Source organism: Anas acuta, chromosome 3 (assembly GCF_963932015.1).
Source record: "Anas acuta chromosome 3, bAnaAcu1.1, whole genome shotgun sequence".
In the NCBI taxonomy this organism is placed as follows: Eukaryota; Metazoa; Chordata; class Aves; order Anseriformes; family Anatidae; genus Anas; species Anas acuta.
The window spans coordinates 18,227,608-18,288,555 of NC_088981.1; the positions used below are offsets into that span (position 1 = coordinate 18,227,608).

Sequence of the window (60,948 nt, forward strand, 5' to 3'; positions counted from 1 at the left end):
TCTGGTAGCTGGATTGCTGCATCGTAGTGCTGTGACTTAAAGGAACTAAATAACAATTTCAGGTAAATAGCAGACAGTATGAGAAAGAGGCCTCTGCTCCTGCGTACCCAAGCACTGCTAGAACACAGCCCCAGAAGGGGGACATGGGTTCTTATTTTCAACTCAGTAACATATAATAAGAAACTGGGGGAAACTTGGGAATTGTGCAACTCTGACAATGCAGAGCACCAATGATTATTTGCATGCAAACAAACAAAAAGGTTAAAATTTTAGTGCCTCCGAGTGAAGAACTATCCTAATATATTGCAGTTGGAGCTTATACATTCAGGAAAGCTCAGTCTTAAACAAACGTAACAGTTGTATCACTACAAAATTTTCTTCAGTCATATAGAGCTAATGTTAAAGTCTCAACACAAGACGTCCCATTAACCTCTTTAACCATTACAATAAAAGGCCTAGCAAAGAATAAAACATCTCTCCATTAATAGAGGGTTTAAAAATGCACACTGCAGGAACATTCTTACTCATGCAGCTTGAAAATGATTCTGGCTTAATTACTGTGTTTTGAGCAGGGATATAGAAAAGTGGCATGAACAGCGTGCATCCAGTTGCCCTACTACAAGGGCAAGGTGGTGGATGCTTCCATTCCCATAGCTGTTACACCCTACAGAAATGCAATCCATGGACACATCCGTGGCAAACCCAATAGAGTTGCCTGTGATCAACGTGACTGTCACAGGACAGACACCCTACATAGAGTATCAAAATTAAAACTGACTTCCTTTCACACATGAAGAAGTTCCACAGAAAGACAAGTCCAGGACAGGTAGATTTAGCTAATGCTATGAAGTGTAGGTTCATCTCATTATGGGCAGTACAAAATGCCAATATAACATTTACAACACAAACTCCAGTGGTTCACAGTTTGGAATTTGCTCTCAAAATAATAGTTCAAGGTTTAGGAAGCTGAACTCCCTCCTTTTTTATTGCACTGTTGGCTTGGGTGCTTAATTAAGTACTAATCTCTTCTCATGTTTAACAGAAAACTTCGTTCTCTCAAGTCTCTCCACAAATGCACACATATTTGAAGAAACAAAATGATACTACTCTAGCATCATTTAGATGATCCTTAAGAAGCAGTATATATGTAAAAGACAAATTGTTTGTTTAGAAGGACCATGAAAGGCATAACTACATTTTGCAACTTAATGAGCCTCAGAATTCCTTGCTTAAATTGCTCAAGATTAATAATAAACTGTAGGTGTCAGCATGATCATGGGCACACGAGCCATAATGAAGCCAGAGGCAATTCACATTTTTCAACAATGCTGTTCATTTAATCCAAGAAGTCAGAAATTGATTATTTCCAATAGTAAACAATAATATCACATATGAAACATGACTGTAGTAACTGACTCTTCTGTAAATCATTCCACATAATGCCATTTGTATCAGGAAAAAACAAAAAAAAACAAAAAAAAAAACACACAAAACCAGAAAGAGTGGAATAGCAGAATGCCAATTCACGAGTTATACAATTCTTGAGCCAAACTTTTAGCAGATGTATGCATTTCTCCCCACCCAAACAATGCTTTTCTAATGGCAGTAGCGCGTCCCACAGTTCAGTGGCAAAATTAAGCCCTGTATATGAAGCAATATATAAATTGGTAAATTCCAAGTGTCTTAGTACAAGATGTTACAAGACTTTGTGAGTGGAATATTTTTATCAGTTTGAGACACGTGAAACAGTGAATGTTGATCTTCAGATCTGGAAACTCCCTGCACAAGGCAGCCTTGAAAATAAAGAAATAATAACTTCATTTTAGTAAATGACATAACGGTCTAACTCCTTGCTTCCCTCAGGCTCTTGCTTGCTTGGCTGGAAAACAAAGACAAAATGGAGCAGCTCATATGCCTCTCAATAAGATGACAAAAATTCTGTTCATTCTAAGAAAATATTTTGTATCTGAAAAATACAATAAATAAATAAAAAAATAAATAATCTGACAACAAAAACATCCTACCAGAGTCACCATTTCACCAATCCTAATTCCATCCATTTCATCAATTATAACTTCCATCAGTTTTTCATCCTTCCATCTCCACAACTCCCTATTCTTCTGTCCTAAGTGTGGAATCCTGACTTTATTTGCTTGGCCACTTAGAAATGCTCCAGAGGGCTATGACTGGAAAACGCAAAACAGTATCAAGGTCATTCCTTGAAATTTTGGAATAAACAGTATGGCTTCATTAATAATTAAGGCACTGTAGTCAGAGAAATGTTAATGTCTTGAGTGTTAGGCTTTACTTTGCTCAGTCAATATCACTAATATCATTCTGTTGAGTTAATACACATGGCTGAAGATACTTCCTTGATTTTGTTAGAGGCAACAAGCTCATTGCCACATGGAAATCTTTTGGAAAGTCCATGTAATAATAAATTTTCCAACATATAAATTTTCTCAAGGCAGAATGCAGGGTAAACAAAAAGTGTGATAAAAAATGCTGGATATGGACTTACAGAAAGATCTGAATCTATGCTTATATGAGGATGACAGATCCTTGCATGAAGGGTACTGTAATTTGTTTATTATTTAAGAGATTGAATAATTTCACAGCTGTAATACAAAATTGTAATAAATGTAATAAAATTATTGTATTTTATGCTGTGCAGAACTCTTATTTAGACATTGATCCGGCCATCTTTATGTACTTCAGAGAATAATCCTAGTTTTCAGCTCCTTTCCTAAAAATCCAAACTCTCAAAGGCTCAAAGAAGGGAGCAAAATGAACTTGTCTGAGAGGACTACCATTAACTCACATTTCTCACCAGGTTAACACAGAATTTAAGTCCCCAGCATTAGCCAGCCTGTTGTTGTTGTTTTTTTTAACCTTATATATGTGATGCAATATCTAAGTGTTGTAAAGGATTAAATCCTTAAACCAATATAGCAGGGTATTTAAGCATGTAAGCCCAATGAAGAAAGCAGCTAAAAATGAGCTGTGACTTCACTGAAGAAAGTCATGCTACAATAAGTTTAGCAAAGGTTTCTACAGTTAACTTTCAAATATATAGGGTTATAAGAAGAGAATGAACAATCCAGATAAGGAAAAAAACATAGGAAATACAAAAAGAAATGTTAAATTTGGTAACATAATTTTCAAGAACCTATTTAGTATATTCATTCATGAAAAACCTAAAACACTTCTGTAAAAAGCAGTAGCAACTTTAAATACTATAAACAAAGCAAGGCCTGACTTCAAATAATACCCACATCGAATCTTTTGTGGTGAAGTATTGTGCTGAGGCCAGCATCACTGAGGATAATGAGTCTTGATTAATTCATAGCTGGATATTTTTTTCCATAGAAAATGAAGAGTTGAACAGAAGAAATAATTCACCAGAAATAAAGGATGGTAAAACAGATGTTTGTACTGTGGACATCAACACTCATCTGCAATATGGATTGTTTAGTTTGGAACACATAGCATAAGAATGATTGGTAGTAAGGGTAAATATCCTTAAAAAGTTCACAAAATCTAATATGTATCTAATTCCAAAAACCAGGCTTTCTGCTTCACAGAACAAGTAAAATTAAGTTCACCAAGCTTTATGCCAAAGAGCAACCAAAGCCATTCACAATTCTAACTGTGAATAATCCCATTTTTCCTGGTCTTGCTGCAAAATTATGCCATGTCACTAATTCTGCACTACTTCAAGATTGACGATATCTTCTCTACATGTTTGTGTAGTATTTAGCACAAGTTTGCTGACTATCTGTACTTGTAATAAGTCACATCTTTTTGGAAGATTTGTGTGTATATCATCCATGTTTGCAGAGTACATAACAAAACCTGAAACTAGATTTATTTTGTGTGGGTTTTGGATTTTACTAAGTGCTTCTGGCACAGCATTAACTCCCTCCTGTGCTGTCATTCCAGATCACAGATTTGAGAAAAACAAAACATTCTCATTTACTTTTAAGTCTGTGGTGTGTTGTATCTAGTATGAAATTTCAGCAAGGCCAAGTGCTGAGTCCTGCACCTGGGGCACAATAACCCCAAGCAGAGCTACAGGCTGGGAGATGAGTGGTTGGAAAGCTGCCAGGAGGAGAAGGACCTGGGAGCATTAGTGGATAGTCAGCTGAATATGAGCCAGCAGTGTGCTCAGGTGGCCAAGAAGGCCAACGGCATCCTGGCTTGCAGAAGAAGCAGTGTGGCCAGCAGGGCTAGGGAAGTGATTTTCCCCCTGTACTCGGCTCTGGTGAGGCTGCACCTCGAGTACTGTGTTCAGTTTTGGGCCCCTCGCTACAAGAAGGACATCGAGGTCCTCAAGAGTCCAGAGAAGGGCGATGAAGCTGCTGATGGGTCTGGAGAAGAAGTCCTATGAGGAGCGGCTGAGGGAGCTGGGTTTCTTCAGCCTGGAGAAAAGGAAGTTTTTCCCTGTCTTCAACAGTGACAGTAGTGACTACTTTCCCCAGCCCTTCTCTGTCACCTTTAGCTCCCCTCTGTTCCCCATCGAACCTAGTTTAAAGCCCTGGTAATCAACCCAGAGAGCTTGCTCCCCAACACACTTGTGCCCCACTTGCCCAGTCCCAGTCCCCAGATTTGGGCCACAATCTCATTGTGATCACTGAGACGTGGTGGGACAGCTCCCATGACTGGAACGCAGAGATGGAGGGCTACGTCCTCTTTAGGAAAGACAGGCTGGGGAAGTGAGGGGGTGGGGTTACCCTTTATGTGAAGGAGCAATTAGAGTGTACCCAGCTCCAGCTGGGGGAGGGTGAAGGACAAGTGGAGAGCTTGAGGGTAAAAATTAAGAGGTGGGCTGGAATGGGAAACAGGGTGGTAGGGGTCTACTGTGGGTCTCCAGATCAAGAGGAAGAAGTCGATAAGACCTTCTACAAGAAGCTGCTAGTAGCCTCACGATCATCTCTATTATCTTTGAAAGGACCTGGAGAACAGGTGAGATGACTAAAGACTGGAGGATAGCCAGTATCACCCCTGTCTTCAAGAAGGGAAGGAAGAAAGATCCAGGAAACCACAGGTGAGTGAGTCTCACCTCTGTCCCTGGAAAGGTATTGGAACAGCTTGTTGGGGATGCCATCTCCAAGCAGAAGGAGACCAGGACCAGGGACGGGACAGTCCTCCAGCTCTCCGACACAAAACAACTGTAGATCCCAGCAACACTCACCTGCTAGCTAATGCACTTGTGTCACTGCCACAGTACTTCACGGAGAAATAGCACCACCAGAGTTTTTCTGTTCTGGGAACACACCATCAATGTAAGTAGGTCATAGATCCTCCAAAACTATTTCTCAGAGATGGTAGAGAACATGAAGAAAAAGCAGCCCACTAGGGAACACTGAGTCCATTTCACCAGGACAGTAGAAAAGCACCCTAAGCAACCTGAACCTCAAACTCCCCTGCAGTGGCAATTCTTCCCTTAACGCTGCATGCTTCTTAAATAGCAAAGGTCATGTGAGCCCCACCTGGCAGATTTCACTTCACAAGGGTGGAGCCAAGAGACCTTGTGGAATAGGCTCATCAACCTGGCTTCAATGTTTTAGGTTCAATTGCTCCTTATCGCTAATCGAAACAACCTGACAAGGGTCTTAGTGGTTAGAGTTGACCTAATGAATTAATTACAAAAGGCATGTAAGGGTCATATTTCTGCTAGTCATTCTGTGAGGAAAATTAGTACAGAGCCTGTTAAAATAAGATAAATAAGCATAAATAAAAGAAAAAAGAAAGTTACCTAAAAGGCAAAATTGCCATCATGGATTTTCATCTCTCTAGTCATGACAGATACAGAATATAGCAATCAGATAGACTTTTCTTGACATTAATGTTGTTTAAATTTGCTTTTCAGAGATCTCTTCTTTATGCAGGACTTTTTGAAATCTAGCGCCATGACCTCTGACTGCAGTATTTACTTTGGCTGCGTATAAACTATCGCTTATAAATGCCAGGATCCGGATCCTCACTCCCTATTCAGGTCAAGGACCGGGCTGAAAGTTTTGGCTTTAATTTGGTTACATGACTACATTGCTGTTGTCGTGGTTTCCCCCGGCCAGCAGCTAAGCACCACACAGCCGTTTGCTCACCCTCCCCCCTCCTTCTCTGGGATGGGGGAGAGAAATAGGAAAATGAAGCCTGTGGGTCGAGACAGAGACGGTTTAGTAAGTGATGCACAATGCAATTGCTCACCACCCACTGACCGATGCCCAGCCTATCGCCGAGCAGACGGACCCCCATCCCAGCTAGGCACCCCTATCTATGGTTTAGCATGACCCCATATGGTATGGAATACCCTTTGGCCACTTTGGGTCAGCTGTCCTGGGTCTGTCCCCTCCCAGCTCCTGCTGCACCCCCAGCCTGCCTGCTGGCAGGACAGAGCGAGAAGCTGAAACGTCCTTGGCTTGGTGTAAGCACTGCTCTGCAATGATTAAAACATCAGCGTGTTCATCCTAATCCACAACATACCCCCCTACCAGGCCCTAGGAGGAAAATTAACTCTATCCTAGCTGAAACCAGGACAGCTGTTTTCTGGCAGGTCGGGGGGAGAAGATTGGCTGGCTTGGGGGAGCTTCCGTACACGTGGCTTTTAGGCTGCAGCCAACGTGTTCCTCTAGATCTGGAAGTTTGAAGATAGCTGAGTGGTTAGAAAGCTGCCTGGCAGAGAAGAACCTGGGAGTGATGGTGGATAGTCAGCTGAATATGAGCCAGCAGTGTGCTCAGGTGGCCAAGAAGGCCAACGGCATCCTGGCTTGTATCAGAAACAGTGTGACCAGCAGGGCTAGGGAGGTGATCGTCCCCCTGTACTTGGCTCTGGTGAGGCCGCACCTCGAGTACTGTGTTCAGTTTTGGGCCCCTCGCTACAAGAAGGACATTGAGGTGCTCGAGCAAGTCCAGAGAAGGGCAATGAAACTGGTGATGGGTCTGAAGAACAAGTCCTACGAGGAGCAGCTGAGGGAGCTGGGATTGTTCAGCCTGGAGAAGAGGAGGCTCAGGGTCGACCTTATCTCACTCTACGGGTACCATAAAGGAAGCTGTAGTGAGGTGGAGTTGGTCTATTTTGCCACGTGCCTGGTGACAGGATGAGGAGAAATGGGCTGAAGTTGTGCCAGGGTAGGTTTAGGTTGGACATTAGGAAGAACTTCTTTACTGATAGGGCTGTTAGGCATTGGAATGGGCTGCCCAGGGAAGTGGTTGAGCCTCCATCCCTGGGTGTCTTTAAAAGATGTTTAGATGTAGAGCTTAGTGATATGGTTTAGTGGAGGACTTGTTAGTATTGGTCAGAGGTTGGACTCGGTGCTGTCATTGCCTCTAACTCTATCCAAGAAAGAGAGAGAAGCACACCTTTCTACATTGTCAGCTACTGGCAGACCTAGAGAGAGGGAAAAAAAAAAGAAGTTGTTAATTAAAAAGTTATGTTGTTTTAAGGCATTTCACCAAATGTGTAATATTTGGTAGGAACCAGACAACAAATGAAAGGGAAGAAGAAACAGTAGAAGGTACCCGCATGGCCTTAATTTACATGGCAATGGACAACAACGACAATCTGCAATGATTTACAAGTGCTTTACACCATTCACTCTTGAGACAGAAAAATGGGATTCCCATATGATGTAAGGGGAGTGCAATCCCTCTCAAAATACAAGAGCCTGGGGCTACTGAGTACTACTAAGTACTGAAAATGTAAAGGCTAGGCAGCACCGAACTCAACTGAGAAGGGAGGCTGAGTCTCTCTGGCTGTTCATATATTAGGAAGAACTTCTTTACTGAGAGGGTTGTGAGGCATTGAAATGGGCTGCCCAGGACAGTGGTGGAGTCACAATCCCTGGAGGTCTTTAAAAGACGTTTAGATGTTGAACTTAGCAATATGGTTTAGTGGAGGACTTGTTAGCGTTAGGTCAGAGGTTGGACTTGATGATCTTGAGGTCTCTTCCAACCTAGATAATTCTGTGATTCTGTGATTCTCTGTAAGCAAAACTTATGTAAAACTATTTAGTAATCAAGTGTTTGGTAATAAATTAAGCAATTCAAATACCTCCTATACAATCAACAATGTACTTTCCAAGGACCATAGAATGTATATTCAGAGATTAAGAATTACCTACCACAGTGAGTCACACAAAATCCCAGTACTTGGTTTCTTTCCAAAGAGTGCTACTGGAACACAAGATTGAAAACTAAAGATTTATTGTAAATGACTGTTCTTCTTCTTTTTTTTTTTTTTTTTTTTTTAAACACGCTCTGCAATTCTAACAATCCATTGTAAAAATAATCAGTTGCAAAAAAGCTTAATTTGCATGTGACAATATGGGGCAACATCCACTGCAAGGAAATCTAAATAGAAAATCTAAATAGATTATATCTGTGCCAGACAGGTTTTAGTACGCTTCCCTGGTTCCTTTTCCTGCATGAAATAATTCTTGATTAGAAAGAAATAAATATTAAACAGAAAATATTAAAGTAGAGAAATTAGTCTATTTTACAACCAATTAAAAAATGTAAACAAACACCCACTGGAATAGCAATAAGTTTTAAATGGATATAAATGGTATTTTTTTTTAATTATTTTTCTTTTTTTATCGGAACATAAGAATAAAAAAATTGCCTGTTATCAAACTGTAGGATTGGTACTCATCTAGAACACCAGTTCAGCAAAGACAGTATGCGAATGAATACAGTGATTTGTATACCAAGGTAAACTAATACACATGTACAGGACGTGTTCTTGGAGAGTCATCCTGAGTAGTTCTGTATGTACTTTGAAATGTACTTGACTAATTAAGTATGTTTTACAATTGGGAATAACATATACAAAATTGCATTAAAAAGGGATTTAAATTCTAAACCGATGAAGTCATATGGAACACAATTGTCTGATTTCATGTGAAAAACTCCCGTTCTCAGGTAAAAGAGACGTCCATTTCAACAGTAACTGTACCTTTGTACAGGAAATGCCCGTACCAAGCCCTTCCACGAACAGCCTGCTGACCTTGGAGGAAGAGCTGTCTATGCAGGATTAACATTTGAGTGTATCTGCTCAGAATTCAGGGCAGCGAAAGGGCAGGCACTGCACATTCAGTACAGGGAACAAAAAGAACACAGAAATCTTATTTTTCCAGCGCATAGGTATATTTCATTTATGCCAGTGAGACCTCCCATTGCATGCTGTCAGAAGGTAAAATAAGAGTCATGTAGAAAGCAGTGGACATATATGTTGAGCTAAGAAAGGATGAGAAAGTTTACTTTCATGTGGGAAACTAATGAAAATTCGGCATACCATTAGCTCCCAGGCGGCCAAGAAAACTTTAGATCATGTAGTATTCTAGCAACCTTTTTTTTTTTTTTTCTCTACTAACTCTTACCTGTTGAGAATGAGTGAATCTAAGGAGTTAACTAAGTCTTTTATGATTTTAAGTCAAACACTGAAGATTAATTCAATATGGACCATTCAATTTTTATATGCTATACTGCTTGCTGTATCACTTTACCACAGGACATCTGCATAGTTATCTATAGTCCATCTCAACATGACTAAATAGCTCATCTAAACATGACTGGAACTACATATGGATAAAATAATTCTACAACATAATATTTACGTTTAGAAAGTCCAGAATTACTCAAGATGAATGCATCATAATGTCCTGTTTAAAGTTGCTTTACAACCTTTTAAGTAACTCATTTCCATTTGAGTACATCATTTTAAAGTGTGAAGTGCAAATGATACTTTTTTTTTTTTTAATTTAAGATGTGTTCACACTGGTACATATTATTTTTTCATAAAAAAGAAGCTCTATACTCTTTTAGTTTGAATGGCTTTTATCTTCGACCAACAGAAACAATATAATCAAAGAAAAAGAGTAGTGTCTCCAGGAGCTGTCCTCATAAAGGAAAAAATTATGTTAACTCACAGTAATTAAAAATGCAGTCATAACAGTGGCTGCAGTATCATCCAGACATGTCTGTTCTAGCTTTAGAATAATTGCTGGGATACTTGTAGCAATCTAGGTGGGGCAAGCACAGAACTCAGCAATGGCTAGCAATATGGTCTGCTTTGGGCAGTCAGAAGCTCAATGGAGCTGAAAACTTTATGACAGCAATAGAGTTTTCAATTTGTACACAACATTAGCGAATCAAATTCGTAACAGGCTCCCTTGTAGTCTTTAATTCAATCTACATGCTTGGGTGAAAAGTGCCCTCACTTCCCCAGGTTTTGCCTCTGTGTTTATAGGAATTAAGAATACTTTCATTCTTCAAAAGGCCCATACCTGAGACTGGCATGTCAGATCAGTTATTACTTTTAGATCCAAGAGGCACTCCTGCAGGCCTCTTTGAAATTTGATGCTAGATTTGGTTTTGCTGTAATCTTAGTGCAAGTTGTAAGTTAAATATTGACATTAATTTAAGGCCTATCCAACATAAAAACCCTAGCTTGATATGGCACTGGCAAATTAAAGGACCGGTAAAGGACAATTTACACAACTCAGCAGTTGCTCACACCATCACTTTGTAGTGTAGATACTTGTTTACAATGCTCACATGCTAGTAGTGCTTCACAGATTTTCACGATCACATCCATGTCTTCAGAACAAATGATCCACTAGTAATTCAGAGTAGCAAGTCCACTCTGACAAAAGAATCTAGGAAATACGGAGTCATCATAGAATCAGAATCATTCAGGTTGGAAAAGATTTCTATGATCATCTAGTCCAACCCTTAACCCAGTACTGACAAGGCTACCACTAAACCATGCTAAGTTCTACATCTACATATGCACCTGAATTCATGCTAGCACACAAAAATGAGTGGATTGCATGTACAGCCACATTATCTCACATATCATTTTGCATTGTGCTCCTTGTGTAACCTTACTTGAGGACATGATCTGCATATGAGCAAGGAAAAAAAAAAAAAGCCCATCATCATTGCCTGGAAACAGCAAATTCACAATGGTTGTCCTTACTGCGTGGTTGCTCACAATACCCATGGATTGTCCACATCAACTCAGATTCATCCAGGTTCTTATGCCAGCACTGGTACAAGGATGCAAGGGAGGTTGTTTGCCCCTTCCACTACAGGAACAGTCTAGGTCATGTACAATCTGCAGCACAGTTTAGGGCAGTTCTCCAGATTCACCAGTTTGTGCTCACGATGCAGTCCTTATAAATTATGACCAGAGAGCTGGATATCTGTACACAAAGACATTCTGACTGCTCCCTCCCCTCAAATGACTGCTGTGCTCAGACTGCGTCCAGGGGCCAGGAATGTGGAGGCAGGCTGCTACACTGGCTATGAGAAGAGACGGAGAACACAGGGAGGAAGATAAGACCTTTTTGCTCTCGTCTCCTGATATCTGCATGTAGGGATATGACAGACAAAACAAAAGTCTCCTAAATATAGGATCAGTACGTGATCAGGTTGACATGTTAGTAAAAATACAACTTTTTCCTCTTTTACAGTTCTTACCAATTTCTTTTTTTCCCAGGTAGGAAATGACAGAGACTTTAATCAAGAAAAACACTATGACCTAAGAAGATTAAAGAAGTTCCACTAGGAGATTTTCCTTCTAAAAGTTTAATATGTGAGTAGAGATGTCACTACAATATTCCAAGACAGACTGTTCTCTAATTGCCTCTTACAAAGAAATAAAACAACATTACTGCACAGAACAAAAATGTACTCTACAGTCTACTTCAAGACTTTTTTTTTTTTTCCTAGACTTGAAGACAACAGCAAAATTAATCAGAGACGGTAAGTATTGCTGCTATTGAAAAAGTATCCCATATCCTCAAATACATGCACAGTTATAATAAAAATAAATAAATAAATAAATAAACAAAAGCTATCTAATGTTTCCCTGTACTGACTTTTATTCCCAAAGACAGCAATAGGAATTTCCACTGGAGGAACATTACATGGCAAGGGATATGTGCTATGTAGAAGAGAAAAACTGTTATTAACCTTTTCATATTTCGTTTGTGAAGTAGGTACAGCTCTTCCACTCTTGGCTGATGCATCTCCTGAGCACTGGACCTAGAGTTCTCTCAGCACTGAGTGGCATGAACAGTCATTTTTATGTTTTTGACCAGAGTGCTCAGAGCAGATACCAGTTTGATCTGTTTTCCGTTCTATCATGTGTGATTACTAATGGATAAACTAAACAAAACAAACAAAAAACCTGCTACTTTTTTATGTTTATGATTCTTCTTAATACGACTTTCTGCATCAGCCCTCAAAGTGACAAAGTGCTTCATAATGATGCAAGTGAATTACCATGTAATTCATTTGCACGATTACAAGAAAGGGTGACTTCCCTACTGTATAGCACATGCTACTTAGTAATAGCGAGGTAATCAAGGTAATGTAATAGTAAGGTAATCTAAAAACTTACAACAAACTGGCACTCTAGCTTCTCAAAAGGAGAATACTGTCCAGCATATGATTAGAAAGCACCAGTTGAGAGGCAGGTAGCCATTTCATTCTTTTTATGTGTGAAATAAACAGAATAATGCCAATACTTCAGCTTCAAGTAGCACAGAGGGTTAGGCGTGCAGTTGATGACACAAACTGTTCCTCTCCCCAGTGCCCACGAAGCTCAGGAATGAGCATGAAAGATAAACAACAGAATCAATAAAATGAAAGTCAAGACTTTTTTTTTTTTTTTTGGTCAAATATATGGGTAAAACGTCAAAGGTCTTTGCCCTGGTAGAAATAGAGAGAGGCACTGGTACTAGTAGTAAGCACATCTGTTTGTTCATATTAAGACTTAGAGAGGTTTTCCATAGTTAATCAGAGCACTGCCAAATAGACTTGCCTTTACCTATCACCAAGAACTGAAGACTAACTACCAAGCTATCTTGAAGCATTGAACATCCCTTCAATTATTTTGACCTGCACCCCTTTAGCAACTATCAATGTCACCTGATGTAGGAAAAGACTATTTCAAGATTTGGACTTTATCCTGTGATGATGAGAAAATACTCTGAGCAAACTACAGGATGGTAAATTTTCTAAACTCTACTTTGTAAGACACCTGCTCACATATGGAAAGCAACCTTACACAAATTAGAGGAAGAACTGACAATAGACTGTATAGAAAGGAACATGTAAAACGCAGATCATGCTATGGCAGACAAGACTACTGGTACAATTTCCAGGGACCTGTCTCTATAGCCTATTTATTCTCTGCCATGGGAAAAATAAATAAATAAATAAACCAAATAAAATCTTGGGCATATTCTTGACTAGCTGTTCATATCAGCAGTTCACGAAATGTGGAAATAGGAAATAAAAGGGTGGCAAGCACCAGTCTCCAACAGAAGCTTCTCAAAGCAGCAGCTCTCCTGCTTTTTAAGGTGCTTTGGGCTCAGCTCAGCAAGTTGATTGCAGCACTGAGCTTGTGTGAAGCAGTTATAGATACTGGGGAGGGCTGCTGAAAGCGTGTTCGTGAGGTGAGGAGAAGACCATGAGAAGCTTCCCTGTGAAGCAGCAGTGAAGGATGGGACTGACACAGAGCAAGGAGTAATGCCCAAAGGCACCATTTTGACATCTTTCTTTCCCTGGAAATGGGGTCTGAATACAGAGTGCACTGTGGGGCTGGAGAGGCAGGACTGCAGCCCCTGGCAGCCACCCTTGTCCTGTAGGAGGGTGAGGCACTCGTAGAGGCAGTTTCTCCAGAGGGCACTCAAGAGTCATCTCCAACCTGTTATCTGATCAGTTCTCTTCTCCCTCCCTCAAGAAAACATTTATCCAGCAGAAAAGGGGAGGATATGGCAGAGAAAACATGTGAGAACTGCTCCTGGATCTACCTCATGCAGTGTTTCTACCAGATCTGGAATTTTGCTGTGGGCGTAAGCAGTTTACTGGCACAGGTGAGGTCCTATCAAGAGGAATAAAAATAAGATGGTGTTGCCTGTCTGCTGTTGCTTCCAACATCAGTAGAGATTGCAATGCCAGTGCAAGCACCTGCCTCAAAGAAAAATGACACCGGAGGTTCCTAGTCTACGCTTCAGTCTGTAGTGGTGCTGGAATCAAAGGAGGGAAAGGAACACCCAGGTAAAAACTACTAAACATGCTAAATCTCTCAGTAGTGGGAAGAATATTTTGACACATAACACAGGAGACAACAAAAAGGAGATTTTTTTTTTCCTCCACAGAACAAATGCTGCCACATAACTCTCTAGCAGGAGCGGTACCAAGGAGGTCCTAGAGATTAACAGAAGGGGAGGTGGATGGTTGCACGTGCAGAGTTTGAAGCAATTTTGTTACGTCGCTGCATCTGTCTGTAATGGTAGACAACAGGACTGGTCTTGTTTGTGGACAGACAACACTGGAAAGCATCAAGCCTTGGCTGTCTTTCTCTACTGTATTGTAAAGGTCATATCTCTTGTCTGTCTTTTCTACCATATTGTAAAGGTCAGACACTTTAATGTGAGATATACTAATATCATTTTCTGTTTTGGGGCTTTTTCCTGATTCTTCAGCTACTGTTCTGGGAGTCTTACAAAAAGGCCTTGGAGATGGAACAACCCTTCTCTTCCCCAAAGACAACACGTACCTTCAATCCTACACTGGAAAGTTAAACAGCACTAAGGCAGCACTCAGAGTAACAGGCATGCATGGTTTTAAGAAGAAACAATTATAGGGAGTCCCATTGCTGTCTTCCATGACCTAGAGGAAGGATACAGAGAAGAAAATCAAACTCTCCTCAGGAACACGCAGTGACAGGACTGCATTAGATGAGGACGTACGTTGCAAGAAGGGGAATTTTGATTGAAAAGTTATTCACTGTGACAATATTTGGACCTTGCAACAATTTACTGACAGAAACTGCAGGCCTTCTGTCCTTGGAATGCTCAGAACTTGACTGACAACATTTTGAGCAACCTGATCTAAGCAGACTGTGCTTTCGGTGCCGGTTTGAATTAGATAATCTCCAGAGGTCCCTTCCAACCCATATAATTCTGTGATTTTTGGCTAGGGATTCTACTTGCCAGGAACTGGGTGGGGGGGACAAGGATTCTTCAAGAAAATAATCCTGTTAGCGCATCTGTGGTAACTTCTGAAACTTCAACAACCGCATGCTGTGTTTACCTCTACTACATCGTCCTGTGCCAAGCCTGGGGGAGCGGTGTAGGGGTAGCTGGAAGCTTTGGAGTTTATGTGGTATGACAGACAGAGTAGGAACTGTGGTCCACAATAACAAACTGAAGACAAACAATCAAGAACGCTCCTACAAACTTGCCTGTTTAGCACTACGCTATTTACATCACAGAGCTGTTCGTGGAATGTAAGAGCACCAGTTCTCATCCACATCAAAGAAAGGTCAGAAAGCTCTGCATGAGGAGTGCCCATTCTGTTCTGACGCTACTAATTTTCCACCTCTGATGTCCAAGATGACACATACCACGTATGAAAAACACGTGCTATTACTGAATGAACTTCTCTTAGGTCTTCCCAAAACACTCGTGCGGCTATCATGGTCCAATGTCTTATAGCAAAGCTGAATTATATTACAGGACATCTTAAGTGGAAAGTCTTCACCTCTGCCCAATGTTCACGTGTACAAGAAATAGGACACTGTGTTCCTAAAATGAGAACTAGCACTGTACCATGAGTACTTCCTACAGATTTCACAGCCGAGGAAGCAACACCGCTAGTCGCTGCTTTGCTTTTCTACAGTTCACTATTCTTAGTCAGTTTTGAAAGTATTATTTAAATGGGCAGAATGTTCCTTTATTCCAGTGCTGTAGGACATTTCTTGATAACCAGGAGGAAGTAAGAGAAATGAACTGAGTGTTGCTTTCAGGCAAAAGCTGAGTCACAATTCCACTTCACTACGCAACACAGTGCCCTTTGTGCCCTTCCGCCTACAGGCTGCGGCAACCTTCAGCTGTCTACAGGCTGAAAGTCATGCTCAAAAACCAAACAATGATATCAGCAACTTTTGTAACGTGTCACATGGATCTGTGAGCATGATTTTGGGAAAGTTCCAAGTTTAGAAAATGTTGCTGCTACTACTCCAATTATGTGGCAAGAACTTTTTATTTACATGGCTTATTTGTAACCCTGTGTAGGACTGGGGGTTTCATCCTGAAAATCAGAAATGAGATATTACTGGAAACTGAGAAACAGTGACAATAGCCACTTATGGTGCTCCATTATGTGTGGGTGCATATTAGGAACTGCAGAGAATTAATCAGCACATGCTTATTATAGTGTCATGGGGTGATCAACTAATCAAAGTCAATAGAGAGACTTGCACTGCTTTTGGATCAAACAAGCCATGGTGCAACACAAAAAAGACCATATCCACCACCAACAACAAATAATAATAATAGTAAAAAAATCAACCTCAGAACAGCTGATGTTGAACCCTTGTGTACATGCTAAGTAAAGATGACTGAGCTGGATTCCCAAACTGATTAATAGTCTAAATAATCAGATTCCAAGACTTCTGAACACAGAAAGTTTCAGCTTTGTGTCATTTAGAATTAATATACCCAGGCTTCACCGTGCTAAAACCCCCTGCCATTGTTGGAGACCTGTATATGATAATGCATCTACTAATACTTAGGGTATCCACCCAAAAAAGTGATGTTATTTAAGCTGCCTCTTGCTCTTCGGCAAATGGTTGACATCAATAGCAGTTCGAGTAAAGAAGTCTTAAAGAAAAAGTGGCCTTAACTATTTGCTAAATTAGCATATCCTTTGTGCGGCTGACCTATAGACACAGCTATAGCACAAGTGCATTTTTATACTATATTTTACATATTTCTAGCTCAGTGTACAGAGTCAAGTTATTACGTGTTTATGGGCAGGTTATGTTCATATCAAATTCATCTTAATGGAAAAGTGCAAGCATGTTGTATGAAGTGTTGACTCTATTCTCTTCTAAACCAGAACTCTGCCATTTCAGACAAGTTATAATATGCAAAATGAGCTTGTAGATATCTCAGTGTAGTCCTAAAACAATCTCAGCTAACCACAACAGCACTGCACCACGTCAAAGACCCAGACTAGACACTGTACTGTGACACGTGGATACCATGAGGTTACTCCGAGCTAACTGTGCACTATTAGGTGGTACAGACATGCACAGCGTATTTCAGAAAATGTCCTCTGTAAAGCTGGTTCCAATCCGTATCCATCTGCACACTGTGAAAGACTATGCACAATTTACGTCCTGTATTATCAGCATGCCGATCACGAGAAAGTGAGCTACTCCAACATCCTAAAACAGAAAGCAGAGGCAAGCAGGAAGGACATATCTTCTTATTGAAGCGTTATGCAATACTTTAACACACAATTGTCAACGTAATTTGCAAAACCTCAAGGTCATCCTCAGAGCCAGATAGTATAAGACTTCCTCATAAACCATCAGGCTTTGGAGAAGAGGCATCTGAAGACACCCAAAAAAGGATACATGGCTTTCAGCATGTTCTGTGCCGATTATTTCACGTAATACAACCAAAATGAGAGCATGCAGAAAGGCTGGAAATTATTTCTTCCTCTATGTGTGACTGCTGCCTTTTAATTCACGACATTGTTATACATTTATAATCCAATTCTGTGAGAAATATCTCTTCCTTTATGGATCTAAGAGCCAACCAATGACTAGGAGAAAGCCATCTTCCCAGACATGTTAACAGCAAAGCTGCTGTGATTGAATGATTCAAGAGGTACTATTACCACATATTAGAGGGGCAGTTTATAGTAATTAATTGTCCAAATTTTAGGGCTTTTTATTTTTAAAAAGGGTATCATTGGTATGTCATAAATGCTAAAATATTTTAATAAAACAAACGTCAAGCGCAACACCGAGAAACATTCAGTGGGAGAAAAAAAGGTAAAGACGTGGATTAACTTCCTTTATTCCTTTTACTAAAAATAAGGCATGTCAGCACCTATAGCACTAATGCATTCTGATAGAAATTATGATGATCTGTCTCCCAGATCTGCATCTCTAAAACCACCTGGGTGCTGCTATCTCACTCTCGGGTGGAAGGGATTAGCATTGGAACAGCACTGCCCCACATCTTCCTTCACCTCCTGAAGCACCTCTCAGCGGGGAGAAGAGACTGGAAGATTAGGGGACAAACCTCTTCTCCACTTTCAGTCTTGTATGGTTTATTCTCTCTCTGCAAACCCTCCAGGGGAAATTTAAAAAAGATGAGGTCCCCCAGAATCAATGCAACTGCGTATGACAAATGCAGCTGAACAATGCTGACATGTTCTTCGCTAGCAGACTCTTCATTAGACATCATCAGCTGCTTGCTGCTAGCCTATTGTGCTCGGTGGATGGATATGGAAACTGAGATTTAACCTAGTCTTTAAAGTCTTCTGAAAATTATCTTGAAATAATACTGCGTGTTTTCAGGCAACATGGTTTATATTCTTTTGTACAATGATTATTCTATTTTGTAACTAGAATTTTATTGCAGCATTTAGTCTTGTACGGGACTGCTATGTTTTGCAACTGAACAAGATTCTGCAAAATAACATTGAGTACTGTATCTACGCATTTCCTCGATGTAGAAATCAGAAATGCTGATTAAAACGTGTGTCACCTTGTTTTATGGTTCAAATGTATTATAAAAAAAGTTCCCATGAAACATCTGTTTGGCTTAAATACACATGTCAACAGATAATCCTCAAATGGCAAGTCTGAATGAAAACAGACCTTTTTGGCAAATTCAGCTTCTCCCTAATTCCTTCTGAAATAAGTGGCAAATTCTACTTTATTGGGTGCAGAATATTATCCACTAATGCGAAAACACTCTCAATGAACTTAAAAATCTTGCCTTTAATCATCAATTTTTACCCCACTGCGTTATGATTGATCTCAGTGACACAGGAACATATTCTAATAGCTCATTAAATAAACAAGGATGTCTTTTTAGATTTGAAATGATATGTTTCAAAAGAACTGACAAAAAGCATAAAAGTGAATCATAATAACCTTTATTATAGATCCACTCTTATTTCCAGCCACTGAAGACTGTTTCTTTTCAGTGCTAAATAACTTGGCATTCAAATAGAACTGCAATCATGAAACAACTGAACTCTACAGCAATTATGAAATAGCAAAAGAATAAAATCTGGATTTCTTTATTGGAGTTTTCAAGCCCTTAGGAAGACTGCAAAACTGCCTAGAAGGCAGGCAAGATACTACACTGTAATCACAGTTACTAAACCCAAATCGAATCACAGAAGTTAAAGCAAAACCAGACCTATTTTTAAGTGCTGTGGTTAAAGTGGCATAATGATTAAAAAATATTATTTTATCTGAATTTCAAAGGACATATGCTACCATGCAGAATTACTAAAATTCAGTTTTCTAAAATACAAATAAAAACAATGGTAGATTAAGTAACAATGGAATAAAAAACAGTTGGTAGTAGAACTCTGAAAAACATCCAGGCAGTATACAACTTGATCCTTAAAACCATGTTATTATATATGAAATAAATCAAATAAAAAAGCTATATGAAATAAATCAAATAAAAAAGCTAAAAAACCTTGTAATTTGGCATGTATCATTGAAATGCATTTTCAAAAGCAAATTAGTGATTTTAATGGGAGAAGGATGGAAACAAGCATTTGTGGAAAATCTCTCAGTCCCAGAAAGCATGTAAAATTAGACAAAGGTAGTCAGAAATCCCTAAAAGACCATGTTTACAATGACATAGATTTAAGAAGGCATTCAAGTTCAAACAAATCAATGGCCAGAAATACAATTTGCCTACTTTTTCTTCTACTACTGAGTAGTAGAAGAAAAAACAGTAGACTACAAACAAAATCAGTACATTGAAATTATCTTTAATATAGTTACTGAAAGGGGATCAAACAAATTTTAAAATGATCTTCACTTTCAACATTGTGTAAGTTGTGTGCTTGAGAAGCCAAACCTGTGGCTTTTGCTCACACATCAATCCATATGAAGAAAGGAAACCAAGAATAAACAGACTCTCCCAGCACAGAAACCTACACACCTGGTACAACACCACTCCAGTTAGTGAGAAGCCTGCCATTGACCCTGTCACCCCCCCAGGAGGGGCAGGATCATACCCAATGTTTAAAACAACTTTGTATTACTTGCATTGTTTCAACTATAGGGCAGAAGGAAGATACCATCTCAATCATTCAATTTAAAAATATTGTTTGAGACATAAGCATGCAGTAAAGTCTAAGAAATCAAAGACAAATTTTCCACAGAGCAATAGTTGTCTCCAACAGTGTAAACTGTAGGCTGCATTTCTACTGGTAATGTTTAAATATATTGCCTTTATACATCTGTTCTTGCATGGCTTTACTTCTGCTGTGCATTCAACGGAATGGGTAGTAGAGGAAGGATTTCTTCTAAGCACAATGCTCACTGAAGATAACTGTTCCACAGTACACAGTGCCCCATTGATTATGGAAGTTTCAAAATGGTATTCATGATCTGTTCAGTCCATTTTCAATTTCTCATATTTAGTAACGCATACTGAAGCAAAAGATTGACACAAGTTCTAAAGAATGTATGAATCTAAAGTTATAAAAGCAAGAGCCCTTGGGGGAAAAAAAAAAAAAAGTTTTACTTTTTTTAAACTTCTTTACACAACTGTTCCTGCTTTGCAAAATATATTTCCCATTGAGATTTACAGTACACTAAATTTATTTCTATGTGTATGTAATAAAGTTATCCACATTTTTGAGTAACAGTTGAAAACCGGAGTTGAACTGGCAACCCTAGATTAAGCTAACTATCATGCCAGAGCAAACAGAAAAAGAACAAGCGGATAGGGAAGGCATGACATGGGAAGTTTTGGAAGAAACAAATAGAGAAGTACAAAGTTTTCAAAAAGACTGAGCTGCACCAAGATTTATGTGAAATATTTTGACTCTACACTATTGGAAACCTTGACTTGGGGGTGGGGAGAGATGTGAGGGCAGAGGGGGGTTAGAATGGAGAACGCAGCAATAGAGCTTAACCTATCTCTGAACATTTAGGGCCGTATCTGATGTAAAGTCTCAAGTCATTATATAGTTTTGAACGTTAAATGAGAAGTTATGATAACCTTATGAATTAAAGTTTATGATTAATCCACAGGTAGCTATGACAACATGTGACAGACCCGAACACTCTGAAACCTTACAAAGATTTGAGGGCAGAAATCAAGAAGAGACTTCTTTTGATTAGTTATTCAAATCTTCAATAATGCAAAAAGTCTGACAAGTTTCATAAATAGACTCGAGAGACTATTATACTATAGCAGATTCTATGAATAGTTGAATTGTTTCTGTTCATACAGATGCAGCAGTATCTGTTCTGTCGAAAGTAGTAAAAGGTCAAAAGAAACAGATAAGACCTTTCATGTGCAATCTTTATTTATCTTTGGTGTTTACATGATAAACATTCAAAATGTTATGTTCATCACATTGCTATGAGGTACAAAACATATTATCTCCATTTGTCAGAAGGTATTAAATGACTTACCTAAAACAACCTGTGGCACACTATTTCCTGGGTCTCTTGCTCACAGCTTAACTACTCTTTCCTACCTGTAAAGAAAAATGCTCAGGATCACTGATAATTCTGCTCACACTTACTTGGTGATAGGAACTTATCACCTAAGGAATAAAATAAATCATTTCTTCATTTCTCAAAAAGCTACAAACTCTTGAATTTGGTGCTGCTGGAAAAAACAGGAAACTCCCATGAAAAAGAAAACTACAGGGTACTGACTTAGTGCCTATGCCTGATCAAGGGCTGTTCGTCCCTAATAGCAGAACTGTACATACTGAGGGATTTTGTAAACTTTTTTTTTTTTTTTTTAACATTAATTTTCTCATATACCTCCATCAACCTGACGATACCCACTTCTACAAAAACTTTTATCATGTCCTTTCTTGAATCCCATCTTCCCTCATTAGATTCACAACCACAGTTTAATAAATAGCTTTAAGGGTAACTGCCATCCTCCACCTTGCATAACCTAACGATCTAATGAGAAAATGGTATTTCAAATACGTTTCAAATGTATCATGTTTTCTCTAGAACGAAAAAGCCAAACTGCAAGAACCAACTTGACATTCAACTCTGGTTCACACAAAAAGGAAATCCTTATGATTTTGAAGGAGAGAAAGGCACGGAAGAACATTTAAGTCACAGATACAACTCCCATTTGCCTTCTCGAGAGCTCCCACAGAAGAGGGAAGACAACCTCAAATCAGAAATGTAACTCCCAGCCAAATCCTTATAGCCACAGGAAAGTTGCAATTATAATGTAGCAACAAAACAGCAACTCCTCCAGGCAGAACTAAATCACAAACATCATATTGAGAAACAAAAATCACCCCTCCTTTCCTTCTACCCTCAGGCTTATAATTAAAGGAAACTCAGAAGAGATCCTCTTTATTTCTATTGCTTGAAAACAAAGAGTCCTGTTGAGTCAGGGAATACATATCTCTTAACTTCCCCCAGAAACTCCTTCTAATCTCTCCTGAAAATGGATTCCTGACACGGAAAGCAAGGAAACGTAGAAGGCAAGGACAGAGAATGAAATTGAAGATGCTTATTTTTAAGCAGATCAAGAGAACTAAGTTGTTATAAGTAGTTGAACCCTCATGATTCTCTTAAGAAATAAAATACTCCAATTATGTTTAAAAAAAAAAAAAAAAGTAGATATTTTTAGAGAGAAGAGTAATTAGCAATGAAAAGTGAGGAGCAGCCTTAATCATCATGGAACTTCAAAACAGCTGATAATTATTGCCTGCGGGAAAGCAAAATGCTAACAGGAAGAATAATAACAAAAATAAGTACCAAATTTATGCTTCTGTTGAATCCACGCTTTCTGGTGTCCAGAGTTAAAATTTAAGCTCATGGCTTTTTGGAGGCACTCAGTTGGTCTACTTGGATGGCTCTGTGGAAGTGTTTTCCAGCTGCTGACTGGGCACCTCTGCTCTAATACCTGGTGGCTGCCTGGGTTCATCCCAGTAACTGCCACAAGACTCAGTGTACTGAGAAAATGTGTCACATTTGGGGATGTGAATGAGTAGAATCCACAAATCATGGCAGTTCTACTGCCGAGGACATTTGTTATGCAAGATGTGCATGTAGGCTGATTCTGCTCAGTATTCACAGACTTCCAGGAAGGTGACTTCTGATGGTAAGACTGCAGCAGGCTGCCTGAAAGCTGCACAGGGCAAATGGACAAGTCCAGGAAAAGTTCATTTCAAAGCACAGGACTTTTTCTAGGACAAGGTAATTATTTAACTCTTTTTCCAGAGATGTTCTAGAAATAGGATAGTACGTCCCTGATTGCAATGGGCTATCATCACAGATCGTCTTTCGGAGTTACAGGAAGCTTTGCTGTGATATTCTGGTAGCTCATTTGAAAGACCATTTCCTTGTTGGCATATAGTCATCCAAATAATGGTGAGGCAAGCGTTGTAAATGTCCCCTTCAGAGTAGCTGCAGTTAACTGCAGAACTAACAATGCATCCTGGGGCTGTTTTCTTGCACTTAGAGTGACTAATTGTGCAAGTGTATGGATATTGGTCTAAACACTATTCTGTTTAATAGGTATGTTTGTAGTAGCATGTAACCAGAAACAGATTAATTGAAAACTAGCAGCTCTTAAGTTTCTCCCGTAAAAAGTGATGAAGCAATCCAGGTTCTTGACAGAGAACAGCTTTATCACCTAAATTTTAAGAATAGCACAATTTGTTGTCTCCACTTTTGTCATCTCCACAAAAAAAAGAAGGAGAAAGGCTTGGATGCCTGAAGGCTTTATTCACTTCTTTCCTCTCTCACACTGAGTAGATCTAAGAACAGATCATCAGCCTCTTTAAAAGCATAACTTTCCTTAGCATTGTCTGTGACAGCAGGATTTGGCTCAAGTCTACACTGCACTATCATTACACCACAAAAGACTCTCCAAAATGGATGTGAAGCTTCTATAAAAGTGTGCTGCTGTAACAAACAAAGGCTGAAAAGGATCATCAGCAACTGTTCTACAACCTTTTCTAACGTGCAGACACATGAAGAGCTAAATATCTACTTTCTTCAGTTTTTCAATCAAGACTTTGGCTAAGCCTATCCAAAAATACTTGAAAATCATCTCAATCGAAGGACTTGGTTAAACTGATGAATGATGCCATGGCCCATGTTCTGGTCTAGATCTATTTCAACCCCCTTATTTTTCAAATACCAAAAAAAAAAAAAAAAAGTTTAAGAGCTTGTGTGTGCTGATACAGTCACATTAGTCATACACAGACAGAAGTTGGAACGCTCATTTTGCCTTCGGGCAATTTTAACCTACTTCCCAGCACTTTAAGATACATCTGTTGGTGCTTATTGCATAAACTCTTGGAGAATTCCCCTAGGTCTGTTACCTGGTCCCTTTGCCTCGGCCACTAACAGACCAGAAGCTACTTGCTGATGGTGTGATTCGGGCTCCTGGTTTCACGTGGCCCTCACATTGAGCTCAAGCGACTAAGGATGGTTCCTGCCTGGTTTACCTGCAGAAGGCAACAGCCCTGAGACACACATATGATTACTGCCTTCTGTGGACAAACTCTCCAAAGACCCCACAGGAACACCCTATTTTGAAACACAAAGAGTTGCACTGAAAAGCGAGTAAGCACTGTCCAACGGAGCCTACTGTTAAAACCCTGCACGTGCTGCCCAGAACCCTTTCAGAGACACACTCGTTATTTATAATTTTATTTACAACTTTATTTATAACACAGCAAGATGCGATCCTTCAGACAAAAGGCAAGGCCAGCCCCCGCGGCCAAGCAGGCAGCACACCGCGGGGCTGCCGTTTAGAGGGGCTTCTCCGCCGGATTAGCAGCGAGGCAGAGCTGGGCAGGACCCGCACCAGTGTATGTGGGACAGAGGCGGGCAGAAGCGGCGCCGGGCCCGGTGTTTGTGCGGTCACCGCTGCCGGGGGCGGCCGGGCCGCAGTAGGCCCCAGGGGCCCTGTCCCGGTTGCTAGGCAACGGCGGGGCGGCCATGTCAACACCGCCGCGCACGTGACGTGACGCAGAGCGCGCACGCCGCGCCGACCTCCCCCCCTCCCCGCCCGCATTACGTCACCCCTCCCGCTCCCGCCAGCGCCTATAAATAACCCGCCGGGGCCGCGCGCATGCGCAGAGCACAAATAGTAGGGCGGGAGGGGTGGGGGGGGCGCCGCTCGGGCGCGCGCCCAAGGCGTGACGTCACGGGCGAGGCCCCGCCCCCCCGGCCTCACCTTCTATTTTTATTCCTTTGTTTCAAGCGCCCGGCCCCGCCCCGCCCCGCGCGCCGCGGGAGGACGGCATGACGTCACCCGCTTCCCGGAACGGTGACGCGGCCGCGCCGGAGGGGGGTGGGGGGGGCGGCCTTAAAGGGGCAGCGCCCCTGAAGGACGGGGGCAGCTGGGGGTGGGGGCCCGGGGGGGGGGTCCCCGGGGTGGGGTCCCGGGGATGAGGGGGGGTCCCCGGGAAGGGGGAAGGGGGGCGGGTAGTGGTGGTGTCGTCACCCTGAGTAACGCTTCTGAAAAAAAAATAGCAATAATAATGAAAATATGAATAAATATTAATAAATATGAATAAATATGAATAAATCATAATTATTAATAATAAATCATAATTAATAAAGCCTTAATTCGCCTTCTCGTGCTGTGTCCCGCTCGTTCTCCGCCGCTGAGTGCTGCTGGGTGGGCAGCAGGCACCAGCTGAGGTGCCCCAGGTGCCGGGTGACAAGCCACGTCTGGTTTAATTTTAATTATTATTTTTTAATAAAGTTGTGCCCCCAGCCTCCCCTCCGCCGCTGGAGGCCGGGCAGAGAGGCTGCAGGGCCGGCAGCTGGTCAGGGGGCTTCCAGCCCCGCGAGCTGTGGCTGCGCCTGGCCCAGTGAAGGTGTGAAAGCCACCAAACGCCGGAGCTGGTCGGCTCCCGAAAGCCACCTAATGAAGATGTAAATTCACATAAAGCACCTGCCGCGGCTGGGACTCGGGAGCAAATGTCAGAAGCTGTTCATGTGCGAAAAGATAGCCGCGAGGTTGTCCTGGGGACGTAGTCCTGTAAAAAGTCGGCATTTTTCATTCTCGCATAAATAGGCGAATGAATTTCAGATTTATTAAAAATCGTAGTCATTCTCGAGTAAATAACCAGGCAGTCTGTTCTCTCTACCGGTTCCGTGTTTGGCGAATCCGAATTTGATTGTCACGGAAGCTTCCTCGTGAGTCATCACCGCAATTTCACATCCCTCGTTAAGGGAAGGTTGTTTTTCCCCCTGCACCCCCTAACCTACTTCCCCTGTGCCAACGGGAGCATTCAGAAACCGGCACCAAGGTGCAGCTCTGATGCAGGTTTTCTGTTTCTCTGTGACTCATTTGACATTAACATAATTACGTTACAGGAGTCAAAGTGATTTTCAAACTATGAGTAATGCACAATACTAGAGAGAATGTTTACAAGACACCGAGGCATATCAGCTAGCTGAAGTAACCAGCTGCTGATAACAGCTGAAGTAAGTTGGGGAATTAAAAAGTCTTATAGCACAGTTATCCTCATTTGGAGCTCAGTGTTATGTACCACCAGGAGCGAGGTTGTGTGCTGTGAAGAAGGATCCAGAACCAGCACTGTGCTGTAGCGGGGATAAGGCTGAGCCCGTGGGTAGTTCACGTAAGTCTTCATAGTTTTCTTCCCACTTGCATATTTATGTAAAAGTCGTGCTCAAGTGAGAGCAGTGGTCTGTTAAAGAAGTGGCTGTATTTACCAGGGTTCATTTCAAAACGCAAGTGACACACATCCTCTCAGCCAGGAAAGCAGGATCAAAATGAAACAAAAACTATGAGGTCATCTTGCAAATATTTTGAACCTTGTGTCTGTGAAAAACTTGAAAAAAGAAAAGCTGTAAGAGTAAGGCAAAGTTGAGCACTGTTACCATGATGAAATCGCTTTCCTTTCTAATAAATATGGATGAAGGATAGTGATAATGGTACAGAGAAGAATTACAATGAATGTGTTCCATATAAATACCAGAACAAGTAGCTATAAAATGTAAAAGCCAGAAGAAAAATAAAATATAAAAATGAATTAAAATCTTAGTGGTGATTATTTGTTTCAATTGTTACATGGAGCCACTGTTCCCAGGAGTATTTGAGGAAAGGCTGGACGTGGTGCTTTGGGAAATTGTTTAGTGGGTGATGGTTGGGCTGGATGATTTTGACTTTTCTAACCTTTACGATTCTATGCAATTTTCAGGATTGACTAAATTCTGAAGTGTTGTGTTTGTTTGTTTGTTTTAAGTAATTTGAGAAACATTTTTTTTTATTTTTTTTTTTTCTGACTTCATCTTTTTGAATGAAACCAGGGCGTTTGCTATTTAGATGTTTGTCTACTCTGGCTGGGTGTCCTTCAGGTGAGGCCTTATTCAGTAATGTACTGAGTATCCACAGCTTCACTGGTTTCATAAGAGCTGAGGACATTTGGTTTCTCTAAGGACTGGCCTGGGAAGGTAGAAGTCCAGTTTTGAAAGATCAATGTACATTAACTACAAGTTCATAAAGTACTAGAAGTGAAAATAATCAGTCAACAACTTTCCTGTAAAATACCACTGTAGGAAAGAGAGTGAAATACAAACAATATGTGCTGGTAGCAGAACTGTTGGTAAAAAGCATGTTTTCCAAGAGGCATATTCCTGGGATTCAGAAAAAACTCCAATCACACCCTCTGTTTTAGTTCACTTGAAGAACTGCTGAGACCAGGCGCTTGCCATGCTTGAATAACCTTCAGTGACTCTGAGAGCTGGATGAGTACCAGAGCTGGTTAAAAGAAAACAGTTGTACCTGGCTGGGGAAGGCTGGAGGAGAGGGAGGGTTTGTCACAGTAACTTGCATTGACAGTGCTACCTTGCTGTTTGCCAGGAGAGTAAGACTTGGAGACCTCATCAATGTGTACAAATAGCTGAGAGGAGGGTGTTGAGAGGATGGAGCTGGTCTCTTTTCAGTTGTGCCCACTGAGAGGATGAGGCAAGGGGCACAAACCAAAGCACAGGAGGTCCTGGCTCAATATGAGGGGGCACTTTACTGTGAGGATGACAGAGCACAGGAACAGGTTGCCCAGAGAGGTGTTAGAGTCTCCTTCTCTGGAGATACCCAAAACCCACCGGGATACATCCTGCACAGTGTTCTCTAGGTGATCCTGCTTGGCTGGACTGGGTGATCTTCAGAGGTCCCTGCCGATTCTGTGATTTCAGTTTTCTCTGTGATGGTTTTCATTCTGCATGACCATGGGCAAGCCCCAGTTCTGTTCCTTCAGCTTCCCTGCTTCCAACTTGCTAGGAGATTTATTATATACTCTGCTTAGGTGACCGTGAATGGCAACTGCTACTACAATGAGCAGTATGAATGCATTTCACTTGTTGGTAAAATTACTAGGCAGAAACCAAAGCAAACACACGGACAGGATGATCCAAGTGCCATCAAAAGAAATAATTTCCTGTAGCACAATTTTGTAGTCATAAAATTACTCTTATTTGCTCTAAGCTCACCCAAGCTTGTAGTTTTATAACTACAGATACCAGCCACTGTAGCTTGATATGCTGCTGTGTGGATCTGTCAGATGGGTTCACATTTTATTCCACTGCTTTTAATTACCAATACTCCTAACTACCAAAACTCACCTCACAGCTCAGATTACGAAAACATACTCTGTTATTCCCAGAGCAGGTTCACATATTACAGGTTTGTGTCATGTTTTTCCTTATAATAATAGGAGGTGTTTGCAGAAAAGTTGTGCCCTGCTCAGTACCTACCTGGAGTCCCCTAATTGTGCATTCCTGAAAGCAGTACCTCCGCAGTGCTCTGTGCTTCCAGCTCCTTCTTTGCTACCTGGCTCTTGAAAAGTTTTATTCTTACCATGATTTTTAGGGCAGCTGCACACCATGCCCCCCGCCGCTGTCTGCCTTTTTCCTTCATGGAGAAACTAGCATTTATTTGTAAGGTTTATTTAACATTCTGCAGCATCATACAACCTGTTCAAATTCCAAGTTTTTAACCTTTGTTCCTTATCGAAGCTTTGCAAATTAAAATAGCAGAGTGAAATGGGCAATGAGGGGAGTTTGCTGGAAGTAACTGATAAAATCTTGTGAGCACAGCTTGCCCTTACTGGTTGGTTGGGTTTTGTTGTTGTTAGCTTGTTTTTTAAGCCATGCTCACAAACAAGATACTCACAGACAGTAGTTCAGTATAGAAAATCATTATCAATGTAGAAAGCAAACAGAAGTAAACAGATCTGTCAAGATTGGCCTTGTTTTCTGAATGAGAGAAAAATTAACTCAACTGAATTTTTGGCCTTTACAGAGCACAAATCTTGTAAGAAGGCCCGACACTTTCTAAACTAGAATAGCTATCTATTTTATACCTAATTAGGACTGCATATACACGCCATCAGCAATAAAAAGAAAAAAATCTCATCCCATTCCTTGTGCCCTTGGCCTGGAGGGAGGCTGGGCAGGGGGCTGCTGCGTCCCACCACGGGACGGCTCGGCCACTGCGAGTGGATGTGTGAGCGTGGCTGCTAGCGCTGGAGCAACACCGTGGCAAAAGAGAACAACCATGCATGAACCCTGTTAGGAAATACCCGGGAAACCCTCAAATGAACTCCAAATATTTTTGTTTGCAGTATCGATCACTCCACGGTGCATGTGTACGGGTTGGCAGATGCTGAGTTAGCAAGGACGACAGGCGATGGGCAGCCGTTTCGGTGTGGAGCCATCTGGCCTTTTGGGGCCTGCGGGTTGGAAAGATGCGAGCTGGCCGGGGAGGGCTCCAGGCCTTTGGTGTGGGGCAGGGCAGGGGGGTGAAGTGCCTCCATAGAGAGATCGAGGCTGCAGGAAACTCCCTGAAGTCAAAAAATATTGAAACTCTCCTGCTGAGGGAGGGGAAACCCCTGCACTGGGGGAAATGCCACCGTAGAACAGAGTTTTCACATTTATTTGTTTTTCTTCCTTTAGCCCTCCCTCTAAGGGCTTCTTCCGCAGGGCTGGGTATCAGGTCCCCCATATGAGTTTTAGTACTTATAATCCAGAAAGACTCTGGGGAGCTTTACTATTACCATGCTATAACCTCTTATGTGGGAAAGGCATTGGAGCGTGAACGGTCTCCTTAGGGCGTAGAGGTACAGTGCATAGGCTCAGCAACAGAAAATAGATGTGAATTTTGTGAAGAGATCCCTGATTTCCTTCTTCCTGCATGATTTCTGGGAAAGCCAAGCTTCCAGCAGGATGTTTGGAATTACAATGACAAAAATGTTTGTAACATATATAAATATAACAGTTAAAATATTTGCTAGACAGGGTTTTCTTTTTATATTTTTTTTCATCTAATGACTTCTCTTAGAAAACCCATATCAATCTTAATGCTGAAAAAAGAGACATTGAATTTTCTTCTATATTAAAGCCTTGACCTGTTAACACCTATGCCTGTGCTTAAATTTAAACATATGAGTAGTACTGGACCTACTGGGATTACTTGCATGATTAAAACCAAGCATGCATGAAAGTGTTTCAAGGTCAGGATTTTCAAATTCTTTCACTCATTTAGGGTTTAAAAAAACACAACCAGTAAGCACGCATTCGTGTAATAAAAATGCAGTGGTGTTTATTTTAAGGGACTCACTTGATCATAGTTTATAGGCAGAGTATCTTATAGAACAACTGAGTATCAGGCTTAACAAAATGAAACACTCAGCCACCACGATCACCTGCTTGAGTGGCTGTATTTTCTCGTAGGAAGGAGAAATCCTTACTTCAGTGTCTTGAGCTGGGATGAATCACCAGGACGATCCTGTTGTTATTTTAGAGTAAGGTGGCTTGTTTCAGAAAAGAGGACTTTTTAAATATGTTCATTTAATTTTTATATAAACATGACTTTGCTTCCAGAAGTATTCAAAACTAAAAAGTATTTTACTTTGGGATGGAAATATGCTTTGTGTATATAAGATGTACTAAACCTTGCTAAATCACTCATAAAAAATGTTCGCAAGATGGTCCTGTCAAATTACAAGTCCAAATTAGATGGTTACGGGGGTGTTGAGACTTTCTCCTGTCTAAACATTTTCCCACTGCTTTCTAAAAGAGACTTGTCCCTGGTGGTGGTGCACTTGTATCATGACAGGATAAAACAAAGTGTTTTTTCATGCCTTGTTAATAATTGCTGCCCTTACTGTAAATGTAGATGTATTGTAGAGCTTCAGGAGCCAACCGAGTTTCTGTAAAACCGAAGCCACACAAAATTTAGTCACAGCAATCAGCTAACTTCTAGGTCCTGTTTTATGCACAGATATAGAGGAAGCTTTACCCTTGCCTGAAAGACTTCAGCCCCTCGAAGTTTCAGTCATATTTCTTTTGATCTAAGAGACTGCCCAACCTAGCAGGCTGGAGATAGGGAGCAGAGCACTGCCCGTGCTCTCTGCTCCCTGTGCAGCCATTCACTCCCACAGCATAGGATAGGTGTGACCAGGAAGCAGACATCCTGAAGGACTGAGGGGAGCGTTTCGTCTCGGGAACCCACAGCACACAGTCCTGAGGCAGGTCTCCAGCTAGGCAGCAGGGGTATTTGAGTACCCATGCAGAAATGAAATGTCGAGGAGCATAGAAATGTGAAGGCTGCTGACTACAGCACATGTGGTATCTGGAGCTTGGGATTTGTTGTCTAGGTTACTACAGCTTGTCCACTTTAAAGTTGCCATCCTAAGCCATCACAGGAGAGTTTGAAAAGGGAGAGGATCTCTATTCTCCTGTAGCTGATATTCTCTGGGGTCTCATTTGTCCCAAAAGCCTCTCAGGAGAAACCCTTGGAAAGGCTATTTCCAATTTAAACCAAACTATAAATGTTCTAGTAAAAGGAAAGGTTGTATACAGGGTGAACTTTGAGGTGTGCTCCAAAAATATGTTGCTGACCTCTCACTTGACAGTCTGTTTCCCTACTAGACTGTAATATAATTAGTGCCTGCTCTAACCCTGCTGCCAGTTTAATGCTTACATCAATGGAAATGCGGCCACGCAGACTGCAGTTAGAAAAAAGATGTATGTGCAACGTCCTAAAATAATCACTGTTGTAGTAGACAAAGGGATAGCCCAGAGAGAATACTTAGGATTCTCATACTTTGCAATATATCTGCTTGTCTTATTATATAGATGTAAATGGCTCTTAGAACGTTAGGTCTTTGAGAAGTTGGTCTCAATTCTCTTCTCCTTGGTGCAGATGAAGTGCAGCCAAACTGAAGTCAGTGAAGTCAGGCTGGGCAGCGAAAGGAGACTTAGGACCAAAATGAACTGAGAAAAAGAGCTGAGGATAAAGACTCTTGTCAAGCAAAGGGGGAAATAGGTGGTGACTGCACTGGAAGGTGATCATAGTGCTGACAGTCACCATGATGGTAATAGTTGATGACCATTAGTTCATTTGGTCAGATCTCGTGTGTGTTGCAGGCCACTAAATTTCACCCAACAGCCTTTCTGTTGAGCTCTGGGAGACGTGTAACAGGAGCTGTGAGAGACATGGACAGGTCTTGGACTGGGATGACAGAAAAAGGGTGATTATAGCATCCACCCCCGGTTTGGTAAGCAGTCCATTTGGGACAGGCACATTTAAAAGTAAGTACGATTTAAGGAATAGGTTATGTAGGGGAGTCAAAGGATATTAAAGTTCTCCTGATATGCAGTTCACGAGAATGGGTTTTGAGAGGAGGGCCATGGCTCTGTCCTGCTGACACCTGTGGTAGGAACATGACAGGGAAGAAACTGGGGGAGCACGCAGCCTCTTCACTCCCTTTGTGGCTGTGTGTAAAACATCGGTGCAACGAATGTAATAGAAAACCTGGGAAGTAAAGGAAGAATCCTAAAATGGTCCTGGATAAAATACTACTCTCAAGGGCACAATCTTTCAACAGAAAGGAATGAGGAATGAACCAAAACTGTACTGAAAAATACTGAAGCAGCTCTGGTCTGGCTGCCCACTCTTTCCACTTGCCAGTCACCTCCCTAGGAGCCGGGCTGCAGCCAGGAATGTTGCTTTTACAACACGGACAATGGGCATTTTAGAAAGGAAAAAGGGCGGTGTGTAAAAATATATTCTAGTTGGTGATGAAACCTACAAATGCTCAGATGTCTACATGGATATTTTAAAGGTACATGGCATCCATGGAAAAACAATTAAAATACATATTACTGTGACTTTTAAGAACTGTAAAGCAAAATCCAAGTTTGAGTACATTTAACCCCTCCACATTCCCTGCAAATAAAACAGTGTGCACATCACACTTGCTTTGAAAGCCTTTTTTCATTTCCAGCACTCCCAGCCTAAGACATGGCTGATTTACAGCCTGAGTTCAAGAGATCACACAGGATAGTAAGGAAGTTGTTGAGAAAACTTCGAAGCCCAAACACTCGCTTTCACACAAATTGCAAATCAGCTGTTTAAAAAAAAAAAAAAAAAAACTGACATTTAAATTTTGCCTGCTATTTTGGATACTCTCTTTACTTCATGCATATACTTTAAAAAATAAACATCATAAAAAAAAAAAAAGATGAAACTAAACCATCCTAAGCTAACTCCTTGGGTGATGAAATGAAAGCATCTATGCCAGTTTCTGTCTGGGGGTAGTTCATGGTTTTCGGTAATCTCATACCTCCAGTTTCTGCTGCAGCCAAGAAGCTGATGATTTATCTAACTGGTTAAAGTGAAGTAATGTATAAATAGCTGTAAAAGATGCAGCCTTGCCAAAGCCAGGAAGCATTTGAGCCTAATTTACGATTTCCAAACAAGTCGTAGGACTGATCCTGCAATCTCAACTTGAGCAAAACTGAAGCAAAGCTATAAATCCAGGTTGGAAGGCCAGGCTGAGCCATGGGCTGCCCGATATCTGCCCGTGCCACAACACGGCTGTCGTTTGGAAGCGTGCTAATGAAACATTTCACAACATTTGTGATATGGGGGGACACCTTGCATTATGCAAGGGCAAGAAATAACTCTGCAGTGGCAAGGAAACTGCTTTCCCCTCCAGAACATAACAGACATCTGCATCATTAAGATGGGATGGTAAACTACATTTTACTTTGATCAGCTTTCATTTATGGGAAGAATTGATAAATTTAAATATACTAGAGCTACACTTTCCCTTTATGGGAAACTGAGCCCTTAAAAATGGTAGATCCTTCCCTTAATGTGGAGCAATAGAGTATTGAATTCCTGTACAGAACACAGTGCAAGTCGCAGTGAAATCTGCTGAATACTCCTAACAGCTCTTTCCACGAGTATTCTGTTTTTATATCTTTACTCTCTCTCTCATGGTGATTGATGGCTGATTGCATCTCACAGTCTGTTTTCTACATGGAAGGGAAGCATAATGGTTTTGGTTAAATGGGTCCTTATTTGAGACTAGCATGTATGCTCATGTGTAAAGAATCTATAAAAATCCTTCAGTAGTTATCTGCAAAAGAAAGCAGACTCCTGACCTGATAATCAGCAATTCTCGAAAAGCAGCCCTCTCCCAGTGCAGTTCTAGTCTTGCAAAATTAATTGGGGCTGACCTTGCACTGAACTTCACAGGAGTTGTATCAGAAAAGAAAACTCCTACACTGGTTCTTAAAGGTCATGATAAGTCCTAAAATAAAAATTAAAAAAATAAATAAATTAAAAATAAAGTCTATTCTAGCTAGCTACATGTGTACCTGTTTGAGATTACTTTCACAGGACAGCTTTCTTTCTCCAGGGAACACTAACAAAATGCTCTTGCATGCACTAAGCAATATTCAGCAATTCTCAGCTTCAGCTCTGTTAGGTAGGATTTTCTATGATTTTCCTGGTCCATGAAACTACAGCACGAGATAGGTCTTTTTACACATGCTTGTACAAATTATGATTTGAGTAGTCCCATGAAGCACTGGCATACAGAAAATACAGTAAAGTTATAAGGCACAGACTATCTAGTTTAAAAGAATACATAACTTAGAAATTCAGCCACTTCATCTAATTCCTTTAAAATAGTTTAATAAATCCATCGGATTTCTAAGTCTGCCTCATTCTTACATTTGCTCATAAGCCGTAAAAAGCCTGAGATGGTTCCACAAAAGACTGTGGAACAAAATAACCTATTAACAATAAATAGTAACTCATACACTACTGATCAGAACCAACCAAAGAAAATGATCTTTTTGTCCTGCAGTTGTCCTGATGATTTTTTTGTTTGTTTTGTTTTCTCCTCTTTTCCTTTAGTTTGCAAAACCTGTTTATATGCAACAGCTCTCCTACCTCCCAGTTCTGGCCTCTATAGTCCTGCTACCAGTGCCTGGGGTCCAGTCCTATTTCTACTTTTACTGCTCTTTCTTATTTGCTGCAGTGGGAGTTTAATTTGTACAAATAAAGCAGAGATGATCCTTTTATTTTTCTTCTTTATATTTTACATTTTCACAATGTGTAGCAGTAAAAATGCCTGATGGGAAAGGCATTTCCTGTCAGTAAATGACAAGCTGAGCACAGATACAGGGATGAAAACTCTTCCAAGTCATCACTAAAGTACCAGAAAAAGCTTTTCTTACCAGTCATCATTGCTTATACGCGACACGCATTAGCTATTCCTGCTTCTGCAGTAAGACGCACTTCAGGGTGGAAAGCTTCCAAGAAGGCTTCAGTCAGCAAACTGTGGCTTTAGATACACGGGAGTTCATCTGAGCATGTGGGACTGTGCATGAAAATGGACAGATGCTGATCCTCTGCATTTGTATTTAAGTGCAGGGAGTGTTTAATTCTAAATAACTTTTTGAAAAAGTAATTTTAAATGATTTGCTATATCCCAGGTGTATTAGAGTAAAAATGGGTAATGAAAAGAAATGGTTATACAATATAGAACAACTTATTTTTGAGTAACAAGGCTCTAACATCCACTAGTCATCCAGAGTTTAGTGTTAACAGGTGGACAAAAAGTTCTGCTTTTGTCCTCTATGGCTCTTTAAAGTTATTTGGTTTCTGTTTATTTTAATAATTCAGCATCTCCTCAGGTTTTATACCTTTTCGGTTTTAGAAGAATAATAGAAATTCCTATACTTATACAAAGATCTGTAAATGAATCCATCTGCCCATACATATAAGAAAATGGCCAAAATAATGACCTTGATAAAAGACCACAACATTATACCTGGTCAGATATTGTCATCCCACGTGCGTTGGAAAAAATGTATTACTGTAGGAAAAGTCATATTACTTATAAAGGCAATTTTAGTTCTTCACTAAACAGCAACTCCTAGGTAAAGCAGAGCTTTTGGACAGGGCCTGTTCAGCCATATATTTAATTACTGTGCTGGATCTGGGCTTCAATTTGATGGTTGAAAGATTGTTGTCCTTTTTAGAGCTCTATATAAAACTCTCGCTTGCGACAAGAACACACCCAGAATCTTTATTGCTGCTAAATGCTACTGCTACGCACAGTAAGAATAGAAAATAATGCCTCTAGAGAACATCCGGCAACAAAAGACTGAGGTCTGATGGCACACTGAAGTGCTAATTAAAATTAGACATAAAAATAAAGTACATCAGCCTCATCTATGATGTCCATTCGTGACTCCCAGCTACTTCACCCTGGAATGTAAATGCCATTATCCATTTCAGCAGTCTGGGAAGCAGAACCAAAGGAAGGCAAGGAAGTTATCCAAAATCCCAAGGACAGGGAATAGGCAGGGCCCCCTCACTTCCTGACTCCCATGTCCGTAAGCAGCACCAATCTTCCATGTTAATAATTACTTCCAATGTAGAAGGGCGAAAGACCAGTGCCACCGAAGGAAGCTGGGCATGATGAAAATGAATGCCACCGTTCTTGGCTGGAAGAGATGGGGCACGACACCCCGTCTGTGCACTTGAGTTCCCTGTGCAGTAAATGTGACTATGGTCCAACAGCCTGGGATTCAGGGCCACCGGTGCCCCCGTGAGCCCACCAGAAATCCCTCAGCCCGGCGGTGTCTGAAATCCCAGCTCTCTCATGTACTGCCTAGCTCACAGCTCGAAGTTAACTATCGCTGCGATCGGGGCACTTGTGGCCCCGGAATCCCCTTTTGAGCTCTGACTCATTCAGGGACTGAGTTAGTCTTTTATTAAAACCTCATCAGTGAGAGCCTTGGTCTGGAGGGTGAGATCTGAGTGTGGTTCTCACCTCTTGCTCAGAGGGATTAAATTCATTCCCCCTCTCTCAGAGAAGAAATGATCTAACCACAAAACGACAAGCTGCGCTGCTTGGGGAATCTTACTCCCAGCTCCTGAAGCTGTCCTGTCATGAGGCTATGAACCAGTTAGACACCAAACCAGGTGGTGCCCAACTTTACAGCCTCATGGCAAGGACATGCCCCAGGACAAAGGGCATCCCGGAGTCTGCGCTTTCCTCTGTGTAATCATTTTCCTTCAGAGAATCACTGGACAAAATCCGGGCCCTACCCAGCAGCAGACGGCATCCCCTGATGGACTGGTGGCCCTGTGGGCATCCCAGCTGGGTGCAGTGACAGGCTGCAGAGGTAGCCTCACACACAGCCTCCCATGCCCACGGAGCAGAGTCAGGGTTTGGGCTAGGTGTGAGCTCCAGCGCTTGCAATAAGGGCAGCCTCATTTTAAAACTGCGGGCTACTCTTGGTTTCACTTTACTTACACTTTGTTCTTATTTTCTGGGTGAGTTAACACGCGGCTGATGCCAAAAAATGAAACAGCAAAGATAAGAGGTTGAAAGTTAAGATCATTCATGTGTTCTTCTCATGGCAAGTCACGTGTAAAGTAGGTGAGAGGACAAGAGATAAGCAGAGGGAAAGCTGCAATGGCAGCCTTGATTTTGAATCTACGGGGGATTGCAAATCTGTCATATATTGTTCTTGTTTGAAATGTAAATATGTTAATTAAATTAATGAAATTAATATTTAATCATTAGAAATGTGTATTTGTCATTGTTACAGTCAGTTGCAAATTACCTATTTACCAGGCAGATGAGAAGTGCTATTATAAGTATCATTAATGACATTGAGTCCCAAAATATTCTTTATACATGTACGGTTCCAAGTGCAATCCACGCAAGCGGGTAATTTTTATAGTGTGTGTCGATTTGTGTGAAGCAGCACGATGATTCCATAACTTATCCAAAATGTTTGTAAGTCATCGCAGTAAGAATACAGATACTCTTGTGCCCCCTTTCTCTCACCCTCTGGGTACCTGCTGTACTGTGAGAACACAAACCATAATTGCCTTAGTCCACCTAAGTGACATACATGTACACGTCTTCAGCAAATAGTTTCTGAGCATTACTTTTAAGCATTTCAACAGCAGAGTTTAGTACACTAAGATCAGTGTGACTAAGTGCTGATTTTTCTTAGTCACTTGGAGCTAAATTTATCTCTCACTGAAGTCAATGGGAATCTTTCCATTGACTTCAGTAACAGCTAGATCAGGTCTTTAGTATTTTAATCGGTTAACATTTTTTTACACATACAGCCTCTGATGAAGTTCTCTAACTGGTCTCTCGATCAAAAACCTGGCGTGTGTTTACAGGATGGAAGGGATGGGGAGGGGAAGGTGGAGGGGAGGATCTGAGAAGACAGAACTTTTATTGATGTAAACTGGATGGGACAGAAAGGGTGCAATAAAGAAGACATGATTTACACTTACCTGGAGAGCAATCAATATATCTCACCTCTTATTTTGCTTGTTCTGTAGAGCTAGTGATTCTGCTTCATTCAGTGTGTTTAAGATGTGATTCTTTCATATGTGGGATCTCAAATGTGGGATGTCTTCTTTGTTGGTTGCTACCTGGTTGTATCTAAATAGATTGAGGAATGTAATTGCAGGCTATTGTGCTGAGCCAGCTCCTGTACAAAGTCCACCTGATAAAAACACCTTAAAGTCTTCAGCAAAAGGGAACTGTAGCTACACTTGTCTGAGCTAGAGCCAGTGCTCCATCTCAACTGGAGAAAAGGGATATCTGCAAAACTTGCCCCCAGGCACTCCCGGAGCAAAGCATTCGGTAATGACCAACACCATTCTGGAGCATCTGTTCTACTAAAGTCCCATGAAAGTTCATGGTAATTTGGGGCATTAAAATTCATGGCAATTGTTGCACCCTCTGGTAAATTAATTATCGCTGGCTCCATCTTATCGGTGGAGAAGCAAAAAAAAACCAAAATGACAGAAAGTGAAAGAGAAAATCAAAATGACTCATTTAAGCTTAGGAAGCTGCCAAGGCAAAAGCAGAAGGACCAACGGGAGAAAATCTCTGGAAAAGGGGAAGGGAAAGGGAGATGACAGAATCCAGGGATACAGCGAAGGAAAAGAGAGAAGTGAGAGGAAGAGAAGCAGGGAAGTGGCAAAAGAAAAGGAGAAGCTGTTGGTTTAAGGAAACAGGAAAGGGGGCTGCTGCTGATACAAAGCAAAAGAGCGTAGGAAACAGGAGTGTCCAAAAAGAAGACAAAAACAAAACAAAACAAAAACAGAGAATAAATGTACATGTATTTAGAGGGAATATCAGGTGGTGATGGAAACAGGCAGCAGGAAAATAAAAGAAATGTAAGCTGAGGAGAGAAGAGCAAGCAGTGAATGAATTTTGCCTTAAGTGTTAAAAAATACAAGAAGTAAAAATTGTGCAGTTATTAGCAGCTAATTTCCCACTGCAAGACAAACACCCATCTGCCTGAGTGGTATTAAATATAACACGGTAACATCATTTGCCATGCAACGTATTGGAGAATCTGTCCTCTACCTCCGTGGTTTTTAACTCATTTCAATTTTTGGACCTCTTACCCTGGTAGAGATCCAAACCTTCTGTGGTGAATTTTATCCTTGCTGGTTTGGGCTTTTATCATTTTTTTTCAGTCACTTGTTGAGGAAACTCTTGGATGTAGCCCACAGATCCCCAAGAGGTCCCCAGACTGCAGCTGAAAATGCCTGGACTGGCTGGGAACGACTGATGCTACCCCTGCTGCAGTTTGGTCCCTTAGTCCAAGCAGCAGCAATATAAACCTCGGGAAAAAACTGTCTCAAGTTTCAGCTCTGTTGTTAGTCCAATTCGATGTGAAAATTATCTCAAAAATAGTGCAGGTAACAGACGAGTCTTACCATATTAAATTGTACCACACAGCAAAAAAAAGGAAGAATAAAAAAATCCATGGTGAAAGCTAATTCTCATCAAAAAAAAAAAAAAAAAAAAAAAAAAAAAGCTGTTTCTTGACAGTCAAAAAGTTCAGGAAAGCTCTTTCTCAGATATGTGCCATGAAGGTTGAAATCGGACCCATCAGGTTTACACTAATTTCAAGACTTCATACGAGTAAAACCACAAAGCACACAGAGAAATGGGTTTCACTCAAGATATCACTGCACATTTTATTTATTTGCATCTCATATTTTAACCAGACCAAGTAGGGTTTAATGGAACTGCATGATCATAAAACACCATAAGATTTGGATGGGGCACGTGGATTTAATTCTTTTATTCTGACTGATGTCCTCCATTTCTATAAATTTTAAGACAGGAGGCAGCAGAAAGCTTTTGCTGTAAGGGTAGAAGTCTTTTGCTCTGTATGGCACCAACTCTAGCTCTGCTTAGCAAGGAGACAGCCATCTTTTAGATTTATTCGAGTACCCACATCATATGATGTAGTGTGAAGGGATGTGGAGGCGGGATTTGGTTGGGAAAAGGTAAAGGAAATAATTCTTTCCTCTACACTGGAGATTTCCTGAGGGCTGCAAGGACAGCACCACGGGTGTTACTCAGTCTAATGTCTCTCCAGAGGTAAATGTCACTGTGTGATGGTGATGAGCTGCTCTACCTGGCTTAAGGGAAAGCAGAAATAGGTAACGTGAATTTCAATCCAGTGAAATGACTGCTGTTTCAGTGGGATTGGCCCCTGAAGTCTCTGACAGCGGCAAAGAAATTAAAAGGAAAAGGTCTGGTAAATGTTTGGAGGGAGACAAATTAAAGATATGAGATGCTGGAAAATGAAACTGGCAGAGAACATCACAGCATCTGGTGGCCGTACTGCTTTTTACTTTAACTTGCTGATATTATTCATAATTAATATTATATATATATATATTTAACTGGACTCTGATCTTATGTCTTTACTGAGACTGAGATTCGTTTTTGAAGAGGAGCAGGATAAAACCTGTGTGACACAATGGAGCTCAGTTTCTTTTTCACTGTGATTTCATTTTCTTTTTTTCACGGAAGAGTTTCAAGCCAGGACACGTTTCAGTGGCCTAATCTTAAATGCGCCCGGGAACAATCCCTCTGTTTGCTTTGCAGGGAGGAGCTCCCTCACTTCAGAAGCAGTTCAAGAATGAACACAACTGTTTTGCTGTCAAGTTTTAGCACCAAATGTGGCTCACCCTCAGTAGTGGTACCAGCAGCGGGGAAGAGGCGCTGTGTGGCAAACACAACCATCAGATTTTGTTTTGTATAATATAGCCCGATTTCAAAACAAAATTATCATCTGTCCACTTGGTGAAGTGTTGTGATCATTGAGTAAATGTCAGCGACCTTTAAACAACCGAACAGCAATACTTAGATTTCAAAGGTGCCTCTAACCGCATTGGGAACTGCTTTTTTCCACCCCCATTATTCTGTGACATCGCTCTACTTAGCAGAAAATACTCCAAATAAATTTCCACTTATGGCACAGCTAGTTAAATAGGAACGGGCAGTTGCTAAATCTCTGTCAGAATTACAGCAGGCACCTGGTCATGACCACTAAAACTAATGTTGCTAACACGTTTCCACAATAACTTCATGCTCAGAACTTTCCAACCAATTATCTTTTGGGAAGAAATTTTCCACATTTGGCCTCAGCTCGAGAGGGATTTTTTTTTTTCTTCTAGGCTTGAGAAAAACGATGCCAGCTGTTTCTGAACACGGCATGAATTATAGAATTACGCCTCTGAAGTAGGCAGGACTTCTCAGACTGCACCAAGCTGAAATGTAAAACTCGCTCTAAACCCCTCCGAAGAGCAAAGGCTTTGCCTGGCATTATTTCTGACATTGATTTACGTGGATGAATAAAGATAAGACAATAAACGTGTTTTGAAAGAGCTAGGATTGATTTATCTATATGTGAGCCCATGAGCCTCCAGCAAGAGAAGCTTGCAGGCGTTGTGCAGAGAGCTGCCAGGTGGGTCAGGGGAGCTTACTCCTGCCGTCTGCAAAGTGCACGTAATTGTTTGAGAGCAGGGTACAACTGTACCTGCTCCAGGGGAAAAGCTGACAGCGTTAGTCCCTTTCCCAACAGATTTAATTTCTTTCTTTCTTTCTTTCTTTCTTTCTTTCTTTCTTTCTTTCTTTCTTTCTTTCTTTCTTTCTTTCTTTCTTTCTTTCTTTCTTTCTTTCTTTCTTTCTTTCTTTCAAGCAGACAACTAAATGTAAAATAGGAGCCCTGTGTTTGCAAAGTTGAGCACGCTAGCACTGCAACACTTAGAAAGCTGAGACTACAGTTCCTGTCTGTGTGGCTAATGTGCACATTTCTACATACATATATAAATACATATATATACATATGCACACACCCATGCGGGCACAAGCACACAGAGGTGAGATGCAGGCAGTCTGACTTTCAAACCAGTATAAGAAATCAATGTCCTTGATGAAATACTTCAAGCAATTAATTCATCTCAGAAAACACCACTTGAGACCCAGCCCCAATTATCAAAGTACAGCCACGTGAACACGATGAAATTAACTAACTGGTTGGGGCACTCGATCGGGGTATGCCGATAGGACGTGAATGGATTTATTGGTGGTGTCGGGACGTCCCCAGGCTCTTGGTGAGCTGAGCGGGGAGACCCAAAGGCTGTTGTAAGGACAGGTTTGTATGCGCTGGGCATGGAGCGGCAGTGCATTGGGTAACGCTGTGCGAAGCTCCCCATGAGCTCCTCCAGCTTTGGGTAAGTGCTTTATTGACACATCTATTTTCTAGTGCTTTGGGGGCCGTTAGGAGGCAAGTGCTGTCATTGCACAAGCCAGGAAGCGATGGAAACAAAAAAGAACAAAACAAAACCCCCTTCACCACAGCCACTACCATATGTCCCTATCTCCTATGGGAACTCTGGTTTTCCCTGGAATCACAACGACATCGTGTGCTGTTGTCTTTTAAGAGAAGGGTTTTTTTAATTATTTTTTTTTTTTTAGCCTTGTGTAATTTCATTAACCGGGTCCTTCCTGTTTCCTTCAGCGTAAAACCCAAAGTCTTCCTCTTCAGCGTGTAAAGCCAACTTCTAGCTGTCATCTCAAGCAGCACGGCGGGAGCGCATATGCCGGGGGGGACGGGAGGGGGGGCGTTAAACAACTTTTTATGTAAGGAAGAACCACGTTTTCCAGTCCTGTCGGAAACCACACGGTGTTCACTTACGTTTACCGTTTCCGAGATACGGAAAGGACTTTGATATATATATATGTTTGTTTTTTGTTTTTTTTTTTTTTTCCCCAAGCTCCGGAGCCCCGGTTTCATTTTAGTGTTTTTAGTTTTTTTCCCCCCAAATCCGGGCTAAGATGAAAAAAGGAGGGAGGAAGGGAGCGCAGAGGGGGCTGGGGACGGCGGCTGCTCCCGAGGGGGTCGTCTGGGGTCCCGAGGGGGTCTCGCCGGTGTCTCTCCGAGGTCTCTCCGAGGTCCTTCGGGGGTTCTCGGGGGCTCCCTCGGGGGTCATTCTGGGGTCCCTCGGGGGTCCCTGCGGGGTCCCCCCGGCTGTGGGGCTGCCGGGGGTCCCGTCCGGGCCGTCGTGGTCGCGCCCCCCTCCCCACGCGGCTGGCGGTGCCGGGGAAGCCTTGCATCAGAGCAGCCCCCGCTGCCCCCCCCCGGCGGCCGCCCATCTCTCTCGGGGAGGCTATTAATAGCATGACATCAGCCCGGGACTCGCCGCCAGAGTAAATACCAGCGCTGCCCGCTCGGCTATATAAGGGGGGTGATGCAACCGCGGCCACAGGCAGAGGCGCGGGGAGCGCGCAGCGGGCGCTGCTCTCCCGACGGCCGAGCGGCACCGGCACCCCCGGCACCACCGGCACCGGCACCGGGGAGGCAGCCCGAGGAAGGTAGGGCAGCGGCGGGGGGACCGGGAACCTCCGTGCTGGGAGGGGGGGGATTTCAGCCGGCTCCGCTGCCGGCGCTGCCCGGAGCCCCCGGGGATCCCCCGTCCCGGCTGAGCCCCCGTCGTGGGGACCCGTCCCCGGGGGAGCCCCGAGCGTGGGGGACCCCTCCCGGCTGAGCCTCGGGTATAGGGGATCCCCCCCCCCCTGGGCCGGGCAGTACCGGGGTGCGGCGGGGGGATGCCGGCTGGCCGGGCACCGAGCCCCTCCGACGGGCGGCGGAGGCAGCCGGGGGGGACCCCCGTTGGGGGGGCCGGGTGGGAGCCGGGGAACGGACGGATGGACAGACAGACAGACGGACAGGACAGACAGACGGATAGGGGCTCGCTTGCCGCCGCGTCCCGCCACCCCGACGTGCGGGAGCTCGGCTGGGGAGCTGTTGGGCAAGCCGGCCGGGCACGGCACAGCGGCCAAGGGGGCAGAGAGAAGGAGTTTTCCTGTCGGAAATGGATTTTCCTCCCGCTCACCGGCGCTCGGGCTGCCGGAAGGCGGCCGAAAATGAGCCGGGAGTGATGGGGGATGTCAGGGAGCTTAAGGTCAAGCGGCGTGCACGGAGGTTGTGAACTGTAATTGCTCTTAATGCTGTTTAAGATTAACCTCAGTGGTTAGCGGGGTTTGTTGCATCAGCACCATGGCAGAAGGAATTCATGCAAAGAAACAGAACCGAGAGGCGCAGTCAGGCAGCTGCAGCTGAGCAGGGAAGGAAAGGCTCGAAGCAGGCGGTTTTAATACTGGGGTGAAGCAAAACTTCACTTAACCGGTGTAAGTGCACAGCTAGGAGCCGGGTCCCAAAATGAAAGTACCGGTAGGCGAGATGTAAAAGTTTGACGTGGGTGGGAAGAGTCACCCACAAAAGAACAAGCAAAAAGCAAGGGGGGAACACAGTGTTTTGAGCCCACCTGGGTTTGGAGGGCACCGGTAACAGAAGCTGTTCTGTCCCGGAGAGCTCCGAAAGTGAGGGGAAAGCAAGGAAGTGTTAATTCACACCGGGAACAAGCTGTGCCTTTATGGGTCAGGTCCGTGAAATGTTCGGCACCTTCAATTTCAGTAACTTCAGAAGTACTCAAAATAGCCTGCAGCCGCCGTCCATGTGCATGGGCTAGCGAAGTAAACAGATAGTATCAGGAAGCCCAGATGTAATCGCAGTTTGGGGCTAGATACTCTTACTACTTTACAAACCCAGAAAAAAAATGGCACGCTCATGAGCTGATACAGGTAGGATTGGGGCAAAAATGGGGGAAAAGGAAGGGCAAGCTGCTGCCTGTTCTAATAGCAAACCCTAATTTTTGTTCTTGTAAAACATTTCAAAAAGGAGACCTGTTCCTCCAAAACTGGACAATGTCTGCCTTGTTGTTATGAAAAGGGAACCTGCCTAACTCACCACATAGCTTTGACACGAGGCTGAATATTTTTGAGATCCGTACCGTGGTGGCTCCTGACGATCTCAGCTCCCATGGCCTGGGACCTTCCAGTGCTGGAGCCCTACCCTAAAGAGCCCCAGGGCACAAACTCACTGCCACAGCTCTGCCAAACTTGGCTCATGGCTGAAACCCTCAGGCCAGCCTCAGCCCCCTGGTAGGCCCTCCTTCCCCTAATGTCTGAGTACGTGGAGATGCCTTTCAGGATGTCTGGAAGGTCAGTGAGCTGGTCAGGCAGGACAGCAGCAAGTTTCTACAGTCAAGGACACTTCCCTCCCTGGGCTTCCCCTCCCGGTGGCCACCATCCACTTCCCTTTTACTAAACTAGTGGCAGAGCGAGCAGTGTACCTGAGTACACTGTAGCAAGGTCTTGCTGGTGCTCGTGGGACACTCAGCACTAGCAGAAATACAGGGTTGACACAACTGCTCAGAGATGTAACTAAAGCATGGACATTCTTGGGTTCCTCTGGTGCTACGGCTGACTTTAATTAAAAGTTGACCTAAGCCGAAAAGTAAATGAACAAACCACCAGCGCTGGGAAATGCTTAGCCCAATTAATTATTTTGTACGCTGGAGAAATGGGTTCATTGCTAATTTAAGACTCCTGGTTTGATTGAATTACACAAAATTAACTTTGTCGAATGAAGCCATCAGCAGGAGCCAAGGAGATTGGCAGTCGGTGAGCAGGGCTGAAGCTTGTACTTGCAATGAGGGGTTTGGTGTCATCCAGAATTGGCCCGTTTAAATGAGTCAAATGGATGAATGTTGATAAATGATAATTAATGCTGGGAGGAGTTTAGTTGGAAACTATACCACTGTTTCTGACTTGGGAAAGAGTAACTGCTATCTTTCTGAGATTATAGGATTAAACAGTATCAGTACTTCAAACGTGACTCATGAGCAGGGGCTTTCTGAAGAGAATTACATAAATTTCCCAAGGTCTTTCTGAATTACAAATTGTTCCAAATAATTTCCTCATCTTTAATAGCTAAGGGTGAAATCCTGGCCCCACTGAGGTCAACAGAAAAACTTCTCTGGATTTTAGTGGGGCCAGGATTTCACCCCCAGGACCTGGGAAATCTTTGGCCATTCTGTGGTCACTGAGGCTGAAGGCAAGGAAACCTCTGCAGCTGTACATGTAGTTTTCTGCAAACTGGCACTTTTCTGCCCTCAAATTTTTATGTTTACCTCGTTTAGTGATGAGGCAGATTCTACTCTAATTTGTACCAGGGTGGATTTACAGTGTATTTTTAGACATCTCTGAGCGAAATCTATCTTCTTGTCAAAGCACGTGACCCCAAATGTTTCTTGCTGGGTCACAGAGGTAGCTTATGGGGAACCGTACAATTTTGGGTTGCCCACGTGGAAATTTAACTTACCCACATTGCCCTACCCTGAGGCAACTATTTGCTTACCTGCATTAAGTTAATTGCAATTGACTTTGCTATAATTCTTACAGTTCTAATCACGAAGAGATAACACATACTGTAATTACCCCTATAGACATAAAAACAAACAAACAACCCAAAACCCACACACCAAGGAAAACAGAAAAAGCAATATAGTAAAATCCAATTAACAAGAGTTGCTTTATGGATAAGGGAGGTAATACAATCTGTTTTCCTATGGATTTGCAGCTTTTGGCCCTTGGGCCACCCACAAAAAAAAAAAAAAAAAAAAGCTCAGCTTTCTTCCAGACCTCTTATTTCACCTCTTCTGACTGAGCGATGGTTCATGTTGTGCAAAGCTGTGTGCATCTGCTAGCTAGGTTGCCCGTGGTGTTTGGATGGCTGACTGCTGAGTTTTGCCTATTTCTCCCTCAGTGGGGTCACCAATTTTCATGAAGCATATAGGGGGCCTCTCTCCCGCTTCCAAAATTGGCTAAAAATTAATGAAAATGACTAAAAAGGGGAAAGTTGAGAGCACTGTCAAATACATTCATTTCCTTGGGAAAACTACAAGAAATGAAGATCCTCCATGGGTGTCCATTAGTGTAATTCCACTGAAGTCTCTGCAGTTACACTCTTTTGTAACAGCAGGAGGTCTGACCATAAATATTGAAGAATTTAAAGCCTCTTGTTGAGGGCAGATGAGGACAGTTTCAGATTTTACAAGGGTGAAGGAATGAAACAAATGGCATTACGTTTTTTGTGACTGCTTCCCTCCAATTCAGTTTGTACTTGGAAGGACCAGAGCACGTATAGATTTCCACCTTTCTGACAGCTCTTATTGTGAACTGTTCTCCAGGAGTTTGTAACCAGGTATTAATATATTTGTCCAAAACCAAGCATGATGAGCATTTTGTGCTCATTCTGTCTTGGTTAACAAACTTTAGCTTCTGGTAGAACTGTGAGCCTTACCTAAATGTAGCCGAGAGAAACTTATGCTCTGCCCTTTTCAAGCAGTAATTTTGTGGTGGTATAGCTTTGAGGATGGAAATACTCCTTCTGTGCTTTAAATAGTAATAATATTTGCTTTCTGATATTTGTTCCTTATTCTCTTTATGTTTCTGTTCACTTTATTCTCATTTGCCACACACTCCCAGTTTAGAACCTGACATTATACATGTACACAATTTTTCTCCACATTAATTTTCAGAAAGATCTAGAAGTTTTGTGGTGTGTTAATATTATTACTATAATTATCATTTAAAAATACCTCTTGAAGTTACTCTCAAGCAGAAGGTTGTAGTAATGACTGAACTCCTATCTGCTTGACTCTAGTGAGTGACTGGGGTTCATGTGGAATGTGGGCTGAAGCAATGCAAGAAATACAGTACTATTTCATCACAGTATGAAATATACCTCTAGGAGATATTGTTTGCCTCTCTGAAGTTGTTGAAAAACTGTTCTTGTTATCTCTTTTTACCTTTCAGCAAAATGATGGTCCAACACTCAGGCCAGGTATCTGCATTAGAAGTCAGCGCCTCCGCAATTGTTCCCACTTTGTCCCCTGCAGGGTCACTGGGGTTTGATGATTTCACAAATTTAACCCCACTGGTGAAAGAGGAACTGAGATTCGCCATCCAAAATAAACGTCAGTCCCACAGAATGTCTTCCACATTGGATACGGTGACTGTTTCTGAAAGGCCGATTGAAACATCGGTCATGAAAACAGAGGTACGGCTCTTTATACAGCATTTCAGTGTGAACGGTTAGGTCTCTAAGCAAATTTCACCAGAAGAGCAGTAATTATGTCAAATACAAACAACCCTCTCCACCATTTAAACATGTTAGTTTATTTGATCCTTTTAAGCCTGTTGCTTGGTTTTCTGTTTTGTGCTTCTGGGAAATTCCTACGGTATTTCTCATTTCTCTTGAAACCTATAGCTTAATATTTTATTTTTAATTATGAGCTAAGGACAATGTTACAGATTAGCAAGCGCTAAATCTGGTTTCCCTGCCTGTGTGTGGCTGCACTTGGAGTAAGGTGACTGCAGTTCCCTTTTGGCGGGGACAGTCAGGTGGGCCCTGTGTGGGCTACACCGAGGAGGACGTGGCTGTGCCGTGTCCTAGCCACCAGATTTTTAATTTGAGACAACAGTCTCAAAGAAAAACATTCATACTGCAAAGTGAAGAAACAGATGAAGTTAGGGAAATAGTTACACCTTGGTCTGAGCCTCCTGAAGCTCACATTTTGCGTGTATCTTTTTTTATGGGATAGTTTTCTCCTGAAGAGGATGAAAGGAAAAAGCGAAGAAGGGAAAGGAACAAAATTGCTGCTGCAAAGTGCCGAAACAAAAAGAAGGAAAAAACAGAATGTTTGCAGAAAGTAAGTGCCTGGCTTTATTTTATTTTTATAATCTGTCATCATACCAATAACAGGATGATTATTTTTTTTAATCTGTCATCCTGAATAGAAACATATTACAGGAGTACTCTCCTAGTAGGAAATACAGAAAGATATCACCAAAAATTCTGTAAAACCTTCACAGTATTAGTTATAAAAATTGAATATACCATATATTGAAATCAAACCTGGTTAAAACTGGGACAAAGTGAAAGCATGGCAAAATTGAAAAGAGAGTACTGTTTCAGTGACCATTTTCTTGTGTATGGGGATAATAATTGAACACACAAACTGAACACCAAGAGAATTAAAATCTCATTTTGTATAATATCCCTTGTGGAGACCAACAGACTAGAAACACCCCAAGTAATTTTTGACTTCCTTGGGAAAAGAGTGACACAGTAGCTTAGCCCTGAATTCTCTATCCCAAGCCTTCACCTGATCTGCTATGATATAAAACACAGAAGCATTGGGCCTGTCTTCTCTTCTGTATCCAGGGGTTTAGAAAAAAAAATCTATGTTCTTACTTTGCTAGCTTAACAAAGGTTTACAGCTATGTGACACGATGTACCACAGAGTTAGTAAGTGGCATGGATAATTTGGGGTCAACTGTTGACCCAAAAAGTTCAGAATAATTTTACAGAATATAAAAACATTGCTTTGGATGCCTGCCATTGTAAGTGAATGTAAATCTGAATTTGGCTTTTCGATGTTCATTACACCTCTCTAAAGGCCACAGATGGCAACTGTCAATTTGGTTTTTAAACTACTATCAACTGGGGGATGTATAGTTTCACCACTACAGGACACTAAGGACATGTAATTTCTTTCTCAGCTGGTCATATGCTTTCCCAGCAATAAAAAAAAAAACACTGCAACTATTAGATAATTAACTATGTGAAATGCTCAGTCTAATAGTTGTGTCTGTACTTTGTGACTAGGAATCAGAAAAGCTGGAAACTATCAATGCGGAATTAAAAGCCCAGATTGAAGAGCTAAAGAATGAGAAGCAGCATTTGATATACATGCTAAATCTTCACAGACCCACTTGTATAGTTCGGGCGCAAAATGGAAGGACACCTGAAGATGAAAGGAATCTTTTTATTCAACAGATCAAAGAAGGAACATTGCAAGGTTAAGTGATATGGCAAAGATGGAAATATGTAGTATGTTTTTAACAGCTACCAGAATCCACGGAGGATCTGACTTAAATGTGTAGGATTCTATTAGTCAAGAGCCTTTAGGAAGGGCAGATTGCTTTCTTGAGTGGAAAGAATCATTTTGGCTTGACAGTAATTCTTCCCCTTGGAAGTATGGTCTCAGTGAAATCGAAGAGCCTTCTGCCTCAAATATAGGTTTTGCACCTGTCATACTTGCTGTTCCTAGGAGCTACAGACAACAGCTTCAGAAGATTTAGCTCTCTGCTAGTATACAGTATCTACACTCACGACGTTTGTGCTAGGACACTATGACTGCCGGTGATGCACATGGTACAGACAGCTGTGCTGGATGGACACTACTTTCCTTGTGGCTGGTAGGGAAAGCAGACTGAGAGTATTTTTAAAGTTTTGCAGTTTCCAGGAGGATGGTTTCTGGCAGAGTGCACTGATATATAATATTGCATTCTAACCTAACACACACACACACACACAAACACACAAAAAGCCTTTAGTTCCAATTAAGCTTTGTAATTTTTTTCACAACACTTGTGTGGCTTTTATCTATGACTCATCTCAGAGACTGAATTTGACAAGTCTAGTAGGTGTGACAAAGAAATGTTTCTTGCAAAATTCCTTGTAGCTAAGTTCATATTTTATGAGTTGGAACCCCACCTACCATCCTTTGGGGACTGTAATTTTTCCTTGCATTTCAGGAGAGTGTTTTGTTGACTGGGTGAATTGGACCCACTGGAAAGGGAACTAATTATGAAGGGATTTTGATATGGGTTTTGCCCAAGCAAAGAACTGCAGGACTGAATCGCAGGCTCATGAATCATGAAAAGTTAAAATATATATATATATATATATATATTTGTCTAGGATCTAATCCTACAAGCCTTAACCCTCACTCACAGACGAGGTTCCATGGCTTTTAGTAGGTCTGGTTATACAGATAGTTCTTACAGGCATAAGGCCTTGACAAAGCTTTTTGCATCCTTGTCAGGATTACTTCCTTTTGCCAGATGACTCAGAGGGAAAACTTATGATTGCAGCTACTTTTATTTTACATTTGGGTGGCAACTACAGTCAATCAAAAGTATTACTTAGAATCTAAAGCAGATGAGAGTTTTGATGTAGTGAATAACTGTTCTTATTTTTTATTAAATACTAACCTTAGATGTTTTTGAATTGGTAGAAGAGCTGTTGGACAAAACAGTTGGAGCTACGAGTGTTTAAAGTCTGATGTTTCTGTGAAATTCTCAGATTGTTTAATCCTATGAAATATATCTTTTTTCTTTTTTTTTTTTTGTAAAAGAAAATATTATCCTTATTTATCACTAATATCATAATGAGTAAAGTAAATAAATACTGCAAGCAAGATAAATCTGAAAACACAAGTGTTGTGCTGTCTTTTTACTTTTATCTCTTGGTGTTTAATATTATATATTCCTAAACTTCACTAGTTGTATTTAAGACACCACTACTTAAAACACTTATCTTTCATCATCTCCACAGATGAGGTCCTGAGTATCTTGAATGATTGGGTACAGAGATCATACCTCCCAAAATTCTGTATCTTGTTCAGTGGTGTCTAGCTGCTCAATGTCACAATTTAAATGAAGCAGACAATAATAATGGAGCTTACAGTACATAATATTTTACACCAGTTATGCAGTGTTGAAATTGTGGTTTTATTCTAAAGGCTAAACTTAAAGATACCTCAGCCACAAGCTTCTTACTCTACAAGTCCAGGCTGAGTGTATCAGATATCACACCTGATCCTTATATGATCTTTATATTCTGCAACAGAACTTCTTAGTAGATTTTCCTAAGATCTGGATATATTGTAATGTCCTATATCGTGTTTAAAAGATATGTACTTCATGTATCTGAAAAGTGAATGTATTAAAAAGACAACACACCAGGTCTGATTCTGTCCTGAGAATCCATTTTCTTTCTGTATGTTGGAAGGAGCTGCCATTGACTTCAATGAGAGTTTTTTTAATGTCCTGTAGGCAGAGCTTGGAGCCTCTGCTGCAATTTCACTGGCTCAGAGGGAAAGTTTCACGGGGAGTTGGGCCAGTTGTTTGTCAGACAACAGATTTACATGAAGTGTGTTAACAGTAAACTCGCCAAACGATTTTCATTGGTATTTGACTTCTCTATGGGAGTACAAAACTGAGGTGTCATTGTGGTATCGTACACCTCGGCTTTGCCTTCAGTGCGTCAAATGCCAGCAGACAAGAGTTTGCCTCCTGTACTGTTATAAAGCGTTACCACAGAGACTAGAATATGATGACAGAATTCGTGTCTCTCCGTTAGGGAATTTGTATGGTTGCTTTTAACTGTATCACTGTTGACGCAGGCGTCATGCTTATGTTGCTTGATGTTATGTACTTAGCATGCCAGATGTTAATATGGTACCACTACTATTGTCAGAAGATAATGTATTTTTATTTCTTTATATGTGCAGACACAGCTGCTTTCTACTGTGTGTATGTGTGTGTGTGCATGCGTGCTCCTGCACGCTACTGTAGACATGATGGTACTCAAGGTAATTTGATGATGTCCACAACAGCGTGTTTAAACAGCTAGACAGGAGCAGTATGCTGCATGAGTTTTCTAAAAGTATACTTTATTCAGGAGAACCTTTAAAATGCATTAAAAGTGGTTTGTTTTCTATTCTCAAGTTTGTTTTGATACTTTAATAAAAAATAATTAATATATATTTACTCATGTGTCACTTAATTCATTCTAAGCTTCCAGTTGCAGGAGCAACTTCATCTGCTTAAAGAACATTTATATATATATATATTTTAAAAAAAAAAAAGCAGACACATCTTGTAGGTTTTCAACAATAAACATCAAATGAAACTGGTACTGTTCACTGATTGTCAAGGTGTAAACAAAGCTTTGTCATTACAAGGTTGATCATGAATTCCAGCTAATTTCTCATTTGCGTCCTAGGGCTTAGATTAAAGCACTGGAAATTAGAACTCCAGAATCCTTCTAAACCTTGCAACCCACCAGCTGATAGTTATTTCGGCTTTTTGATTACTTAAAAGGTTTAATACTTCTGCTTTATTGATTGCTTTCTATGGTTATATGGCAAATACTAAAGCAGTACTGCACAGATAGGGCTTTGGCTGTTTCTGTGTGTGTGTTTGTGCGTGCGGGTGTGTGTGTGGAGAAGCATGAGGAAAGATGAACAAAATGTTCTATCCTGCCTTTCCAAAACTAAGTATCTACACCCAGACAGAAGTCCCTGTGTTTTGACAGCCGGTGATGTGGACGAAAACTTTTGGCTTCAGTCCTTTGCAAGCAGTCATAACTTGTAATACAGAGGTCAGATAGAAGGCCAGGAGCTCCAGGGACCAGGAAATCCACTGCACTATTGCAAAATCTAGTTAAAAATATCAGCTGGAAGGAAGATCTAGGCTACTATAAACCTGGCAATGTTGAATACTTATTCTTATCGGTATATCCATTTACAGACCTGCAGTGCCAACATGTTTATTCCCCATTTCATGCATTCTCCTATACTTGTTATCAAATTTTAGTTTTGAATACTTTATTCACTTCCAATTTTGCAAATTTGTAGATCATGTGCCTGTCTTGTTTTAGAAAATCTTATCAACAAAATTAGGGTAATGAATTCCTGAACTGGTATTTTACAATATTTTCCTTAGATTGTATCATTTGAAATCATCCAGTTACACAAGCGACTGGTCTTTATGACATATTGCTAATAGAATAATTAATATTCTGTGAACTAAATAATAATTTGTATCTTCTCCTTAGGTCTTGTTTTAGGCACTAAATCTGTGTGTGTACAGGCCCATGCAAACCTTAAAGCATGCTTAGTTTTACTCTGTGCACTAATAAGGTACATATACTTTTTTCTCTCTCTTCTCTTGATGTAAATGAGTGTAACATTGGAGGTAGGCAAAACCAGGGATTCACTCTAGACATTCATTTAATGAAATGGAGCGGTAACAAATTTAAATGTAAAATAACTTTTCTGCCTGGTCCCATCAAGAATCTGAAGTTATTGCTTAAGGGGGTGGCATTAAAGTCACAGCTATTATTAGTTTTGCCAAAGAAACTGGATGATATATGGGTAATGAACATAAAACTGTACAGTTGTTAGAAAAGAGTTTTAAACACTAAATCTACGTCATCTTATATATATATGTACACATCTCCAAATCCAGAATGGCAATTTTATCTCATCCATTTTTTTCTTCAACTGGTGAGCAGTACATAGGACTAGATATTAGTCTCATTCATTCTGGCCATTGCCATGTTTCTATGTTTGCCCAGTGCCCCCAGCTGGAGACCCTGAGAATCACATGATGAAAATCATGTTCAAGAATATTAATTTACATAGAAATACTTAGAAACATTCTTCACTGGCTCATAAAGGCATCAATATCAGATTTGTTTATGAAACAGACATCATTCCTTTTTAAAGTGTAGTTAAGATGAAGAGTGACAATATTTTTAAAAAATCTTACTGCTCAAAGTTCATTTCCCTAGTGGACACTCTGAGTCACAACTGCTGACTTTAGTGATAAAAATAGTTATTTACTAATTTTCACTTCTATTAGATCTTCAGAGCCATCAGTGTAAAAAGAATATGCCAGATTCTATTCTTGATACAGCATCATTTCAGGCTGCATGGCTTTAGTAGTGCTGACAATGATGCGTGAACCAAAAAAAAAAAAAAAGCTAATGATTTTCAGATTCCAAGCTAAGCATACTAGAGCTGACACACAGAAAAATTATTAAACCTGTGAAATGAGTAAATAAGAAATGGAAATAAAGTGAGAGTTGAAGCTGGAATCCTTTTCCCCACTTTTGAAAATTTAGCAGCTTTATATTTGCAGACCACACCAAAATAATTGGACCACTGTATCCACTTAGATTGTGGGTATGTCCGCACAGCAAATAGTGTGGACAAGACTTCTATACAAGCTGGCTTAGTACTGGGCACAGCCCAGCGATGACAGCAAGAAACTCGGCACAGGCTAATTGATGGCACCGGGAGGATGAGCCCTCCATGCAGCCAGAGGACCGGCTGCTCCTGGCATCTGAGGTAGCTCATTTACACCAGCTCGGGTATCCTTCAGCTCCTCAGGTCAGCATATGTCCCGGAACTGCCTGCTGGGTAGCTGCCTGGCTTCTCTACAAGCAGCGCCACAGGTTCAGCCCAAAGGTCCTTCCTGACCCAATTTATTTCTACAGCAGTGACCAAGAACAGGGAAGAACAAGAACAGGGCAAGTATACTTCCCCTGGGTGCTTTCCCACAGTTTGTTTTCAGCTTAGCAGTCACACAAGCTTGACATGATTCCTTCAGATAGTAACCCTTGTCAGGTCTTTCTCTCAAGTATTTGCCCAGTTTCTCATCTACAACACCAACATCTGCAGTACATTTGATGGCAAGTTCCATAGGGATGTCACCACTGATGAGAAAACTATTCTTTTTGTTTGTTTTGACCTGACTCCTTGCAGCTCCACCTGACAGCTGCTCATCCTTGAACTGGAAGGGTCAATGCTTACCCCTTCCAACTCAAACCATTCTGTGATTCTGTGACTTTATGACATCCATCCTGGCCAACTAAGGCAAAGATACCTCAGAAAAGAAGAGCATGTGTGCAATTCACTCAGTGATTTTATCCAAACAGATATTGCAGTCAAAATTCTCAATCCATTGACAATTGCTTGGTTAAGAGTTGAGATCAGAGTAAGAGAAAATAATTGGGGAAAAACTGAGTATGCAATAGTCCGCCTGCTGAATGGAGTGCAGCTAACTTTTGCTGGCAGAAATAGGGATTCTTTCTCCCCTGGCTTGGGTAAGCATCACTCTCTGAAGCCAGCATGGTGAGAACTTCTTCACTTGTTTTAATCTACTACAGCCGTCAACACTGAATCACAAAGGGCTTGTAACTCCCACATTTGTAGCAGATTCCTGTGGTTTTATCATGCATTCTTGAAGCCCCAGATCTGGGAAGCATTTTATTGGATGAGAACCTCATTCCTCATGACTTTAGGAAAAGCCTTAGAAATATTGCTTGTGTATACTAAGTTGTTCAGAAACCAAGAGAAAATAAATTGTATTCAGTGCATTAGATTGTTAGCATTTCGTGTTTAGGAACAAATATTCTGGGAATTTGGGACTTGTTTGTTTGCTGGTGAAGGGGAGACTCTTTTAAACAGGGTTTTTGAATGTCTGGATTTGGTCATACCACATTCCTTTGCTGACAGCAGAACCATCCTCAGACCAAGGAAAGGGTGACTAGAGAAACCAGTAATGAGTGCTAATTCTGAAGGGTTACCAATACTAAGTTCAAAGAAAAAAATCCTTAGAATTAATAGCAAGAGAAAGGAGATATTACTTTTAAGAATTACTTGTCTTTCAAATACTACCATGTCCCTCTGCATCAAGGTAAAAACAGCAAAAAAGCATTTTACATTTATCTCCTGTTACTTTTATATGAATTTCTTCAAAACATTTTAGACTCTCCTGCCCCTCTGTGCACTTACCCTCCCCCTCCCATCTTTCTAGAAGTTGTTACTCAAATGTACAGAATGTTCCAAAGCTGGTTTATAGCAACAACTCAATAGTTTCCTTAAAGAGAAGAGAAACTATTCTGCAGGAAGCTAAAGCAAATATTAAGTTGCACAAATACGTATTCAAAAGCAGGAAATGCCATTGTTGAGAGTGCAAGCAGAAGTTCAACTCTGCTATCTTACACATGAATGATGAAATATCTTCTAATTGTGTGACCAAGTATTTCCAAATAAGATAACATATCACATTTTTAATTCTCCGTGTGTGTGATAGTTTGCACAGTTCTGTATGAAACAAGAACAGAAGCTTTCAAGGAAGTGTCCACAAAAAAATGCTCACCAAATAGACGTAAGATTCCTACTGCCAAATACATAGGTTCACGGATAATCTCACCCAGGAGCTATTTATAGAAGAAAACTGCAGGTACAAACCCAGCTGAACAGGTGTTCACCCATTTAGTGTTCCAAAAGGTTTGCAAAGGACTACACCGAATCTGAAATTCTGTGCAGCACAAAGGTATCACGCAATTTATAACTACACTGTAAGTAAATAAATAAATAACAATAAATAAATAAATAAATAAATAAATAAATAAATAAATAAATAAATAAATAAGTAAATAAATAAATAAATAAATAGTTATAGATGCATTTGGGAAAGTGAGTGCTTTGGTAATGTTTTTAGTCAATGTGAGAGATGAAGTCTTTTTTTGCAATACATGTTTGAATCCTCTTTACCACAAACAAAAGTGTAAAAACATTTGAAAGGAGATAAAATAAACTTGCTTAGGCCAGAATAGGTCACTGTGGCAGAAGCCATGGATGAGAATAAAGCAAAAGGTAATAACAAACTAAACAAAGGACTGTATCTTCTTTCTGAACAAACATTTCTAGCTCCTGAGGTCCTCCTGGACCCTGTGACCACAGCAGCAAAAGCAATCTTAGCAGAAGTTAAGAAGAGGACTATTAGCAGCATCTGTAAAAAGAGAAATAATGCTACTATGTGGTGTTGGCTCTTAACCTCAGGCACCTTTGTGTAGGAGCCCTTCGTGTGCAGCCCATCACCCTCCCATCCTGAGGTACAAACAGCGTATCTTTCTCCTGTGTCACTGAGTCCTGAGCACTCAGAGCTCAGGCACCATTCCCAAGGTGCCTGGGAACCAAAGGTGGGCATCAGGCCTCAGAAAGTCCTCTTGGAGAAGAACTGGCTCAAGGGACAAGTGTTTTCTGAGACAAAGGGACCCAGGACATAGTAGATACAATCCCACATTTGACTAAGTCACCAGTACACCTCAGCTGTCTTTGAGTAGCATAAGGACCTGTGCAGTGCAAAAAATTGTATGTAAGATTTGAGTGATTGTAAAAGAAAAGATAAGGGGCAAGGCAGGGGGAGAGATTTGATTCAACCCTTTCTTTGGTTTCTCATCTTTCTCTCCCCTTGAAACAAGAAACTAGAAACTACAACTGAATGACTATGGCACATATGAGACATATTTAAATTTCAGAGTAATGATACTTGCATGGCAATACATGTACCAGAGAAGGAGGACATGGAACCCATCAGAGGGTCATTTTCTGTCTCTTCCCAAAGATACAATGCCATCATTTAAAGACATTTGGTGCATTTCTTTTTCTTCTTTTTATTATTATTATTATTTATTTTTTATCCTCAGGTACTTCAAGATGCTTTTAATTGCCTTGGAATCCAAATTGCTTGAACAGTGCCTTATCAGCATTCATGATTATTGGAACAGCTGTTTAAATATAATTTTCTAAAGTACAGAAAAAATGCTGCTAGTTCAGAAACAATAATGTATGATATACTGGAGACAGGATTCCCTCTAAAATCTGACTTGTCATGAGCAAAGATAGAAAAAAATAGATTCCTTCATAGTTGACCCCTTTATTCTGCATTTTCACAGACACTGAACACACTGTAGGACTCTATTCTCCTTGCCAAGCCTCTAGTTCTGCCATTCACAGACATCTATAATCAGTGTCCTGGCTGCAGAGAGGATATCTAGTTATGTCTGGCATTTCAGACTGCTCCTTAAGTAGGAAAGCATTAGTATACTACTCCCGTGTGTGTGAATGAAAGATGGTTATGAATCCTTAAAAAAAAAAAAAAAAAAAAAAAAGGAAAGCCCTACTAGCGCTTATAAAGAACCCTGTGATTTTAAAGAGAATTCTCAGTGTCTTCAGCCCAGCCTCTGCCCTATGCAATCTGCATGGTGATCATGGAAGAAATCTTTGAGAGTGAATTCCTTAAGTGATCTGCCTAAACACACACACACAGCTCCCAGCGAGTGTGCTCTCAGAATGAATACCACATCAGGTCCTGACAGTAGGGCAGGCTGGCGAAGTACCTCTCAGAGCATATTGCTGGAGCTATGGGTCTGCACAGCCACAGACGATGAATCCTGATGTGCATGCCCAGCTGAATGGAAATGCAGGGTTAGGCAGAACAGAGCTGGAATTATAGTGACTTTAGTGGCGCTTAAATCCTTTTGGGAGTCTAATTTCAAGTAACTAAAATTTAAAATTAAAAGAACTAAAGAGTATTTCTAAATATGGGTAAGTATATGCATTAGTAAGGGAACAGAAGGTAATGCCCAGTTTCCTTAAAAATGAATTCAGTGTAAAACACTCTGTTAATGTTTTTAGGTCACCCTAGTAACTCGACCAACATTACCATAGTAGCATCTTATATGGAAAGACAGATCACTCCAACCTCATGAAAAGGTAATTCTACTTCTCTGACTCATGGTAATAAATCCATGCCTGTGGATTGAAAAGGACAGTCACCAACCATCTTGAGCTCCCAATGATGTCAGGTTAGTTGAGTATTCAGTATGTGTAAATTTGAAAAAACACAGTAAATGTCATACTTAAGTTTATAATCCCCCAAGGGACAGCATGTTCTGAGCAATTAGCACAAAATTACTGCCAGAGATGTGATATATTAGAATAAATAACCCTTTAAAAAGATACAGATGTTAAATGTGTATGTGCCTTTGAGAGTCATGGTAAACATTTAAAAATAACCTCTGTGATTATTGGTATGTTTAGATTTTATAAGATCTAGGTCTGGCAGAGGACTCTGTGGTTCTTGTTCTGTGCCATACCATGCATGTGATCTGGATTAAATTTCAGAAGGAGATCTCTTTTTGTCCCTTCAGGACTTTTATTTAGTAAGGGAATAGCAAGCTAAATTCAGAAGCAGAGTAGTCATATCCATCTCCAAAAACACTATGGGTCAAATTTAACAGCAACTAAATAGTGGCACAAGCTATAATCCTGGTGTCCAAGAGAATCATTGACTTCAGCAGTTATTCTTCAAAATGTGTAGAATGAGAATCAATTTACAGGTAACATAAACTGTTCACTGATGGGTGCTGGGCAAAGTGACCTGCACAATTTTAATACGTGCTGGCTTGTAAAATGAATATAGCATTATCTGCTTCATGGCAGAAGGCAATGACACAGAAGGCATTAGCAGCACCAGTTACAAGCATTGTGACAGTAGGTTTATAAGTTTTCCCTCTGACCTCTCAATTCTATGCATCTACCCACCTCAGCAGGTAAAAAAACAGTTTTAATCCGAAAAAAATATGTATTCTCCCATGCCAAGGGTGTCACAGAAACTGTTCTGACAGAAAAAGATGAAGGCCAAGAGAAAAAGAAAGCATTTCCCTTTCATCCTGTCTTTCTGGGTAAACAGAGCTCAGAAGTATTACAGTAAAGGATAAGAGAAGTTAGAAAATTACAGTTTCACCTCTGTGACTTTTTTCAGTTCTAGCCTCATCCTAGCATCCCCTCCCCCTACTCTGGGCCCTTCCCCTGCCACCTCCCTGCTCAAGGCAGA

The 60,948-nt window shown here is 41.2% G+C and overlaps 1 protein-coding gene across 3 annotated transcripts; it reads left to right on the forward strand.

Moving 5' to 3' along the window:
- Positions 1-26,402: 26,402 nt before the first annotated feature.
- ATF3 (activating transcription factor 3) lies at positions 26,403-53,241 on the forward strand. 3 transcript variants are annotated; one of them, XM_068675957.1, is made up of 4 exons: positions 26,403-26,676; positions 48,436-48,679; positions 49,224-49,331; positions 50,291-53,241. In XM_068675957.1, the coding sequence occupies exons 2-4, from the start codon at positions 48,440-48,442 to the stop codon at positions 50,486-50,488; spliced, it is 546 nt and encodes a 181-aa protein (XP_068532058.1). In that variant the 5' UTR covers positions 26,403-26,676; positions 48,436-48,439; the 3' UTR covers positions 50,489-53,241. The 3 variants fall into 3 exon arrangements, with proteins under 3 accessions (XP_068532058.1, XP_068532057.1, XP_068532059.1); XM_068675956.1 differs by lacking the exon at positions 26,403-26,676 and adding an exon at positions 42,809-42,947; XM_068675958.1 differs by lacking the exon at positions 26,403-26,676 and adding an exon at positions 43,932-44,088.
- Positions 53,242-60,948: the final 7,707 nt, after the last annotated feature.

Excerpts from the sequence above, each read along its gene's own strand:
- ATF3 (XM_068675956.1), top strand. The coding sequence starts at position 42,928 with ATGAGCTCCTCCAGCTTTGG. Across the intron at positions 42,948-48,435 it reads ATGAGCTCCTCCAGCTTTGG|CAAAATGATGGTCCAACACT; the intron begins GTAAGTGCTTTA and ends TTTACCTTTCAG. Across the intron at positions 49,332-50,290 it reads AAACAGAATGTTTGCAGAAA|GAATCAGAAAAGCTGGAAAC; the intron begins GTAAGTGCCTGG and ends CTTTGTGACTAG.